Source organism: Staurois parvus, unplaced genomic scaffold (genome assembly GCF_062004578.1).
Source record: "Staurois parvus isolate SC_StPar_1 unplaced genomic scaffold, SC_StPar_1.0 ptg000808l, whole genome shotgun sequence".
Taxonomy (NCBI): Eukaryota; Metazoa; Chordata; class Amphibia; order Anura; family Ranidae; genus Staurois; species Staurois parvus.
Genome location: NW_028318604.1, coordinates 1 through 60441, shown reverse-complemented (window position 1 = coordinate 60441; position 60441 = coordinate 1). Strand labels below are relative to the sequence as shown.

The 60441-nt window shown below is 50.1% G+C and overlaps 1 long non-coding RNA gene across 1 annotated transcript; it reads left to right on the top strand.

Moving 5' to 3' along the window:
* Nucleotides 1–17619: 17619 nt before the first annotated feature.
* On the top strand, nt 17620–46827 carry LOC149444178 (uncharacterized). The gene is made up of 4 exons (XR_016306549.1): nt 17620–17753; nt 21903–22000; nt 23309–23383; nt 46693–46827. It is a non-coding gene; the product is annotated as an uncharacterized LOC149444178 (long non-coding RNA).
* Nucleotides 46828–60441: the final 13614 nt, after the last annotated feature.

Below are 60441 nucleotides of genomic sequence, written 5' to 3'. Positions count from 1 at the left end.
ATGCTTTACAAGCTGCTAATAAAACAATTATAAATACACATTTTTTTTACCTGCAAAACACGGCATTTATTTATTTATTTCATTGTTTTTTAAGGTGAACTTCTATTGTTGGAGAATATTTCTCTGGCTGTCAGTTTGCATTTGTATCTTCTATGCTGGTAAAAGGTTTCTTTGAGTTGTGATGATTTGGTTTGTGATTATGATGGGTCACCATTGTGAACTAACCATCCGTTTTACTCTTCTAGAAGATCAGGAAATATTCCCGGACACATTCCTTGCTGACTCCCCAACATTAATAAAAGGGGGCGTTCAGAAGAGGGCGACAGACCCCAGTGTAGGCGAAGGGATGATGGCGTGCCCCCTGTCTTCTCTGACAGCCAATGGTGAGTTCACATGGGGAATGCCCTTCATCACTGAGCTGACAACACTGTCTCTGCTGCACTGAAATCCCAAGCAGTGTTGTCAGCCCCGGCCAGTTCTTCTCTGTATTACTAATAGCGTGTTAGGAGGCCTGGATCCCAAATGGGAAAACAGATTTGATGAAGAGAGGCAGCTCTGTAATGTGGGGTATCCCTGAGGGTCCCCAGAAAAGTGTCCAAGGATGAGAGTGCCCCCGGATAGTGTACGTCCAGTAAATGTTTATCAAATGTTACTTCAACTTTAAAGGATAAATGTAAAGGTGTACAACCCCCCCTCCCATCCCCCGTTACCTGCTGTACTTACCTTTGGGGTGGGAGCTGTCAGGGCTCCCACAGGTGACCCAGTAGTCCAGGGATTCTCTGGGCAGCACTTCCTGGAAGGAGCAGATGGATTCTGATTGCTCGGCGCTGTCACAGGGAGTCTATCTGGTCCGTCTTGTGAGCGCTGCACAGAAAAGAGCGGATATTTCCAATTCCCTGACCACTGGACCTGCTGAAGAAACCCTGACAACTCAGGATGGCCAGAAGTAAGTACAGAGGGACCTGGGGGGGGGGGTACGGTGTTCATACACCCTCTGCACTGCATTTGTATTGTGGAGCTCACGGTGAGCTGACTATCTTCTACCCCCTCTGCTATGATATGTCCCCCCCCCCCATGTATGTAGGATGGCATCGGTCTTGGGCAAGCGCCTGGTGCTAAAATCAGCGGCATCCATCAACTCTCACCATTCTTCTTCAAAACATCACGGTCAGACAGCGGTGGGGGGGGGATAGAGGGGCGTGCTGTCAGCCACGCTAGCCCCCAGTCTACAGCACATGTAATACATACATGCACTCTGTCACCTAGAGCTCAGGATGAAATACACATTATAGATTCTCCTTTGAAGCTGGACTCCAGGTATGAAAAGAACATCAATGAATCCTCATAATCTCCTGTACAGCAGAGCTCAGGCTGGGAGATGGAGGAGCATCAGAGGGAACCAATAGGAATAGATAGAATTTGTGGTGGTTTTTGCCCATGTGATTGGTTCTGGCCTCTTTCACATAACCGTTCCAATCAGGTCCACCTGTCAGTTTTTGGATTTGGCTAAACAGGCCAGACTTCCCTCCCCACCTCCATCAATGAGACTTCCCTCCCCACCTCCATCAATGAGACTTCCCTCCCCACCTCCATCAATGAGACTTTCCTCCTCACATCCACCAATGAGACTTCCCTCCCCACCTCCATCAATGAGTCTTTCCTCCTCACATCCACCAATGAGCCCCCACTGGGTTGTTTTCTTTTTGTGCTAAAAAGATTGAGGAAAAAAAACCAAACCGTTTTCTTTGTTCTGTTATACAATTTTGCACATTCTCCTCCAGGTTGCTGATGCCTCTCCAGTCGCCGTCATCTCGTCCAGCGTGCCCGCCAGTACTGGGGTGCACTTACCTGCGGGCGCCGTAGTTACTTTGGCTCCGCCCCCAGACATCATCGGGATGAAGGACAGCGGAGGAGATGTAAGTCCCTGATTTCAGTCTTCTGCTTCATTCTGCCTCAAGTATTCAGGGAAAGGGAAAAGCTGTCACTTTGTAACAGGTTCTCTTTATAGCCCCCCGCCTCCTCTGCGGCTCTTTTTGTATAAACGGTTTGGTTAGGAAGGGAAGGATTACCATACACTTACAGATCTAAAGCCAGCGAGTTATAGAGGAAATAATGCAGCATGCAGACCTTTTACTAAAGCGCAACTCCACCAAAAAGGGGAAATTCCGCTTTAAAGTGACATCAACCACTTGCCTACCGGGCACTTTTACCCCCTTCCTGCCCAGGCCAGATGTCACGCTTTGAATAACAATCGCACGGTCATGCAACATTGCATCCAAACTAAATTTATAGCTTTTTTTTTTACAAATAGAGCTTTTTTTTGCTATTTAATCATCACTGGGGGGGGGGGGGGGAAAGGGGGGTTATTTTGTGCTAAAGAAAAGAAAGACCAAACATTATGAAAAAAATATATATTTTCTCTAAAGTTTTGTAAATAGGTGATGTTTCTCCTTCAATGATGTGTGCAGATGAGGCTGCACTGATTGGCACTGAGAGCCAGCACTGATGAGCATTGATTGGTGGGACTGATGGGCACTGACAGCCAGCACTGAGAAGGCACTGATAGTCAGCACTGATGGGTATTGATCAGGAGGCACTGTTGAGGCTGCACCAATATGCAGAACTGATAGACGGCACTGCTGGGCACTGATAGGTAGCACTGATGGGCACAGACAAGCGGCCCTGATGGGCATTTATTGGAGGGACTGATGGGTACTGACATCCAGCACTGAGGAGACACTGATAGTCAGCACTGATGGGTATTGATGAGGAGGCCGTGTTGAGGCTACACCAATGTGATGCACTGATGGGACCTTAAATTCAACACTTATAAGCACTGATAGCGTGCACTGATGGCACCGATACAAAGCACTGATGGGGCTACACTGATAAGTGCCCTGATGATCAGTGTATTTGTCCCCTCTGAGAAATGCCACTTCCCAGCTCTCCTCTCCTCATGTGCTGTGAGCGGGAGGAGAGGACTGCCGATATCCAGCATTTCTGATTTACACTGATCGGCTGTGATTGGGCACAGCTGACCACATGGTAAAAGGCTGCTCTGATTGGCCCTTTTCTTGGACATATGATCAGCTGTGGCTGAAGGAGACAGGGATCAAAGAATTCTATGTTTTATTGTATTTGCTTCTCACCTACAAATAAAAAAAAATATTTTTTCCATTTCTAATCCTATTATTGCCATTATTATTCGGATAATTATCATTATAAATATTTTTTCTATTATTAATATTATCACGTCAATACTAAGGAGGCGAAGCAGCCATCTTGGATATTGCGTTGGCTGGGAATCGAACCCAGGTCAGCTGCTTGGAAAGCGGCTATGCTAACCACTACACCACCAACACGAGGTTGCATGTTTTTAGAATGTGGGAGAAAACCAGAGTACCCGGAGGAAACCCACGCAGGCACAGGGAGAACATGCAAACTCCATGCAGATAGGGTCCTGGTCAGGATTTCAACCAAGGACCCCAGTGCTGCAAGGCTAACCAATAAGCCTCTGTGCTGCCCATATTTTGGCCTCTGATGTATAAGGCCCGCCCCCGCTGAGCGGGGTAAATCAGTGATGTCCAGTAGAGATTAGAGATGATGTCTTCAGCTGTACATTATTGGCTGGACGGGTTCGGGGATGTCGTCCATCTTATTTCCCACATGAGTGTCCTGTCTGTGAACATGAGGAGAACTCTTTGTGTGAGATGTTGGTCTGTGGAGCGGCGATGTGAAGAACGCTTCGGTCTCCTCTGTGCCCCCAACCTGACCCTTAGACAACCTCATATAGGACGTCGCTGGTAGTCAGAGTTCTCATTGGCCCCAGCAGAAAAGGCCTCAAGCTGGGATGACGACTCCTCCCACTTCTGAAGCCAAGAAGCGTTCCTGACATTTCTCTGAGACTTTAACCTCCAAGGCCAGACTTAAGCCAGGGGCCCAGTTCAGTCTCAATCCTGGGGCCCCTAATCCCCAAACCTACAGACAAGTTCTAATAAACATCCTAAGGGGAAGCCACCATTTCCCAATGTGGGGGGATGTCTGTTGGCCTTTGGGGTCACCTGTTAAGGGTCAGCAGACATCTCAGATGCTCCGGTAAGAGACGTGGTGCCCAGAGGCTACAGGCTGGAGTTCCAGTCTGCCTTTGTCCCCGCATAGACTACTGGTCCTCCATGCTGCTCCTGCAGATCTTTTTGTTCTTCTTTTTTATTAGTCAGAGTTCTCATTGGCCCAGCAGAAAAGGCCTCAAGCTGGGGTGACTCCTCCCACTTCTGAAGCCAAGAAGCGTTCCTGTCATTTCTCTGAGACTTCAACCTCCAAGGCCAGACCTAAGCCAGGGGCCCAGTTCAGTCACAAGTCTGGGGCCCCTAATCCCCAAACCTACAGACAAGTTCAATGAAACGTCCTAAGGGGAAGCCGCTATTTCCCAACGTGGGGGGACATCCCAATATAGAGAGAACATTGTATATACAGATATGATGGGGGAGGGGTGACACCCCAATATAGAGAGAACATTGTATATACAGATATGATGGGGGAGGGGTGACACCCCAATATAGAGAGAACATTGTATATACAGATATGATGGGGGAGGGGTGACACCCCAATATAGAGAGAACATTGTATATACAGATATGATGGGGGAGGGGTGACACCCCAATATAGAGAGAACATTGTATACAGTGAGGAACAGAAGTATTTGAACCCCTGAGAAGATCCGTGTTCATATTTGGTACAGAAGCCTTTGTCTGCAATTACAGAGGTCAGACGGTTCCTGTAGTCCTTGGCCAGGTTTGCACTGCAACAGGGATTTTGGCCGACTCCTCCACACCGATCTCCTCTAGATCTGTCAGGTTTCGGGGCTGTCGCTGAGCAACACGGAGTTTCAGCTTCCTCCAAAGATGTTCTATTGGATTTAGGTGTGGAGACTGGCTAGGCCACTCCAGAACCTTGATATGCTTCTTACGGAGCCACTCCTTGGTTCTCCTGGCTGTGTGCTTCGGGTCGTTGTCATGTTGGAAGACCCAGCCACGACCCGTCTTCAATGCTCTGACTGAGGGAAGGAGGTTGTTGCTGAAAATCTCACAATAATTGGCCCCATTCATCCTCTCCTTAATACAGTGCAGACATCCTGTCCCCTTCACAGAAAAGCCCCCCCAAAGCATGATGTTACCACCCCCATGCTTCACAGTAGGGATGGTGTTCTTGGGATGCAACTCATCCTTCTTTTTCCTCCAAACACGACAAGTGAAGTTTACACCAAAAGTTCTCCTTTGGTCTCCTCTGACCACATGACTTTCTCCCATGCCTCCTCTGACCACATGACTTTCTCCCATGCCTCCTCTGACCACATCTTTTTCTCCCATGCCTCCTCTGCATCATCCAGATGGTGATTGGCAACCTTCAGACGGGCCTGGACATGTGATGACTGGAGCAGGGGAACCTTCAGACAGGCCTGGACATGTGATGACTGGAGCAGGGGAACCTTCAGACAGGCCTGGACATGTGATGACTTGAGCAGGGGAACCTTCAGACGGGCCTGGACATGTGATGACTTGAGAAGGGGAACCTTCAGACGGGCCTGGACATGTGATGACTGGAGCAGGGGAACCTTCAGACGGGCCTGGACATGTGATGACTGGAGCAGGGGAACCTTCAGACGGGCCTGGACATGTGATGACTGGAGCAAGGGAACCTTCAGACGGGCCTGGATATGTGATGACTGGAGCAAGGGAACCTTCAGACGGGCCTGGACATGTGATGACTGGAGCAGGGGAACCTTCAGACGGGCCTGGACATGTGATGACTGGAGCAGGGGAACCTTCCATGCAATGCATGATTGGAAACCATGACGTCGTAGTGTTCTACCGACAGTGACCTGTGAAACTGTGGTCCCAGCTCTCTCCATGTCATTGAGCAGCTCCTCCCTTGTAGTTCTGGGCTGATTCCTCACCTTTCTTCTCATCAGTGATACCCCACGAGGGGACATCTTGCATGGAGCCCCAGTCCGAGGGAGACTGACAGTCGTCTTCAGCCTCTTCCATTTTCTAACAATTGCTCCAACAGTTGATCAATTTTCACCAAGCTGCTTGGCAATTGCCCCGTAGCCCTTTCCAGCCTAGTGGAGGTCCACAATTTTGTCTCTGGTGTCTTTTGACAGCTCTTTGGTCTTGCCCATGGTAGTAGTTGGCGTCTGACTGACTGTGGGGTGGACAGGTGTTTATAAAGAGCTCAGACAGGTGATTTCTAAGTGGGAGAACTTGCAAAATCGCAGGGGGTTCAAATACTTCTGTTCCTCACTGTATACAGATATGATTGGGGGGGTGACACCCCAATATAGAGAGAACATTGTATATACAGATATGATGGGGGAGGGGTGACACCCCAATATAGAGAGAACATTGTATATACAGATATGATGGGGGAGGGGTGACACCCCAATATAGAGAGAACATTGTATATACAGATATGATGGGGGAGGGGTGACACCCCAATATAGAGAGAACATTGTATACACAGATATGATGGGGGAGGGGTGACACCCTAATATAGAGAGAACATTGTATATTCAGATATGATTGGGGGGGGTGACACCCCAATATAGAGAGAACATTGTATATACAGATATGATGGGGGAGGGGTGACACCCCAATATAGAGAGAACATTGTATATACAGATATGATGGGGAAGGGGTGACACCCCAATATAGAGAGAACATTGTATATACAGATATGATGGGGGAGGGGTGACACCCCAATATAGAGAGAACATTGTATATACAGATATGATGGGAGGGGTGACACCCCAATATAGAGAGAACATTGTATATACAGATATGATTGGGGGGGTGACACCCCAATATAGAGAGAACATTGTATATACAGATTTTATGGGGAGGGTGACACCCCAATATAGAGAGAACATTGTATATACAGATATGATGGGGGGGGGGGTGACACCCCAATATAGAGAGAACATTGTATATACAGATATGATGGGAGGGGTGACACCCCAATATAGAGAGAACATTGTATATACAGATATGATGGGGGGGGGGTGACACCCCAATATAGAGAGAACATTGTATATACAGATATGATGGGGGAGGGGTGACACCCCAATATAGAGAGAACTTTGTATATACAGATATGATGGGGGAGGGGTGACACCCCAATATAGAGAGAACATTGTATATACAGATATGATGGGGGAGGGGGGACACCCCAATATAGAGAGAACATTGTATATACAGATATGATGGGGGAGGGGTGACACCCCAATATAGAGAGAACATTGTATATACAGATATGATGGGGGAGGGGTGACACCCCAATATAGAGAGAACATTGTATATACAGATATGATGGGGGGGGGTGACACCCCAATATAGAGAGAACATTGTATATACAGATATGATGGGGGAGGGGTGACACCCCAATATATAGAGAACATTGTATATACAGATATGATGGGGGAGGGGTGACACCCCAATATAGAGAGAACATTGTATATACAGATATGATGGGGGGGGGTGACACCCCAATATAGAGAGAACATTGTATATACAGATATGATGGGGGAGGGGTGACACCCCAATATAGAGAGAACATTGTATATATGTCTTCTGATGGTGGACGTCTCTTTGGTGCCTTCAGCCAGGTGCGATGTAACACACGTCATCCCGCAATTCTCATGCGTCTTGCCATGCGACAATTGCAGCAACATCACACTGCATTCGGGGCGCCATGTTGATGGTGAACGTCTCTTTGGTGCCTCTTCAGACATCTCCATAGAGGGCGTCACTGGCAGGAAGGGTTCTCATTGGCCCCAGCAGAAAAGGCCTCAAGCTGGAAAGACTCCTCCCACTTCGGAAGCCAATCAGAGTTCCTTTCTTTTCTCCCAAGCTTCATCCTCCAAGACCAGACCTAAGCCAGGGGCCCAGTTCAGTCACAATCCTGGGGCCCCTAATCCCCAAACCTTCAGACAAGCCCTATAAAACCTCCTGAAGGGAAGCCCCCATTTCCTAAAGTGGGGGGACGTCTGTTGGCCTTAGGGGTCACCTGGTCAGCAGACATCTCAGAAGCTCAGGTAAGAGGCGTGGTGTCCAGGGGCTAGAGGCTAGAGGTCATCTCCCTGCCCCCACCCCGCTTCGTGTTGTCCAACCTGCCGGTGTCCCCGCAGGGACTAGCGATCCTCCATGCTGCTCCTGCAGATCTGCTGACCCAAGGAGATCTCCCCATTGGACCAACAGCAGAAAGGTTTCCGGGTTTTTACTCCAACCGTTTCCTTGTTCTAAAGCCTGAAGGAGGACATAGGCTGCATTCACTGGGGGGATTAGGGGGCATACAGGGGATTCCTGGGGCTGGGATCACTGTGAACAGTGGGGGATGGGAAGTCTGTACAAAGCAATGACAGGCTGAGCCGGGACCATTCCCATGTATCCGCACATCCATCGGTCATCTGTGGTCAGGGAAGGATGAGCGATCCTGGCCCTAACCGTAGATGACCGATGGATGTGCGGATACATGGGAATGGTCGCGGCTCCTGTCAGCCTGTCATTGCTTTGTACAGACTTCCCATCCCCCACTGTTCACAGTGATCCCATCCGCAGGAATCCCCTGTATGCCCCTAATCCCCCCAGTGAATGCAGCCTATGTCCTCCTTGAGCTCGGGTTCACACCAATGAGGTGCGGGAAACGCTGCGAATCCTGTACGTTTCCCGCACCGCATTGCAATCGCATCACGTTCATGCGATCTGGTGCGGGAGTCAGTAATAAATTATTGACACCCGAAACAGATGGCAAGACGCGATGTGATTGCCAGAAATCACATGACATGGGTGAGAAGACCCATACCATGTGATTCAGGTGCGGATCTAAAGACAGTCCTGCACCTTTGTGGTGCGGATGCGATGTGATTTGAGCCATAGGAAGTGTATGGCCCAAATCGCAGCGCACAGACATGTGCATGGAATGCGCAGAGGAATGCGGTGTGATTCCTGTGCAGACTCCATGCAGTGTCCCGCACCACATAGTGTGAACTGGCTGGGAGGCTTTAGAACAGGGAAAAGGTTGGAGTAAGGCCCCGGTCACAGGGGGCGTACTAATCCGTACAGCCGTGGGGGGCCGTGTTTACTTGGGGGATGTACCGGTGTTCATGCATCCCTGTGCAGGCAGGTTCATTGATGTCAGTTGGGATGCAGCGGCTGCATGGATACAGACACTGCTCCCAATGTAACATCTGTGCGGGTGAACAGCTGTGAACACAGATAGTGTGCGTTCAGGGCCATGCATCCATACGGATGTCAGATTGGGATCAGCATCTGTGTCCATGTTACCACTACGTCCCAACTGACATCAATGGAACTGCCTGCACAGGGATGCATGAACACCGGTACATCCCCTGCAAATAAACACGGCCCCCCACGGCGGTACACATTGGTATGTCCCCTGTGAATGTGGCCTAAAAACCGGGAACTATTCTGCTGTTGGTCCAATGGGGAGATCTCCTTGGGTCAGCAGATCTGCAGGAGCAGCATGGAGGATCGCTAGTCCCTGCGGGGACACCGGCAGGTTGGACAACACGAAGCGGGGTGGGGGCAGGGAGATGAACTCTAGTCTGTAGCCCCTGGACACCACGTCTCTTACCTGAGCTTCTGAGATGTCTGCTGACCAGGTGACCCCAAAGGCCAACAGACGTCCCCCCACTTTAGAAAGTAGGGAAATCCCTTCAGGAGGTTTAATAGGACTAGTCTGCAGGTTTGGGGATTAGGGGCCCCAGGATTGTGACTGACCTGGGCCCCTGGCTTAGGTCTGCTCTTGGAGGATGAAGCTTGGGAGAAAAGAAAGGAACTCTGATTGGCTTCAGAAGTGGGAGGAGTCTTTCCAGCTTCAGGCCTTTTCTGCTGGGACCAATGAGAACCCTTCCTGCCAGTGACGTCCTCTATGGAGATGTCTGAAGAGGCACCAAAGAGACGTTCACCATCAACATGGCGCCCCGAATGCAGTGTGATGTTGCTGCAATTGTCGCATGGCAAGACGCATGAGAATTGCGGGATGACGTGTGTGTTACATCGCACCTGGCTGAAGGCACCAAAGAGATGTCCACCATCAGAAGACATATATACAATGTTCTCTCTATATTGGGGTCCCCCCCCATCATATCTGTATATACAATGTTCTCTCTATATTGGGGTGTCACCCCCCCCATCATATCTGTATATACAATGTTCTCTCTATATTGGGGTGTCTCCCCTCCCCCATCATATCTGTGTATACAATGTTCTCTCTATATTGGGGTGTCACCCCTCCCCCATCATATCTGTATATACAATGTTCTCTCTATATTGGGGTGTCACCCCTCCCCCATCATATCTGTATATACAATGTTCTCTCTATATTGGGGTGTCCCCCCCCCATCATATCTGTATATACAATGTTCTCTCTATATTGGGGTGTCTCCCCTCCCCCATCATATCTGTGTATACAGTGTTCTCTCTATATTGGGGTGTCTCCCCTCCCCCATCATATCTGTGTATACAATGTTCTCTCTATATTGGGGTGTCACCCCTCCCCCATCATATCTGTATATACAATGTTCTCTCTATATTGGGGTGTCTCCCCTCCCCCATCATATCTGTATATACAATGTTCTCTCTATATTGGGGTGTCCCCCCCATCATATCTGTATATACAATGTTCTCTCTATATTGGGGTGTCTCCCCTCCCCCATTATATCTGTATATACAATGTTCTCTCTATATTGGGGTGTCCCCCCCCATCATATCTGTATATACAATGTTCTCTCTATATTGGGGTGTCTCCCCTCCCCCATCATATCTGTGTATACAATGTTCTCTCTATATTGGGGTGTCACCCCTCCCCCATATCTGTATATACAATGTTCTCTCTATATTGGGGTGTCACCCCTCCCCCATCATATCTGTGTATCTAATGTTCTCTCTGAGTCTGCTGGCCGGCCTCTTCGGTTGGCCCGCGCTTCTTCTTTAGCCGCAATACATTCTATAGGTGTCAGACACCACCTGACGGTATCTCTAGCAGCCCACAGTGCGGGGTTCCTCAGCACGCGGGGTCTAAGTCCCAATCTGCTTATGCACCAGGGCCCCTGATGGTGGGGATGGACTTGGAGCAGACCGAGACCAGGGCGCGACCCCTGAGTATGTCCAGCAGTGGTAGAGAGTACCGTCAGAGGTGTTGCGGGAAATAGAGCCTGACGAGAAGAGGCTGGTAGGCCTTGCAGCAGGGACTGATCCTTGCGGGATGGATGGATGGACAGTCAGCGTGACGTAAGTCGTAGTCAGGCAGGCCGGGTCAGCAACGTGCGGGCAGCGAGGTACCGGAGGAGCAGGCAGAGAATGGTCAGGGTCACGAGCCGGGTTCAGCAACGTGCGGGCAGCGAGGTACCGGAGGAGCAGGCAGAGAATGGTCAGGGTCACGAGCCGGGTTCAGCAACGTGCGGGCAGCGAGGTACCGGAGGAGCAGGCAGAGAATGGTCAGGGTCACGAGCCGGGTTCAGCAACGTGCGGGCAGCGAGGTACCGGAGGAGCAGGCAGAGAATGGTCAGGGTCACGAGCCGGGTTCAGCAACGTGCGGGCAGCGAGGTACCGGATGAGCAGGCAGAGAATGGTCAGGGTCACGAGCCGGGTTCAGCAACGTGCGGGCAGCGAGGTACCGGAGGAGCAGGCAGAGAATGGTCAGGGTCACGAGCCGGGTTCAGCAACGTGCGGGCAGCGAGGTACCGGAGGAGCAGGCAGAGAATGGTCAGGGTCACGAGCCGGGTTCAGCAACGTGCGGGCAGCGAGGTACCAGAGGAGCAGGCAGGAGAGTGGTCAGGTCAAGCCAGGGGTCAAGCAGGAGACAACCAGCAGGGTCAGGATCAAGCAGAGGTCGGCAACAGGAAACTTCACAAACCAGATGACAGGAACAGGATAATAAGACATACCTCCTGTCCTGTTTAAATAGCGCGCCCTGCGCTGTCATTGGTGCCAGGCGCCTGTCCGCGATCGGGAGTGCGCATGCGCGGCCGTCGCCGCCGCCACGATCGCCCAGGGCCCACTGGCTAGAGCGTGTCGGTGTTCTGTGCATGCGCCACCCGGCGTATCGCGGCAGAACACCCGACCCCTGACAATAGGTGAATACGGCTGCGATATTTAGGAGGTGACACAGTCGAAGATGAAACAGTCTGCTGGACATATAATTGGATGTCTCCCGCACAAGATGACGGCGACCTGGTATGAGGTGGGATTGTTGAGATTTTTCACCTTACGTCGCTTGTGCTTCTTCTTTCGCTGGAATAAATTGCGTGGATTAAAGCGGGTGCCATCACTAGGAGATGCACCGCTGGGATGGCCAGTCGGTTGGTCAGTCCCAGAACTAATGTCATCGCTTGGTGGTTGGATGATGTCACTGATTGATGACATGGTAGAATATCTCTTAGGAATGATGTCATGCGTTGATGGGACGGCATCATCACCCTGTGGAATGACATCACTCGATGGGACGGTATCATCAACCTGTAGAATGACATTACTCAGTAATGGGACGGTATCATCGTCCTGTGGAATGACGTCACTCATTGATGAGAACATTTTGCCATAACTGAACTCTGTGGTTGTCCAGCGCCTCTTCATTGCCCGGCATAAATCCCGTAGGATAAAACGGGCGGTATCGCTAGGAATTTCACCTCTGGATTGGACACTGGGATGGACAGTCATGGTTGTCCATTCTCGCCTATTGCCAGAACTCGATCGTAGGATCATGTCTTTTGTTGGAAAGACGCCAGAAGTCGTTGATGGTAAAGTGTTATCTAATGCTGGAAAGAGTAAACCTCTTGTTGATGTGCTGGAAGGATGAACACGGATGGGATCCCTGGGAGGTGCGACGCTGGGAATGGGAAAGTCAGAATCTCCCGTAGCACTGTCCGCATATTCATCTTTTGGTGGTATGTGGTCACTCTCTGGTAGATTGAGCTTGCGGTGCCTGAACTCCTTGGTTGGCCTGCGCCTCCCCATTGGCCGGCATAGATCCCGTAGGTGAGCACGGATGTCATCCCTGGGAGGTGCGACGCTGGGAATGGGAAGGTCAGTCTCTTCCATAGCACTGTCCACACTTTCACTTGTTGATGGGAAGATGTTAATGTTCCTGAGCCGCTTGTTTCGCTCGCTCCTCCTCATTTCCCGGAGTAAATCCGTTATGTGAGCACGGACGTCATTGCTAGGAGGTGTGAGGATGGGAGTACGAAAGTCAGCCTGGTCCATAGTGATGTCTGTTGTTAGATTGATGTCAATCGTCGGTGGGTTGATGTTGCTTTTCGTTGGTTGGATCCATTGGTGAAATGGCTTGAAATATTTTAGGAACATTACCAGCAGCAAGATGATAAGTCCCAACAAGCATTCTGATTGGTGCTCAGCAACAGTATTTATAAGCATGGGTAGCACTGTGTTCCCTAAGGCCGCCCACCCATTGGACCAGACTGACTGGAGCCCAGCAACCATCCATTGGTAGCAGTCAGTGGCATTTATAAGCATGGGTGGGATTGTGTTCCCTAAGGCCGCCCACCCATTGGACCAGACTGACTGGAGCCCAGCAAACATCCATTGGTAGCAGTCAGTGGCATTTATAAGCATGGGTGGGGCTGTGTTCTCTGAGGTTGGCCCCTCGCTGTACCAGACATCGAGTAGTTGAGAAAAGAATTCAATCAGCTCCAGGAACATCAAATATTGTGCTAATATTGTGGCCAGATGATTCCTGCGCAGGATGTACCTCAGAATGAGAACACTTATCAGGACTGTCCCCTTATACCAGAATGGAATGGTGGCCAGTAGTGAAAACCAACTGATGGGTCCTGGGGACTCATTTTCCAATTCTCTGACCTTTTCCTGCTCCAGTTCTTCCATCATCTTCATGGTCCTCCCCTCCTCCATGCGTATATCTGGGGAGTCTTTGATGAAATATCGGTGTTCCTCCATCATCTTCATGCTCCCCCCCTCCATGCGGATATCTGGGGAGTCTTTGATGAAATTTCTTTGTTCCTCCATAATCTTCATATCATTGTCCTTGTCCATGCCGGTCTTTGTGGAGTCTTTGATGTCCTTCCTATGTACTCCCCAAGGGAGCAACAGGATAACAATCGCGGCAAAGATTCTGCACATTTTTGTTTGTTTTTTTTAGAAAAAAAACAGGAGCTCTGTAAGGAAGCAGCTGTCTCTGGTGAGAGAAAACAGCAACTGAGGACTCACAGTGAGGGAGGTCATGTGACCACAGTGAGGGGGGCGGGGTTTATGTGTGACCAATCAGCAGCCTCTGTTCAGCCTGCTTTACTCTGATTGGCTCATCTGGGATCCAGTCTGTTTACAGTGCAAAGTCACAGTGAGGGGGGCGGGGTTTATGTGTGACCAATCAGCAGCCTCTGTTCAGCCTGCTTTACTCTGATTGGCTCATTTGGGATCCAGCTCAGGTGGCTTTGGATTGGATGTTGGGATGTAGAGCAGATCTGGATTGGATCCTATTATATAACATTGATACCATTTCCCTGTATTTATAATATAGACGCCTCTGTTTATATTCATACAATGTTATTATAATGTCATTTTATTTATTTTACTGTATTAATAGGATTGTAATGATTGATATGAATTGTAATATAAACAATAATGGGTGTAATATTAATAATCCCAATAATTATAATACAATAAAGCTGTTCTGTGTATTTGGATGACAGAAATCTCCTGGCCATTCTCTGTGCTGACATTTCCCTGATGTAATGCACACAGGAGCCGCTAGAGGGCAGCAACACTCAGCTCCTCCTGTAGTGTCCCATCACCATAGATTTCCTCCTGGAAGACCCATCACCATGGAGACCAGGCAGGAAGTGATCGGTGTTTTCATGGTGTCTGGAGGGGAAGTTGGGGAAGCTGCGCCCCGGGGTGGCCGGGAAGGGGAAGTGCTGGGGGAAGGGAGACACTGGGGGAAGGGAGACACTGGGGGGGGGGGGGGGTCAGCCCCCATTATTATTATGGGTAATAAGATGTGTAATCATATATAATGTTATAGTGATACATCGTCATAACTCCTCTGATAGTCACACTTATTGTTATCATTAACCATCACCGCTATACCCCCCCCCATCATCACTATACCCCCCCCATCATCACTATACCCCCCCCATCATCATCGCTGTACCCCCCCCCCATCACTGCTATATTCCCCCCATCATCGCTATACCCCCCCCATCATCGCTATACCCCCCCATCATCGCTATACCCCCCCCCATCATCGCTGTACCCCCCCCCCATCACTGCTATATTCCCCCCATCATCGCTATACCCCCCATCATCGCTATACCCCCCCCCCATCACCGCTATACCCCCCCATCATTTCTATACCCCCCCCCCATCATCACTATACCCCCCCATCATCGCTATACCCCCCCCCCCATCATCGCTATACCCCCCCATCATCGCTATACCCCCCCATCATCACTATACCCCCCCATCATGGCTATACCCCCCCCCCATCATCGCTGTACCCCCCCCATCACTGCTATACCCCCCCATCATCTCTATACCCCCCATCATCGCTATACCCCACCATCATCGCTGTACACCCCCCATCATCGCTGTACACCCCCCCCACCATCATCGCTGTACACCCCCCCCCCACCATCATCGCTGTACACCCCACCATCATCGCTGTACACCCCCACATCATCACTGTACACCCCCCCCCCACCATGGCTGTACACCTTCCCCCCCATGTTTGGGACCCCCTGTATGACCTTTACCGGGGTAATCAGGACGGATGGCGGATGCAATGCTTTACAAGCTGCTAATAAAACAATTATAAATACACATTTTTTTTACCTGCAAAACACGGCATTTATTTATTTATTTCATTGTTTTTTAAGGTGAACTTCTATTGTTGGAGAATATTTCTCTGGCTGTCAGTTTGCATTTGTATCTTCTATGCTGGTAAAAGGTTTCTTTGAGTTGTGATGATTTGGTTTGTGATTATGATGGGTCACCATTGTGAACTAACCATCCGTTTTACTCTTCTAGAAGATCAGGAAATATTCCCGGACACATTCCTTGCTGACTCCCCAACATTAATAAAAGGGGGCGTTCAGAAGAGGGCGACAGACCCCAGTGTAGGCGAAGGGATGATGGCGTGCCCCCTGTCTTCTCTGACAGCCAATGGTGAGTTCACATGGGGAATGCCCTTCATCACTGAGCTGACAACACTGTCTCTGCTGCACTGAAATCCCAAGCAGTGTTGTCAGCCCCGGCCAGTTCTTCTCTGTATTACTAATAGCGTGTTAGGAGGCCTGGATCCCAAATGGGAAAACAGATTTGATGAAGAGAGGCAGCTCTGTAATGTGGGGTATCCCTGAGGGTCCCCAGAAAAGTGTCCAAGGATGAGAGTGCCCCCGGATAGTGTACGTCCAGTAAATGTTTATCAAATGTTACTTCAACTTTAAAGGATAAATGTAAAGGTGTACAACCCCCCCTCCCATCCCCCGATACCTGCTGTACTTACCTTTGGGGTGGGAGCTGTCAGGGCTCCCACAGGTGACCCAGTAGTCCAGGGATTCTCTGGGCAGCACTTCCTGGAAGGAGCAGATGGATTCTGATTGCTCGGCGCTGTCACAGGGAGTCTATCTGGTCCGTCTTGTGAGCGCTGCACAGAAAAGAGCGGATATTTCCAATTCCCTGACCACTGGACCTGCTGAAGAAACCCTGACAACTCAGGATGGCCAGAAGTAAGTACAGAGGGACCTGGGGGGGGGGGGGTACGGTGTTCATACACCCTCTGCACTGCATTTGTATTGTGGAGCTCACGGTGAGCTGACTATCTTCTACCCCCTCTGCTATGATATGTCCCCCCCCCCCCCCCATGTATGTAGGATGGCATCGGTCTTGGGCAAGCGCCTGGTGCTAAAATCAGCGGCATCCATCAACTCTCACCATTCTTCTTCAAAACATCACGGTCAGACAGCGGTGGGGGGGGGATAGAGGGGCGTGCTGTCAGCCACGCTAGCCCCCAGTCTACAGCACATGTAATACATACATGCACTCTGTCACCTAGAGCTCAGGATGAAATACACATTATAGATTCTCCTTTGAAGCTGGACTCCAGGTATGAAAAGAACATCAATGAATCCTCATAATCTCCTGTACAGCAGAGCTCAGGCTGGGAGATGGAGGAGCATCAGAGGGAACCAATAGGAATAGATAGAATTTGTGGTGGTTTTTGCCCATGTGATTGGTTCTGGCCTCTTTCACATAACCGTTCCAATCAGGTCCACCTGTCAGTTTTTGGATTTGGCTAAACAGGCCAGACTTCCCTCCCCACCTCCATCAATGAGACTTCCCTCCCCACCTCCATCAATGAGACTTCCCTCCCCACCTCCATCAATGAGACTTTCCTCCTCACATCCACCATTGAGACTTCCCTCCCCACCTCCATCAATGAGACTTTCCTCCTCACATCCACCAATGAGCCCCCACTGGGTTGTTTTCTTTTTGTGCTAAAAAGATTGGGGAAAAAAAACCAAACCGTTTTCTTTGTTCTGTTATACAATTTTGCACATTCTCCTCCAGGTTGCTGATGCCTCTCCAGTCGCCGTCATCTCGTCCAGCGTGCCCGCCAGTACTGGGGTGCACTTACCTGCGGGCGCCGTAGTTACTTTGGCTCCGCCCCCAGACATCATCGGGATGAAGGACAGCGGAGGAGATGTAAGTCCCTGATTTCAGTCTTCTGCTTCATTCTGCCTCAAGTATTCAGGGAAAGGGAAAAGCTGTCACTTTGTAACAGGTTCTCTTTCTAGCCCCGCCTCCTGTGCGGCTCTTTTTGTATAAACGGTTTGGTTAGGAAGGGAAGGATTACCATACACTTACAGATCTAAAGCCAGCGAGTTATAGAGGAAATAATGCAGCATGCAGACCTTTTACTAAAGCGCAACTCCACCAAAAAGGGGAAATTGCGCTTTAAAGTGACATCAACCACTTGCCTACCGGGCACTTTTACCCCCTTCCTGCCCAGGCCAGATGTCACACTTTGAATAACAATCGCACGGTCATGCAACATTGCATCCAAACTAAATTTATAGCTTTTTTTTTACAAATAGAGCTTTTTTTTGCTATTTAATCATCACTGGGGGGGGGGGGGGAGGGGGGGTTATTTTGTGCTAAACAAAAGAAAGACCAAACATTATGAAAAAAATATATATTTTCTCTAAAGTTTTGTAAATAGGTGATGTTTCTCCTTCAATGATGTGTGCAGATGAGGCTGCACTGATTGGCACTGAGAGCCAGCACTGATGGGCATTGATTGGTGGGACTGATGGGCACTGACAGCCAGCACTGAGAAGGCACTGATAGTCAGCACTGATGGGTATTGATCAGGAGGCACTGTTGAGGCTGCACCAATATGCAGAACTGATAGACGGCACTGCTGGGCACTGATAGGTAGCACTGATGGGCACAGACAAGCGGCCCTGATGGGCATTTATTGGAGGGACTGATGGGTACTGACATCCAGCACTGAGGAGACACTGATAGTGTCTTGGAAATTCGCTTTAACGAATTTCTCCTTACCGTGAGTACTCGCAGTTGGATGCGCAGAAATCCCCCATAAAGCTGTGCGAATCTCGCTTACCACGACTGCAACTAAACTACACGATTCCTGCCCATCCAGCTACTTTTAGCTTCTGTTGAGATGTGGATGATGGAGCTCCGTTACCCTAGAATAATCACACGACACTCTAAGGCTGGTGTTGCAATTCACATAAGGGCCGGCTTCAGACTCAGCCTTTGGTTTTATTACAAATACACACATGCCCCCCACATGAATAAAGTTAATCCCCTCCCACCGAACAATGCAATGGGGAGTGCCTATACACAGGATGTACATTCCTATTGGAGCATAGCCTTTCCTATTATCTATCACTGGTCCTCCCCCATGAGCCTTCTGAGGTCAGCAGATTTCCTCCCCTTCCTCCCATGAGCCTTCTGAGGTCAGCAGACTTCCTCCCCTTTCCCCCCATGAGCCATCTGAGGTCATATTTCCCAGCTCCTAGCAGTATGTCCATTCCCTGTACAAGCATCCCCTAGAAATATCAGTCTGTACCCGGATGGGCCCGATACGATCTTTATTAAAACACATCCATCCAAGATACAGTTCAGATTGGTAATGGGTTGTAAGATATGCATAAGCCTACACGCGGAGTTCGTACCGCTTGGCGCCTTGCGTTATGAAGTCCATGTGGTACTATGCTGCTGATATGTGGATACAGGCCCGCGGTCTACTGCCAGCGGCATTCGCATCGAATGCCGTGGTGGTATACACGCCAGTCTATAAGCGCAGATCCGCCATCTCATCCATTACCGAGCTGAGTACTGTAATACATACATTGTACATGCGCATGGCCCAATTGCAGCCTTCAGAGCTTTAATTAAGCCACACGAGAGACATATGAATAACACGAATATATGACACATTTAAAGTTCGACCAACAATACAAAATTTCCATGACACAGTGCAGCAACTTAAAAGGTGAAACTAATATATGAGACTCATTCCATGCAAAGCAAGATAGTTCAAGCCGTGATTTGTCATCATTGTGATGATTATGGCTTACAGCTCATGAAAACCCCAAATCCACAATCACAGAAAATGAGAATATTGTGAAAAGGTGGAATAATCTCGGCTCAAAGTGTCCCACTCTAATCAGCTCATTCAGCCATAACACCTGCAAAGGGTTCCTGAGCCTTTAAATGGTCTCTCAGTTGGGTTCAGTAGGAATCACAATCATGGGAAAGACTGCTGACCTGACACCATCACTGACACCCTCCATAAGGAGGGAAAGCCTCAAAAGGTCATTGCAGAAGAAGTTGGATGTTCCCAAAGTGCTGTATCAAAGCACATTAATAGAAAGTTATGTGGAAGGGAAAAGTGTGGAAGAAAAAGGTGCACAAGCAGCAGGGATGACCGCAGCCTGGAGAGGATTGTCAGGAAAAGGCCAATCAAAAGCGTTGGGGACTTTCACAAGGAGTGGACTGAGGCTGGAGTCAGTGCATCAAGAGCCACCACACACAGACGGATCCTGGACATGGGCTTCAAATGTCGTATTCCTCTTGTCAAGCCGCTCCTGAACAACAAACAACGTCAGAAGCGTCTTACCTGGGCTAAAGAAAAACAGACCTGGTCTGGTGCTCAGTGGTCCAAAGTCCTCTTTTCTGATGAGAGCAACTTTTGCATCTCATTTGGAAACCAAGGACCCCGAGTATGAAGGAAGAATGGAGAGGCCCAAGGACCCCAAATATGGAGGAAGAATGGAGAGGCCCAAGGACCCCGAGTATGGAGGAAGAATGGAGAGGCCCGAGGACCCCGAGTATGGAGGAAGAATGGAGAGGCCCGAGGACCCCGAGTATGGAGGAAGAATGGAGAGGCACGAGGACCCCGAGTATGGAGGAAGAATGGAGAGGCCCGAGGACCCCGAGTATGGAGGAAGAATGGAGAGGCCCGAGGACCCCGAGTATGGAGGAAGAATGGAGAGGCCCAAGGACCCCGAGTATGGAGGAAGAATGGAGAGGCCCGAGGACCCCGAGTATGGAGGAAGAATGGAGAGGCCCAAGGGCCCCGAGTATGGAGGAAGAATGGAGAGGCCCAAGGACCCAGAGTATGGAGGAAGAATGGAGAGGCCCAAGGGCCCCGAGTATGGAGGAAGAATGGAGAGGCCCAAGGGCCCCGAGTATGGAGGAAGAATGGAGAGGCCCAAGGACCCCGAGTATGGAGGAAGAATGGAGAGGCCCAAGGACCCCGAGTATGGAGGAAGAATGGAGAGGCCCAAGGACCCCGAGTATGGAGGAAGAATGGAGAGACCCAAGGACCCCGAGTATGGAGGAAGAATGGAGAGGCACAAGGACCCCGAGTATGGAGGAAGAATGGAGAGGCACACACTGCAAGATGCTTGAAGTCCAGTGTGAAGTTTCCACAGTCTGTGTGGATTTAGGGAGCGATGTCATCTGCTGGTGTTGGCCCACTGTGCTTCATTAAGTCCAGGGTCAGCGCAGCCGTCTACCAGTAGATTTTGGAGCACTTCATGCTTCCTTACACAGACGAGCTTTATGGGGATGCTGACTTCATTTTCCAGCAGGACTTGGCTCCGCCCACACTGTCAAAAGCACCAAAACCTGGTTCAATGACCCTAGGATTACTGTGCTTGATTGGCCAGCAAACTCACCTGACCTGAACCCCATAGAGAAACTATGGGGCATTGCCAAGAGAAAGATGAGAGACATGAGACCGAACAATGCAGAAGAGCTGAAGGCCGCTATTGAAGCATCCTGGTCTTCCATAACACCTCAGCAGTGCCACAAGCTGATAGCTTCCATGCCACGCCGCATTGAGGCAGTAATTGCTGCAAAAGGGGCCCAAACCAAGTACTGAGTACATATGCAGCTTCTACTTCTCAGAGGTGCGATATTGTTCTATGTACAATCCGTGTTTTATTGATTGCATGGAATATTCTCATTTTCTGAGATTGTGGATTTGGGGTTTTCATGAGCTGTAAGCCATAATCATCACAATGATGACAAATCACGGCTTGAACTATCTTGCTTTGCATGGAATGAGTCTCATATATTAGTTTCACCTTTTAAGTTGCTGCACTGAAATCAATGAACTTTTGCACCATATTCTCATTTTTCGAGTTTCACCTGTATATATATATATCTCTCTCTCTACAGTGTATATATATATATATCTTTCTCTCCATCTATCTGTCAACAAATAATATATATATATATATGAGAGAGAGATAGATAATGTATATGTCATTTTTTTTTTTCAATTTAATTGTATTTTCTCTGGTTGACTTCCAGGGTCACCACCTGCCCTGCGTTCTGTTAGGCAGCAGCATGCGTTCCAGCTGTGCGCACACTTCTGGGTGCGGATATTCTGCCTCCACTGCAGCAGACATGTGAGTGCGTGTGAGATGTGAGACACTGTCTATGCTCTGAAGAGGAGGGTTCAGCCTCGGGGTCTGTGTAGTGCCGGGATCTGTGTGGTGCCGGGGTGTGTGTGGTGCCGGGATCTGTGTGGTGCCGGGGTCTGTGTGGTGCCGGGGTCTGTGTGGTGCCGGGGTCTGTGTGGTGCCGGGGTGTGTGTGGTGCCGGGGTCTGTGTGGTGCCGGGGTGTGTGTGGTGCCGGGGTGTGCGTGGTGCCGGGGTGTGCGTGGTGCGGGGGTCTGTGTGGTGCGGGGGTCTGTGCGGTGCCGGGGTCTGTGCGGTGCGGGGGTCTGTGCGGTGCGGGGGTCTGTGCGGTGCCGGGGTCTGTGCGGTGCCGGGGTCTGTGCGGTGCCGGGGTGTGTGCGTTGCCGGGGTGTGTGCGGTGCCGGGGTGTGTGCGGTGCCGGGGTGTGTGCGGTGCCGGGGTGTGTGCGGTGCGGGGGTCTGTGCGGTGCCGGGGTCTGTGCGGTGCCGGGGTCTGTGCGGTGCCGGGGTGTGTGCGGTGCCGGGGTGTGTGCGGTGCCGGGGTGTGTGCGGTGCCGGGCTCTGTGCGGTGCGGGGGTCTGTGCGGTGCCGGGGTCTGTGCGGTGCCGGGGTCTGTGCGGTGCGGGGGTCTGTGCGGTGCCGGGGTCTGTGCGATGCCGGGGTCTGTGCGGTGCCGGGGTCTGTGCGGTGCCGGGGTCTGTGCGGTGCCGGGGTCTGTGCGGTGCCGGGGTGTGTGCGGTGCCGGGGTGTGTGCGGTGCCGGGCTCTGTGCGGTGCCGGGCTCTGTGCGGTGCCGGGCTCTGTGCGGTGCCGGGCTCTGTGCGGTGCCGGGCTCTGTGTGGTGCCGGGGTCTGTGTGGTGGTGTGTACCTTCAAGGATAAGTTTGCCTCTTGTAACATGTTACACCCATATTCAGGGTGTAACATATCACAAAATGATCGAAAGAACTGAAATCAAATGGATGAAGGGGGCGGGGCCAGGGACAGGATGGGGAGGAAAGGGTGAGATGACACCGAGCCCCCAGGATTGAAAGAACTGAAATGCAATTAATGAAAGGGGCGGGGCCAGGGACGTTCAGGATGGGGAGGAAAGTGTGAGATGATGCTGGGCCTCCGTGATTTAAAAGAACTGAAATCCAGTTAATGAAAGGGGCGGGGCTAGGGACGTTCAGGATGGGGAAAAAAGGGTGAGATGATGCTGGGCCTCCATGATCGAAAGAACTGAAATCAAATGGATGAAGGGGGCGGGGCAAGGTACAGAATGTTTATTAAACACATTTTTTTTTTTAAATATTCAGGCATTGCATGGACACCTGAAGAAGGACCCCAAGAAATAAACAGAAGAGAGGACGGTCATGTGACTGCAGCTCCAGGTAAGTGCAATGGGCATTTGAGGGGGTGATGGGGGTGTGAAGAGGGGGTGCTAATATCCTGGAGTTGGGTGTTGTGTACTGACCCAATCATCAGTGAAGTCACATGTAGCGCCGTCCACTGGGATCTCATGCCAGCCAATAGCTCCGGGCTCAGCTGCACCGCGGAGACGGTCAGCAGTCCGCACCTCACTTCTGAAAGAACGAATGCCGCCTCACCCGCTCCTGGCACCAGGGGTGAAGGCCTTCCTCACTGACCGTGTTTGGGGGGGTTACAAAGTCCTGTTGGCGTGTGCCAGAGAGGCTGGAAATACCACCGCAGGCTGGCGTACACTCCACGCCCATGAGCCTAAAGGGGTGTGCCCCGTGATCTCAGCGCGTTTCGTCCCTGTGATGCGGGACTTCCTCAGGAGACCCGGAGGCGGTATATTTTATTTGCTGAATTGGTTTTATCTTTAGCAGTGGATTTTTAATACATACAGTAATTATTGGGATTATTAATATTACACCCATTATTGTTTATATTACAATTCATATCAATCATTACAATCCTATTAATACAGTAAAATAAATAAAGTGACATTATAATAACATTGTATGAATATAAACAGAGGCGTCTATATTATAAATACAGGGAAATGGTATCAATGTTATATAATAGGATCCAATCCAGATCTGCTCTACATCCCAACATCCAATCCAAAGCCACCTGAGCTGGATCCCAAATGAGCCAATCAGAGTAAAGCAGGCTGAACAGAGGCTGCTGATTGGTCACACATAAACCCCGCCCCCCTCACTGTGACTTTGCACTGTAAACAGACTGGATCCCAGATGAGCCAATCAGAGTAAAGCAGGCTGAACAGAGGCTGCTGATTGGTCACACATAAACCCCGCCCCCCTCACTGTGGTCACATGACCTCCCTCACTGTGAGTCCTCAGTTGCTGTTTTCTCTCACCAGAGACAGCTGCTTCCTTACAGAGCTCCTGTTTTTTTTCTAAAAAAAACAAACAAAAATGTGCAGAATCTTTGCCGCGATTGTTATCCTGTTGCTCCCTTGGGGAGTACATAGGAAGGACATCAAAGACTCCACAAAGACCGGCATGGACAAGGACAATGATATGAAGATTATGGAGGAACAAAGAAATTTCATCAAAGACTCCCCAGATATCCGCATGGAGGGGGGGAGCATGAAGATGATGGAGGAACACCGATATTTCATCAAAGACTCCCCAGATATACGCATGGAGGAGGGGAGGACCATGAAGATGATGGAAGAACTGGAGCAGGAAAAGGTCAGAGAATTGGAAAATGAGTCCCCAGGACCCATCAGTTGGTTTTCACTACTGGCCACCATTCCATTCTGGTATAAGGGGACAGTCCTGATAAGTGTTCTCATTCTGAGGTACATCCTGCGCAGGAATCATCTGGCCACAATATTAGCACAATATTTGATGTTCCTGGAGCTGATTGAATTCTTTTCTCAACTACTCGATGTCTGGTACAGCGAGGGGCCAACCTCAGAGAACACAGCCCCACCCATGCTTATAAATGCCACTGACTGCTACCAATGGATGTTTGCTGGGCTCCAGTCAGTCTGGTCCAATGGGTGGGCGGCCTTAGGGAACACAATCCCACCCATGCTTATAAATGCCACTGACTGCTACCAATGGATGGTTGCTGGGCTCCAGTCAGTCTGGTCCAATGGGTGGGCGGCCTTAGGGAACACAGTGCTACCCATGCTTATAAATACTGTTGCTGAGCACCAATCAGAATGCTTGTTGGGACTTATCATCTTGCTGCTGGTAATGTTCCTAAAATATTTCAAGCCATTTCACCAATGGATCCAACCAACGAAAAGCAACATCAACCCACCGACGATTGACATCAATCTAACAACAGACATCACTATGGACCAGGCTGACTTTCGTACTCCCATCCTCACACCTCCTAGCAATGACGTCCGTGCTCACATAACGGATTTACTCCGGGAAATGAGGAGGAGCGAGCGAAACAAGCGGCTCAGGAACATTAACATCTTCCCATCAACAAGTGAAAGTGTGGACAGTGCTATGGAAGAGACTGACCTTCCCATTCCCAGCGTCGCACCTCCCAGGGATGACATCCGTGCTCACCTACGGGATCTATGCCGGCCAATGGGGAGGCGCAGGCCAACCAAGGAGTTCAGGCACCGCAAGCTCAATCTACCAGAGAGTGACCACATACCACCAAAAGATGAATATGCGGACAGTGCTACGGGAGATTCTGACTTTCCCATTCCCAGCGTCGCACCTCCCAGGGATCCCATCCGTGTTCATCCTTCCAGCACATCAACAAGAGGTTTACTCTTTCCAGCATTAGATAACACTTTACCATCAACGACTTCTGGCGTCTTTCCAACAAAAGACATGATCCTACGATCGAGTTCTGGCAATAGGCGAGAATGGACAACCATGACTGTCCATCCCAGTGTCCAATCCAGAGGTGAAATTCCTAGCGATACCGCCCGTTTTATCCTACGGGATTTATGCCGGGCAATGAAGAGGCGCTGGACAACCACAGAGTTCAGTTATGGCAAAATGTTCTCATCAATGAGTGACGTCATTCCACAGGACGATGATACCGTCCCATTACTGAGTGATGTCATTCTACAGGTTGATGATACCGTCCCATCGAGTGATGTCATTCCACAGGGTGATGATGCCGTCCCATCAACGCATGACATCATTCCTAAGAGATATTCTACCATGTCATCAATCAGTGACATCATCCAACCACCAAGCGATGACATTAGTTCTGGGACTGACCAACCGACTGGCCATCCCAGCGGTGCATCTCCTAGTGATGGCACCCGCTTTAATCCACGCAATTTATTCCAGCGAAAGAAGAAGCACAAGCGACGTAAGGTGAAAAATCTCAACAATCCCACCTCATACCAGGTCGCCGTCATCTTGTGCGGGAGACATCCAATTATATGTCCAGCAGACTGTTTCATCTTCGACTGTGTCACCTCCTAAATATCGCAGCCGTATTCACCTATTGTCAGGGGTCGGGTGTTCTGCCGCGATACGCCGGGTGGCGCATGCACAGAACACCGACACGCTCTAGCCAGTGGGCCCTGGGCGATCGTGGCGGCGGCGACGGCCGCGCATGCGCACTCCCGATCGCGGACAGGCGCCTGGCACCAATGACAGCGCAGGGCGCGCTATTTAAACAGGACAGGAGGTATGTCTTATTATCCTGTTCCTGTCATCTGGTTTGTGAAGTTTCCTGTTGCCGACCTCTGCTTGATCCTGACCCTGCTGGTTGTCTCCTGCTTGACCCCTGGCTTGACCTGACCATTCTCTGCCTGCTCCTCTGGTACCTCGCTGCCCGCACGTTGCTGAACCCGGCTCGTGACCCTGACCATTCTCTGCCTGCTCCTCCGGTACCTCGCTGCCCGCACGTTGCTGAACCCGGCTCGTGACCCTGACCATTCTCTGCCTGCTCCTCCGGTACCTCGCTGCCCGCACGTTGCTGAACCCGGCTCGTGACCCTGACCATTCTCTGCCTGCTCCTCCGGTACCTCGCTGCCCGCACGTTGCTGAACCCGGCTCGTGACCCTGACCATTCTCTGCCTGCTCCTCCGGTACCTCGCTGCCCGCACGTTGCTGAACCCGGCTCGTGACCCTGACCATTCTCTGCCTGCTCCTCCGGTACCTCGCTGCCCGCACGTTGCTGACCCGGCCTGCCTGACTACAACTTACGTCACGCTGACTGTCCATCCATCCATCCCGCAAGGATCAGTCCCTGCTGCAAGGCCTACCAGCCTCTTCTCGTCAGGCTCTATTTCCCGCAACACCTCTGACGGTACTCTCTACCACTGCTGGACATACTCAGGGGTCGCGCCCTGGTCTCGGTCTGCTCCAAGTCCATCCCCACCATCAGGGGCCCTGGTGCATAAGCAGATTGGGACTTAGACCCCGCGTGCTGAGGAACCCCGCACTGTGGGCCGCTAGAGATACCGTCAGGTGGTGTCTGACACCTATAGAATGTATTGCGGCTAAAGAAGAAGCGCGGGCCAACCGAAGAGGCCGGCCAGCAGACTCAGAGAGAACATTAGATACACAGATATGATGGGGGAGGGGTGACACCCCAATATAGAGAGAACATTGTATATACAGATATGGGGGAGGGGTGACACCCCAATATAGAGAGAACATTGTATACACAGATATGATGGGGGAGGGGAGACACCCCAATATAGAGAGAACATTGTATATACAGATATGATGGGGGGGGACACCCCAATATAGAGAGAACATTGTATATACAGATATAATGGGGGAGGGGAGACACCCCAATATAGAGAGAACATTGTATATACAGATATGATGGGGGGGACACCCCAATATAGAGAGAACATTGTATATACAGATATGATGGGGGAGGGGAGACACCCCAATATAGAGAGAACATTGTATATACAGATATGATGGGGGAGGGGTGACACCCCAATATAGAGAGAACATTGTATATACAGATATGATGGGGGAGGGGTGACACCCCAATATAGAGAGAACATTGTATACACAGATATGATGGGGGAGGGGAGACACCCCAATATAGAGAGAACATTGTATATACAGATATGATGGGGGGGGACCCCAATATAGAGAGAACATTGTATATACAGATATGATGGGGGGGGGGACACCCCAATATAGAGAGAACATTGTATATATGTCTTCTGATGGTGGACATCTCTTTGGTGCCTTCAGCCAGGTGCGATGTAACACACACGTCATCCCGCAATTCTCATGCGTCTTGCCATGCGACAATTGCAGCAACATCACACTGCATTCGGGGCGCCATGTTGATGGTGAACGTCTCTTTGGTGCCTCTTCAGACATCTCCATAGAGGACGTCACTGGCAGGAAGGGTTCTCATTGGTCCCAGCAGAAAAGGCCTGAAGCTGGAAAGACTCCTCCCACTTCTGAAGCCAATCAGAGTTCCTTTCTTTTCTCCCAAGCTTCATCCTCCAAGAGCAGACCTAAGCCAGGGGCCCAGGTCAGTCACAATCCTGGGGCCCCTAATCCCCAAACCTGCAGACTAGTCCTATTAAACCTCCTGAAGGGATTTCCCTACTTTCTAAAGTGGGGGGACGTCTGTTGGCCTTTGGGGTCACCTGGTCAGCAGACATCTCAGAAGCTCAGGTAAGAGACGTGGTGTCCAGGGGCTACAGACTAGAGTTCATCTCCCTGCCCCCACCCCGCTTCGTGTTGTCCAACCTGCCGGTGTCCCCGCAGGGACTAGCGATCCTCCATGCTGCTCCTGCAGATCTGCTGACCCAAGGAGATCTCCCCATTGGACCAACAGCAGAATAGTTCCCGGTTTTTAGGCCACATTCACAGGGGACATACCAATGTGTACCGCCGTGGGGGGCCGTGTTTATTTGCAGGGGATGTCCCGGTGTTCATGCATCCCTGTGCAGGCAGTTCCATTGATGTCAGTTGGGACGTAGTGGTAACATGGACACAGATGCTGATCCCAATCTGACATCCGTATGGATGCATGGCCCTGAACGCACACTATCTGTGTTCACAGCTGTTCACCCGCACAGATGTTACATTGGGAGCAGTGTCTGTATCCATGCAGCCGCTGCATCCCAACTGACATCAATGAACCTGCCTGCACAGGGATGCATGAACACCGGTACATCCCCCAAGTAAACACGGCCCCCCACGGCTGTACGGATTAGTACGCCCCCTGTGACCGGGGCCTTACTCCAACCTTTTCCCTGTTCTAAAGCCTCCCAGCCGGTTCACACTATGAGGTGCGGGACACTGCATGGAGTCTGCACAGGAATCACACCGCATTCCTCTGCGCATTCCATGCACATGTCTGTGCGCTGCGATTTGGGCCATACACTTCCTATGGCTCAAATCACATCGCATCCGCACCACAAAGGTGCAGGACTGTCTTTAGATCCGCACCTGAATCACATGGTATGGGTCTTCTCACCCATGTCATGTGATTTCTGGCAATCACATCGCGTCTTGCCATCTGTTTCGGGTGTCAATAATTTATTACTGACTCCCGCACCAGATCGCATGAACGTGATGCGATTGCAATGCGGTGCGGGAAACGTACAGGATTCGCAGCGTTTCCCGCACCTCATTGGTGTGAACCCGAGCACATGGAGGACATAGGCTGCATTCACTCGGGGGATTAGGGGCATACAGGGGATTCCTGCGGATGGGATCACTGTGAACAGTGGGGGATGGGAAGTCTGTACAAAGCAATGACAGGCTGACAGGAGCCGCGACCACTCCCATGTATCCGCACATCCATCGGTCATCTACGGTTAGGGCCAGGATCGCTCATCCTTCCCTGACCACAGATGACCGATGGATGTGCGGATACATGGGAATGGTCGCGGCTCCTGTCAGCCTGTCATTGCTTTGTACAGACTTCCCATCCCCCACTGTTCACAGTGATCCCAGCCCCAGGAATCCCCTGTATGCCCCCTAATCCCCCCAGTGAATGCAGCCTATGTCCTCCTTGAGGCTTTAGAACAAGGAAACGGTTGGAGTAAAAACCCGGAAACCTTTCTGCTGTTGGTCCAATGGGGAGATCTCCTTGGGTCAGCAGATCTGCAGGAGCAGCATGGAGGACCGCTAGTCCCTGCGGGGACACCGGCAGGTTGGACAACACGAAGCGGGGTGGGGGCAGGGAGATGAACTCTAGTCTGTAGCCTCTGGACACCACGTCTCTTACCTGAGCTTCTGAGATGTCTGCTGACCAGGTGACCCCAAAGGCCAACAGACGTCCCCCCACTTTAGGAAATGGGGACTTCCCTTCAGGAGGTTTTATAGGGCTTGTCTGAAGGTTTAGGGATTAGGGGCCCCAGGATTGTGACTGAACTGGGCCCCTGGCTTAGGTCTGGTCTTGGAGGATGGAGCTTGGGAGAAAAGAAAGGAACTCTGATTGGCTTCCGAAGTGGGAGGAGTCTTTCCAGCTGGAGGCCTTTTCTGCTGGGGCCAATGAGAACCCTTCCTGCCAGTGACGTCCTTTATGGAGATGTCTGAAGAGGCACCAAAGAGACGTTCACCATCAACATGGCGCCCCGAATGCAGTGTGATGTTGCTGCAATTGTCGCATGGCAAGACGCATGAGAATTGCGGGATGACGTGTGTGTTACATCGCACCTGGCTGAAGGCACCAAAGAGACGTCCACCATCAGAAGACATATATACAATGTTCTCTCTATATTGGGGTGTCCCCCCTCCCCCATCATATCTGTATATACAATGTTCTCTCTATATTGGGGTGTCACCCCTCCCCCATCATATCTGTATATACAATGTTCTCTCTATATTGGGGTGTCACCCCTCCCATCATATCTGTTTATACAATGTTCTCTCTATATTGGGGTGTCACCCCTCCCCCATCATATCTGTATATACAATGTTCTCTCTATATTGGGGTGTCACCCCTCCCCCATCATATCTGTATATACAATGTTCTCTCTATATTGGGGTGTCACCCCTCCCCCATCATATCTGTATATACAATGTTCTCTCTATATTGGGGTGTCACCCCTCCCATCATATCTGTATATACAATGTTCTCTCTATATTGGGGTGTCACCCCTCCCCCATCATCTCTGTATATACAATGTTCTCTCTATATTGGGGTGTCACCCCTCCCCCATCATCTCTGTGTATACAATGTTCTCTCTATATTGGGGTGTCACCCCCCCATCATATCTGTGTATACAATGTTCTCTCTATATTGGGGTGTCACCCCTCCCCCATCATATCTGTATATACAATGTTCTCTCTATATTGGGGTGTCACCCCTCCCCCATCATATCTGTATATACAATGTTCTCTCTATATTGGGGTGTCACCCCTCCCCCATCATATCTGTATATACAATGTTCTCTCTATATTGGGGTGTCCCCCCTCCCCCATCATATCTGTATATACAATGTTCTCTCTATATTGGGGTGTCACCCCCCCCCCATCATATCTGTATATACAATGTTCTCTCTATATTGGGGTGTCACCCCTCCCCCATCATATCTGTATATACAATGTTCTCTCTATATTGGGGTGTCCCCCCTCCCCCATCATATCTGTATATACAATGTTCTCTCTATATTGGGGTGTCCCCCCTCCCCCATCATATCTGTATATACAATGTTCTCTCTATATTGGGGTGTCACCCCTCCCCCATCATATCTGTATATACAATGTTCTCTCTATATTGGGGTGTCCCCCCTCCCCCATCATATCTGTATATACAATGTTCTCTCTATATTGGGGTGTCACCCCCCCCCCATCATATCTGTATATACAATGGAGAGAAGGGTTGGGATTGGTGGGTTGGAGGCACGGAGGAGACCTTCGCCATCAGAAGACATGGAACCTCGCGTTGGTGGTGTAGTGGTTAGCATGGCTGCTTTCCCAGCAGCTGACTCGGGTTCAATTCCCGGCCAACGCAATATCCAACATGGCTGCCTCCCCTCCTAGGTGATCGGAGTCCCCCGGGGGAAAAGGCCGATACAAATCCAGTGTGGAGGATATATTACTGGTGGGATCAAATACAAACCAAAACCAATGAAGGGGATGTGTCGTCTGATTGGACAGATTTCATTACACACCCTCCAATAGCAGACTTCCTGCAGATGGATCGCATTGTTCTGTGTTCTCCATTCCAGCCAGTAGGTGGAGAACTCCGCCCCTTTTCTAGTATCTTCTAGGCCAGGGGGGGGCCAAACTTTCCAGTACGGGGGCCGAAAAAATAACCCCCCCCAGCAACATAACACTTCTTCCCCCAAGCAAAAATAGACCCCTCCCTCAACAATAGATTCCTCCCACTGCATTAATAAATCCTCCAGCAACCAGTACCAATAGACCCCTCCCACAACCATAGATCCCCCCAGCAATAACCAACCCCCTGAGCAACATAAGACCTCCCACACCATGCAACAATAGACCCCTCCCACAACCATAGATCCCCCCAGCAATAACCGACCCCCTGAGCAACATAAGACTTCCCACACCAGTACCAATAGACCCCTCCCACAACCATAGATCCCCCCAGTAATAACCGACCCCCTGAGACACATAAGACTTCCCATACCATGCAATAATAGGCTCCTCCCACAACCATAGATCCCCCCAGCAATAACCGACCCCCTGAGCAACATAAGACTTCCCACACCATGCAACAATAGACCCCTCCCTCAACAATAGACCCCTCCCTCAAGATTAAATCCCCATCAGCAACGATAGATCCCCCAGCAGTCGGGATCATTGGACCCTTCAGCACCACTTGCCATTACATACATTTTGAACAGGGAAAAAAAAATCTCTGGTCACATGACCACTGATCCTTCCCAGCCCCGGGTGTTCTGAACTGTTTAAAGGGATGGCGGGGGCGGGAAGGGGTTCAAACAGGGGCGGACTGACCATTTGGAAACTCGGGCACTGCTCGAGGACCCGGGGGAAGGAGGGGGCCCCATGAGATGCCCCTGGTACCTTTTTCATAGGCTTTTTTGAGTTTGGGCAAGGACACAGGGGCCCCATGATCTCCTATTGGCCAGGGGCCCCATGAGTCGTTAGTCCGCCCCTGGGTTCAAATCACAAGGATACGAGAGATGGAGATCATCAATAGTGTGCTTCTTCTGCTGTGTGACGGCTGCCTGCCCACCCACATGCAGGAGAAGAACGCACCCCAGGCTGAGGCATTCATGCTTCCGGTTACACAAAAACATTTGAGGGATTATGCTGAGTATTAGAAGCTGCTTCTGCGGAGCGCCCCCACAGGTGAATGGCGGTATGGTGCTCAGTGCTCCGCCCCCTAATTAATCAGAATACATTGTGAGTCGTTATTAAAAAAATTTTTTAAAAAAAGTCCCGACTCTGAGCTCCACAATCTGGGCGTCCATTCTCCTCACCCCCTCCCACCCCCAAACCCCCCCCCCCCTAATTGGCAGCATTTTCCTGTGAAATCTGTAGTTAAACGCTTCATTGTTCAATATTGTATTAGTGCGTTCCGCGCATAATGAGCCCCCCATCCCCTCCCCCGCTCCCCCATCCCGTCCTGACTTTAAATCGCCTTGTGGAAGAAATTCTAAGTGAATTCCTCTGGGATTTAATGGACCTATTACCTGTCAGCGCATATTTAATGTCACCGCCGCCGCCGAATCCTAATAACATCCTCACTAATTGGCGGGTCATTCCTACGGAAGAGCCGCCGCGCTCCTCGCGGGAAACCAACTGAAAGAAAACACGATTATATAATAACGCTGTAATTTCACCATTAACCTTTTTATCTTTTACAAAGTTTCAGGCGGCTTGTGGGGGGAGGGGGAGGGGGAGGGGGAGAGGGGGAGGGGGTGGTCGTAGCCTCCCTAGCGGTCTGATGATGTCAGGATTTCTGTGCTCAAAGCGGTACATTTTTTGGCACGGAAATATGGTGTTTTTTTATTGCCGGCCTGTAATTTTTAGGAATAACTCCCTGAAATCTGTCCGGACAAGAGTCTAGTAACCATCCCGGGGAGGAGAAAACTTGAAACACGAAATCATAAAAAATAATAATATAATAATAAATGTAATTCAATAATATAATCAAACCGAAAACACTGATGGGGCACTACTCCTCCCACTGACACCAATCATGGGACACTACTCCTCCCACTGACACCAATCATGGGACACTACTCCTCCCACTGACACCAATCATGGGACACTACTCCTCCCACTGACACCAATGATGGGGCACTACTCCTCCCACTGACACCAATCATGGGACACTACTCCTCCCACTGACACCAATCATGGGACACTACTCCTCCCACTGACACCAATCATGGGACACTACTCCTCCCACTGACACCAATCATGGGACACTACTCCTCCCACTGACACCAATCATGGGACACTACTCCTCCCACTGACACCAATGATGGGGCACTACTCCTCCCACTGACACCAATCATGGAGCACAACTCCTCCCAGTGACACCAATGATGGGGCACTACTCCTCCTACTGACACCAATGATGGGGCACTACTCCTCCCACTGACACCAATGATGGGGCACTACTCCTCCCACTGACACCAATGATGGGGCACTACTCCTCCCACTGACACCAATCATGGGACACTACTCCTCCCACTGACACCAATGATGGGGCACTACTCCTCCCACTGACACCAATCATGGAGCACAACTCCTCCCACTGACACCAATGATGGGGCACTACTCCTCCCACTGCCACCAATGATGGGGCACTACTCCTCCCACTGACACCAATCATGGTGCACTACTCCTCCCACTGACACCAATGATGGGGCACTACTCCTCCCACTGACACCAAGGATGGGGCACTATTCCTCCCACTGACACCAATGATGGGGCACTATTCCTCCCACTGACACCAATGATGGGGCACTACTCCTCCCACTGACACCAATGATGGGGCACTACTCCTCCCACTGACACCAATGATGGGACACTACTCCTCCCACTGACACCAATGATGGGGCACAATTCCTCTCACTGACACCAATGATGGGGCACTATTCCTCCCACTGACACCAATGATGGGGCACTATTCCTCCCACTGACACCAATGTTGGGGCACTATTCCTCCCACTGACACCAATGATGGGGCACTATTCCTCCCACTGATACCAATGATGGGGCACTATTCCCCCCACTGACACCAATGATGGGGCACTATTCCTCCCACTGACACCAATGATGGGGCACTATTCCTCCCTCTGACACCAATGATGGGGCACTATTCCTCCCTCTGACACCAATGATGGGGCACTATTCCTCCTATACTACCCCATACCAGCGTCCTGATCACCCCCATACCCCATACCAGCGTCCTGATCACCGCCATACCCCATACCAGCGTCCTGATCACCGCCATACCCCATACCAGCGTCCTGATCACCCCCATACCAGCGTCCTGATCACCTCCATACCCCATACCAGCATCCTGATCACCCCCATACCAGCATCCTGATCACCTCCATACCCCATACCAGCATCCTGATCACCGCCATACCCCATACCAGCGTCCTGATCACCACCATACCCCATACCAGCATTCTGATCACCCCCATACCAGCGTCCTGATCACCCCCATACCCCATACCATCACCCTGATCACCACCATACAACATACCAGCATTCTGATCACCCCCATACCAGCGTCCTGATCACCTCCATACCCCATACCAGCGTCCTGATCACCCCCATACCCCATACCATCACCCTGATCACCCCCATACCCCATACCAGCATCCTGATCACCACCATACCCCATACCAGCATCCTGATCACCACCATACCCCATACCAGCATCCTGATCACCCCCATACCCCATACCAGCATCCTGATCACCACCATACCCCATACCAGCATGCTGATCACCTCCATACCCCATACCAGCATGCTGATCACCGCCATACCCCATACCAGCATCCTGATCACCACCATACCCCATACCAGCATCCTGATCACCACCATACCCCATACCACCGTCCTGATCACCCACATACCCCATACCAGCATTCTGATCACCCCCATACCCCATACCAGCATGCTGATCACCGCCATACCCCATACCAGCGTCCTGATCACCACCATACCCCATACCAGCATCCTGAACACCGCAATACAGCATACCAGCGTCCTGATCACCACCATACCCCATACCAGCGTCCTGATCACCGCCATACCCCATACCAGCATCCTGATCACCGCCATACCCCATACCAGCGTCCTGATCACCTCCGTACCCCATACCAGCGTCCTGATCACCCCCATACCCCATACCAGCATCCTGATCACCCCCATACCCCATACCAGCGTCCTGATCACCCCCATACCCCATACCAGCGTCCTGATCACCTCCGTACCCCATACCAGCGTCCTGATCACCTCCATACCCCATACCAGCATCCTGATCACCGCCATACCCCATACCAGCATCCTGATCACCGCCATACCCCATACCAGCGTCCTGATCACCATCATACCCCATACCAGCGTCCTGATCACCGCCATACCCCATACCAGCATCCTGATCACCATCATACCCCATACCAGCATCCTGATCACCATCATACCCCATACCAGCATCCTGATCACCATCATACCCCATACCAGCGTCCTGATCACCATCATACCCCATACCAGCGTCCTGATCACCGCCATACCCCATATCATCGTCCTGATCACAGCAGAAAAAATGCAGCATGTTCTACTTTTTTCTTCTGCATCCGGAACGCACTGGAACTGCAAGTGCTAACGTGAACTATGACACTTGACAACCATATCATCTACTTTCTGTGCATTTTGGATGCAGAAAAAAAACGCACTGAAATGCATGTAGTGTGAACTGGCCCTGAAAAGGAACACCAGGGCGGGCGGGCAAGGGCTGATATAAATACAAATACAAATACAGTCCCTTCACGTGATGAATGTAGAACAAATGTGAAAGGGTAATTGTTAATGTGATGCAATAAATAATCTGCATGGCGGCAATAATATCGCATTGGGCGTTCGTCGAGTGACTTCACATACACAGGACATTCCAATGTAGCGCTGCGACAGGAAGACATCAATTGCAGGAACATTTCAACTGTAAGGCTAAAGGTGCATTCTATAAATGAAGATGAAAAACCTTCTGCATTCCGCTGCCCCCCAGCCCCCCAAAACCACCTGAGCCCACCCCCCAGCCCCCCAATACCACCTGAGCCCACCCCCTAGACCCCCAGATCCAGCAATGTGCAAGAGAGTCTCAGCTTGTCAAGGACTCTCTCTCTTCATTGGTAGAGGCAGCAGAGGGACCCATTGGCCGTCAATCATAGCCAGTGAGCCAATGAGCAGAGGAAAAGGGTGGGGCTGAGCCGCGGCTTTGTGTGCGAATGGACATGGCTGTGGGCTCGCTGTGGGGGCACTTGACAGTGGGGGGGGGGCCAGAACAACTGGTCGGGAACCCCAAAGACGAAGATCGGGACTGTTCTGTGCAAAACACACTCAGCCATTAATAGAGAAGAAATAAACGCCGCAGTGGTGCAGGACCATAAAACTTCTCATATATATATATATATATATATACACACATATATATATATATATATATACACACACACACATATATATATATATATATACACACACACACATATATATATATATATATATACACACACACACATATATATATATATATATACACACACACACATATATATATATATATATATATACACACACACACATATATATATACACACACACACACATATATATACACACACACACACACACATATATATATTGTGGGAACTCGCTTCAAAGTGGTAGAGCTTTTCATTTAAAGCACACAGCGACTCGCTTCTTTAAGGGCCTTTTTGCCCAATTTTATTTAAACAAATGTCCCATAACAAAGCTTCCCACGCAGGGGTATCCACCATCAAACAAAACAACGATTCAGCCTCTTGGCTTACACTCAGCTTGATGTCTGTCTCCTGCAGACTTCTTCAGGAATTATGGCTCTTGCACACAGCTAGTCTCTAGCAGCTCCTTGCTGCTTTTGGCTTCCACCTCTCCTAGGTGAAGCCCACCTGACTCCTGTCTTCCAGGTGAAGCCCTCCTGACTCCTGTCTGCCGGGGTGGAGCCCTCCTGACTCCTGTCTGCCGGGGTGGAGCCCTCCTGACTCCTGTCTTCCAGGTGGAGCACTCCTGACTCCTGTCTGCCGGGGTGAAGCCCTCCTGACTTCCAGGTGGAGCCCTCCTGACTCCTGTCTTCCAGGTGAAGCCCTCCTGACTCCTATCTGCCGAGGTGAAGCCCTCCTGACTCCTATCTGCCGGGGTGGAGCCCTCCTGACTCCTATCTGCCGGGGTGGAGCCCTCCTGACTCCTGTCTTCCAGGTGGAGCCCTCCTGACTCCTGTCTTCCAGGTGGAGCCCTCCTGACTCCTGTCTTCCAGGTGGAGCCCTCCTGACTCCTATCTGCCGGGGTGGAGCCCTCCTGACTCCTGTCTTCCAGGTGGAGCCCTCCTGACTCCTGTCTTCCAGGTGGAGCCCTCCTGACTCCTGTCTTCCAGGTGAAGCCCACCTGACTCCTGTCTTCCAGGTGGAGCCCTCCTGACTCCTGTCTTCCAGGTGGAGCCCACCTGACTCCTGTCTTCCAGGTGAAGCCCTCCTGACTCCTGTCTTCCAGGTGAAGCCCTCCTGACTGCTGTCTTCCAGGTGAAGCCCACCTGACTCCTGTCTTCCAGGTGGAGCCCTCCTGACTCCCGTCTGCCGGGGTGGAGCCCAGAACCCTGATCCTGACTCTCTGAAAAGACCTGCACACACCTGTGCAATCAGTCTCCTGGCCATTCCCAAAACCTGGTCCCAAGATTGGAGATTTCATCCCTCCCAGATCTCTTTGAAATCTCCAGGCTCCAGATCCCAGAACAGACATTACAAAAGGAGGAAAGTGAAAAGCCACTTTCCTCCGTATCAAAAACTTACCCTGGAGCCCCTCAACCTGCCTTGTTGAGAATCCTGGGTGACAGATCGTCACACTGTCACAATATATACACACACACACACATACACTCATACATACATATATATATATACAGTGGGGCAAAAAAGTATTTAGTCCCCACCAATGGTGCAAGTTCTCCCACTTACAAAGATGAGAGAGGCCTGTAATTGGCATCATAGGGAGACCTCAACTATGAGAGACAAAATGAGAAAACAAATCCAGACAATCACATTGGCTGATATGGAAAGAATTTATTTGCAAATTATGGTGGAAAATAAGTATTTGGTCACCTACAAACAAGCAAGATTTCTGCTCTCACAGACCTGGACCTTCTTCTATAAGAGGCTCCTCTGTCCTGCACTCATTACCTGTATCAATGGCACCTGTTTGAACTTGTTATCAGTATAAAAGACACCTGTCCACAACCTCAAACAGTCACACTCCAAACTCCACTATGGTGAAGACCAAAGAGCTGTCGAAGGACACCAGAAACAAAATTGTAGACCTGCACCAGGCTGGGAAGACTGAATCTGCAATAGGCAAGCAGCTTGGTGTGAACAAATCAACTGTGGGAGCAATAATTAGAAAATGGAAGACATACAAGACCACTGATAATCTCCCTCCATCTGGGGCTCCACGCAAGATCTCACCCCCTGGGGTCAAAATGATCACAAGAACGGCGAGCAAAAATCCCAGGACCACACGGGGGGGACCTAGTGAATGACCTGCAGAGAGCTGGGACCAACGTAACAAAGGCTACCATCAGTAACACACTACGCCGCCAGGGACTCAGATCCTGCAGTGCCAGACGTGTCCCCCTGCTTAAGCCAGTACATGTCGGGGCCGTCTGAAGTTTGCTAGAGAGCATTTGGATGATCCAGAAGAGGATTGGGAGAATGTCATATGGTCAGATGAAACCAAAATAGAACTGTTTGGTAGAAACACAACTCGTCGTGTTTGGAGGAGAGAGAATGCTGAGTTGCATCCAAAGAACACCATACCTACTGTGAAGCATGGGGGTGGCAACATCATGCTTTGGGGCTGTTTCTCCGCAAAGGGACCAGGACGACTGATCCATGTACAGGACAGAATGAATGGGGCCACGTATCGTGAGATTTTGGGTGCAAACCTCCTTCCATCAGCAAGGGCATTGAAGATGAAACGTGGTTGGGTCTTCCAACATGACAATGTTCCCAAACATACCGCCCGGGCAACGAAGGAGTGGCTTCATAAGAAGCATTTCAAGGTCCTGGAGTGGCCTAGCCAGTCTCCAGATCTCAACCCCATAGCAAACCTTTGGAGGGAGTTGAAAGTCTGTGTTGCCCAGCAACAGCCCCAAAACATCACTGCTCTAGAGGAGATCTGCATGGAGGATGGGCCAACATACCAGCAACAGTGTGTGCCAACCTTGTGAGGACTTCCAGGAAACGTCTGACCTCTGTCATTGCCAACAAAGGATATATAACAAAGTATTGAGAGGAACTTTTCATATTCACCAAATACTTATTTTCCACCATAATTTGCAAATAAATTCTTTCCATATCAGCCAATGTGATTGTCTGGATTTGTTTTCTCATTTTGTCTCTCATAGTTGAGGTCTCCCTATGATGCCAATTACAGGCCTCTCTCATCTCTGTAAGTGGGAGAACTTGTACAATTGGTGGGGACTAAATACTTTTTTTGCCCCACTGTATATATATATATATATATACACACACACATATATATATATTTAGATGTTATAAATATATAACCCCTCGCCCTCCAGAGGATTCCCCCCCCCCCCCCCTTCCTGACCAGGCAATTTTTCCCGTTACAGCGCTGCGTTAATTTAACTGACAATTGCGCGGTCATGCAATACTGCACCCAAATGAAATTTACGTCCTTTTTTTCCCACAAATAGAAATTTCTTTCGGTGGTATCTGAATGACTGTGCGTGTTTTATTTTTTGTGCTATAAACAAAAAAAGACCGGCAATTTTGAAAAAAAGAAAATATTTTTTGCTATAAAAAACGTCCAGAAAAAAACGTAACCACTTTGTACCGGCGCTTCCCGACCCTTTAATCACTTCCAGTCCGGACACTTCCCCCCCTTCCAGTCCGGACACTTCCCCCCATTCCAGTCCGGACACTTTCCCCCCTTCCAGTCCGGACACTTCCCCCCCTTCCAGTCCGGACACTTTCCCCCCCTTCCAGTCCGGACACTTTCCCCCCCTTCCAGCCCGGACACTGTCCCCCCCCTTCCAGTCCGGACACTTTCACCCCCTTCCAGCCCGGACACTGTCCCCCCCCTTCCAGTCCGGACACTTCCCCCCCTTCCAGTCCGGACACTTCCCCGCCCTTCCAGTCCGGACACTTTCCCCCCTTACAGTCCGGACACTTTCCCCCCCTTCCAGTCCAGACACTTTCCCCCCTTCCAGTCAGGACACTTTCACCCCCTTCCAGTCCGGACACTTTCCCCCCTTCCAGTCCAGACACTTTCACCCCCTTCCAGCCCGGACACTGTCCCCCCCCTTCCAGTCCGGACACTTCCCCCCCTTCCAGTCCGGACACTTCCCCCCCCTTCCAGTCCGGACACTTCCCCCCCCCCTTCCAGTCCGGACACTTTCACCCCCTTCCAGTCTGGACACTTTCCCCCCTTCCAGTCCGGACACTTCCCCCCCCTTCCAGTCCGGACACTTCCCCCCCCCCTTCCAGTCCGGACACTTTCACCCCCTTCCAGTCTGGACACTTTCCCCCCTTCCAGTCCGGACACTTTCCCCCCCTTCCAGTCCGGACACTCCCCCCCCCTCCTTGCCCCCCAGGCCAATTTTCAGCTTTAGCGCTATCACACTGTGAATGACAATTGCGCGGTCATGCAACACTGTACCCATATGAATTTTTTAGCATTTTTTTGAGACAGATAAAGCTTTATTTTGGTGGTATTTATTCCCCGCTGGGATTTTTATTTTTTTTGCTATGTAAATGAAAATGTCCAAAAATTTTGAAAAAAAGTGTTTTTCTTACAAAATTTTGCAAATAAATAATATTTCATCATAAATCTTGGCCAAAATGTATTCAGTTATCTTTTTAGTAAAAAAAAAAAAAAACCCAAATTAGTTTATAACCAAACATTATAATTTTTAAACATTTTTTTTACATTTTTATTTTATTTTTTATTATTATTATTTTTTTCTATCTACTGTCACCCTAGGAGTGCGGTGTTACCATGGTGACACTGTCCTACTTGTCGGGGGTGAGGAAGATTTTTTTTTTTTTTACACGGATTGCTTTTACACCCATAAAGGCTGTAAGAGGAATCATTTCTCCTTCTCTCTGGCTGCATTCCTGCAGCCATTGAGAACTACTGTGTGAGCATTGATTGGTCACAGCTTGTCACATGGTACAAGGCTGTTGTGAATAGCCCTGTACCATGTGACCTCTGTGATCATTCACAGATTTCACACGTAGCAAGCAATGTTGTCAGAAGTGACATCTTGATTACTACTGTTCATGTGATCACTGATTGGCCAATTAGTGATCACATGATCGGGACTTCGCAGAGAGGTCCCGTCCGACGATCGGTGTTCCACTGTGTCCTGTGTCCCAGGGAGCGCGCACAAGCAGGGGGCGGGGAGGTCGATTATAAACGTCCACCCGCCCCTGCACTGCCACCTTCTGGCTGTTAATATACAACGTCCGGAGGGGAGGTGGTTATGAGTTTCAGAAGCCAGGAGGCGTTTTAGGGTCATGTGACCGCCGTGATTCGCCGTCATGGCGGTCACATGTTCGGAAAAGGTCCCGATCGAAAGGGGAAATCGGGACCTTTCCGTGAGTCGCGGACATGTGTTGGGAGTGTGCAGGGCGCGCGCTCTCAGCACATATGTATTTTCTAATTGAACGCAGATATGCGGCTACTCGGCATCAAGGGGTTAAAAATAAAATTTCATCATAAATTTCGTCCAAAATGTATTCCGCTCCGTGTCTTCGCTGAAAAAAAATCCCGATACGTGTAAATTAATTGGTTTACGTAAAGTTATAGCGTCTACAAATGGCGGGATAGATACTGGAAATTTTTTTTTTTGTATACTAGTAATGGTCGGCGAATCAGCGACTTATAGCGGGACTGCAGTTGGCATTCTGAAACGAGGGGGGGGGGGGAACTAACTTGGTGTCACTGACATCCCCAGTGACACCAATACAGTGATCAGTGCTAATAAAAAACACTGACACTGTACTAATGGCACTGGGCAGGAAGGGGTTAACATGAGGAGTGATCAAAGGGTTAACTGTGTGCTGGGTAACCAGTTAGACATGCTGTGCAGAGAGATACAAAGCAGCATGTCCTTGCTGACAGGGGAGAGACCTGTGTTGTTTGCATACAGACCTTTCTCCTGTCAGCTTTCCCCAACAATCACCTAGTGCCAGATGGGAATCGCCAGCCGGGATCCGGTGATTGACATTTGTAGCAGCCAATAGTGATGCAGGTAGGGCAGCACAAGAGCGCCCCCTACCCGGAAATAAAAGTCACGTATGTATATGTGATTTTGTGCAGCCCTGCCACCCTGTAGCAGTACTTCTACTATAGGGCGGCGGGGAAGCAGATAATATACATTTATATATATACAGTCATGGCCGAAATTGTTGGCACCCTTGATATTTCTCCAGGAAATCATGTATTTCTCACGAAACGTATTGCATTAACACATGTTTTGCTATACACATGTTTATTCCCTTTGTGTGTATTGGGACAAAACAAAAAAAGGGAGGAAAGAAAGCAAATTCGACATAATGTCACACAAACCTCCAAAAATGGGCTGGACAAAAGTATTGGCACCCTTTCACAACTGCGGATAAATAAGAATGTTACAAGCATGTGATGCTCCTGTAAACTCACCTGGGGCAAGTAACAGGTGTGGGCAATATAGAAATCACACCTGAAAGCAGATAAAAAGGAGAGACGTTCACTTAACCTTTGCATTGTGTGTCTGTCTGTGCCACACTAAGCATGGACAACAGAAAGAGGAGACGAGAACTGTCTGAGGACCTGAGAACCAAAATTGTGGCAAAATATCAACAATCTCAAGGTTACAAGTCCATCTCCAGAGAACTAGATTTGCCTTTGTCCACAGTGCGCAACATTATCAAGAAGTTTGCAACCCATGGCACTGTAGCTAATCTCCCTGGTCGTGGACGGATGAGGAAAATTGATGAAAGATTGCAACGCAGAATAGTCCGGATGGTGGATAAGCAGCCCCAAACATGTTCCAAAGACATTCAAGCTGTCCTGCAGGCTCAGGGAGCATCAGTGTCAGCGCGAACTATCCGTCGACATTTAAATGAAATGAAACGCTATGGCAGGAGACCCAGGAGGACCCCACTGCTGACACAGAGACATAAAAAAGCAAGACTACAGTTTGCCAAAATGTACTTGAGTAAGCCAAAAGCCTTCTGGGAAAACGTCTTGTGGACAGATGAGACCAAGATAGAGCTTTTCGGTAAAGCACATCATTCTACTGTTTACCGAAAACGGAATGAGGCCTACAAAGAACAAAACACAGTACCTACGGTAAAATATGGTGGAGGTTCAATGATGTTTTGGGGTTGTTTTGCTGCCTCTGGCACTGGGTGCCTTGACTGTGTGCAAGGCATCATGAAATCTGAGGATTACCAAAGGATTTTGGGTCGCACTGTAGGGCCCAGTGTCAGAAAGCTGGGTTTGCGTCCAAGATCCTGGGTCTTCCAGCAGGACAATGACCCCAAACATACGTCAAAAAGCACTCAGAAATGGATGGCAAAGAAGCGCTGGAGAGTTCTGAAGTGGCCAGCAATGAGCCCAGATCTAAATCCCATTGAACACCTGTGGAGAGATCTTAAAATTGCTGTTGGGAAAAGGTGTCCTTCCAATAAGAGAGACCTGGAGCTGTTTGCAAAGGAAGAGTGGTCCAAAATTCCGGGTGAGAGGTGTCAGAAGCTTATTGATGGTTATAGGAAGCGACTGATTTCAGTTATGTTTTCCAAAGGGTGTGCAACCAAATATTAAGTTAAGGGTGCCAATACTTTTGTCCAGCCCATTTTTGGGGTTTTGTGTGACATTATGTCATATTTGCTTTTCTGCCTCTGTTTTATATTTGTTCCAATACATACAAAGGGAATAAACATGTGTATAGCAAAACATGTGTTAATGCAATACCTTTTTTGTGTGAAATACTTGATTTTCAGGAAAAATATCAAGGGTGCCAACAATTTCGGCCATGACTGTATAATACAATAAAGCTGTTCTGTGTATTTGGATGACAGAAATCTCCTGGCCATTCTCTGTGCTGACATTTCCCTGATGTAATGCACACAGGAGCCGCTAGAGGGCAGCAACACTCAGCTCCTCCTGTAGTGTCCCATCACCATAGATTTCCTCCTGGAAGACCCATCACCATGGAGACCAGGCAGGAAGTGATCGGTGTTTTCATGGTGTCTGGAGGGGAAGTTGGGGAAGCTGCGCCCCGGGGTGGCCGGGAAGGGGAAGTGCTGGGGGAAGGGAGACACTGGGGGAAGGGAGACACTGGGGGGGGGGGGGGGGGTCAGCCCCCATTATTATTATGGGTAATAAGATGTGTAATCATATATAATGTTATAGTGATACATCGTCATAACTCCTCTGATAGTCACACTTATTGTTATCATTAACCATCACCGCTATACCCCCCCCATCATCACTATACCCCCCCCATCATCATCGCTGTACCCCCCCCCATCACTGCTATATTCCCCCCATCATCGCTATACCCCCCCATCATCGCTATACCCCCCCCCATCATCGCTATACCCCCCCATCATCGCTATACCCCCCCCATCATCATCGCTGTACCCCCCCCCCCATCACTGCTATATTCCCCCCATCATCGCTATACCCCCCATCATCGCTATACCCCCCCCCATCATCGCTATACCCCCCCGTCATCGCTATACCCCCCCCCATCATCGCTGTACCCTCCCCCCCATCACTGCTATATTCCCCCCATCATCGCTATACCCCCCATCATCGCTATACCCCCCCCCATCACCGCTATACCCCCCCATCATTTCTATACCCCCCCCATCATCACTATACCCCCCCATCATCGCTATACCCCCCCCCCCATCATCGCTATACCCCCCCATCATCGCTATACCCCCCCATCATCACTATACCCCCCCCCCATCATCACTATACCCCCCCATCATGGCTATACCCCCCCCCATCATCGCTGTACCCCCCCCCATCACTGCTATACCCCCCCCATCATCTCTATACCCCCCATCATCGCTATACCCCACCATCATCGCTGTACACCCCCCATCATCGCTGTACACCCCCCCCACCATCATCGCTGTACACCCCCCCCCACCATCATTGCTGTACACCCCACCATCATCGCTGTACACCCCCACATCATCACTGTACACCCCCCCCCACCATGGCTGTACACCCCCCCCCCCATGTTTGGGACCCCCTGTATGACCTTTACCGGGGTAATCAGGACGGATGGCGGATGCAATGCTTTACAAGCTGCTAATAAAACAATTATAAATACACATTTTTTTTACCTGCAAAACACGGCATTTATTTATTTATTTCATTGTTTTTTAAGGTGAACTTCTATTGTTGGAGAATATTTCTCTGGCTGTCAGTTTGCATTTGTATCTTCTATGCTGGTAAAAGGTTTCTTTGAGTTGTGATGATTTGGTTTGTGATTATGATGGGTCACCATTGTGAACTAACCATCCGTTTTACTCTTCTAGAAGATCAGGAAATATTCCCGGACACATTCCTTGCTGACTCCCCAACATTAATAAAAGGGGGCGTTCAGAAGAGGGCGACAGACCCCAGTGTAGGCGAAGGGATGATGGCGTGCCCCCTGTCTTCTCTGACAGCCAATGGTGAGTTCACATGGGGAATGCCCTTCATCACTGAGCTGACAACACTGTCTCTGCTGCACTGAAATCCCAAGCAGTGTTGTCAGCCCCGGCCAGTTCTTCTCTGTATTACTAATAGCGTGTTAGGAGGCCTGGATCCCAAATGGGAAAACAGATTTGATGAAGAGAGGCAGCTCTGTAATGTGGGGTATCCCTGAGGGTCCCCAGAAAAGTGTCCAAGGATGAGAGTGCCCCCGGATAGTGTACGTCCAGTAAATGTTTATCAAATGTTACTTCAACTTTAAAGGATAAATGTAAAGGTGTACAACCCCCCCTCCCATCCCCCGATACCTGCTGTACTTACCTTTGGGGTGGGAGCTGTCAGGGCTCCCACAGGTGACCCAGTAGTCCAGGGATTCTCTGGGCAGCACTTCCTGGAAGGAGCAGATGGATTCTGATTGCTCGGCGCTGTCACAGGGAGTCTATCTGGTCCGTCTTGTGAGCGCTGCACAGAAAAGAGCGGATATTTCCAATTCCCTGACCACTGGACCTGCTGAAGAAACCCTGACAACTCAGGATGGCCAGAAGTAAGTACAGAGGGACCTGGGGGGGGGGGGGGGTACGGTGTTCATACACCCTCTGCACTGCATTTGTATTGTGGAGCTCACGGTGAGCTGACTATCTTCTACCCCCTCTGCTATGATATGTCCCCCCCCCCCCATGTATGTAGGATGGCATCGGTCTTGGGCAAGCTTCTGGTGCTAAAATCAGCGCCATCCATCAACTCTCACCATTCTTCTTCAAAACATCACGGTCAGACAGCGGTGGGGGGGGGATAGAGGGGCGCGCTGTCAGCCACGCTAGCCCCCAGTCTACAGCACATGTAATACATACATGCACTCTGTCACCTAGAGCTCAGGATGAAATACACATTATAGATTCTCCTTTGAAGCTGGACTCCAGGTATGAAAAGAACATCAATGAATCCTCATAATCTCCTGTACAGCAGAGCTCAGGCTGGGAGATGGAGGAGCATCAGAGGGAACCAATAGGAATAGATAGAATTTGTGGTGGTTTTTGCCCATGTGATTGGTTCTGGCCTCTTTCACATAACCGTTCCAATCAGGTCCACCTGTCAGTTTTTGGATTTGGCTAAACAGGCCAGACTTCCCTCCCCACCTCCATCAATGAGACTTCCCTCCCCACCTCCATCAATGAGACTTCCCTCCCCACCTCCATCAATGAGACTTTCCTCCTCACATCCACCAATGAGACTTCCCTCCCCACCTCCATCAATGAGTCTTTCCTCCTCACATCCACCAATGAGCCCCCACTGGGTTGTTTTCTTTTTGTGCTAAAAAGATTGGGGAAAAAAAACCAAACCGTTTTCTTTGTTCTGTTATACAATTTTGCACATTCTCCTCCAGGTTGCTGATGCCTCTCCAGTCGCCGTCATCTCGTCCAGCGTGCCCGCCAGTACTGGGGTGCACTTACCTGCGGGCGCCGTAGTTACTTTGGCTCCGCCCCCAGACATCATCGGGATGAAGGACAGCGGAGGAGATGTAAGTCCCTGATTTCAGTCTTCTGCTTCATTCTGCCTCAAGTATTCAGGGAAAGGGAAAAGCTGTCACTTTGTAACAGGTTCTCTTTATAGCCCCGCCTCCTCTGCGGCTCTTTTTGTATAAACGGTTTGGTTAGGAAGGGAAGGATTACCATACACTTACAGATCTAAAGCCAGCGAGTTATAGAGGAAATAATGCAGCATGCAGACCTTTTACTAAAGCGCAACTCCACCAAAAAGGGGAAATTCCGCTTTAAAGTGACATCAACCACTTGCCTACCGGGCACTTTTACCCCCTTCCTGCCCAGGCCAGATGTCACGCTTTGAATAACAATCGCACGGTCATGCAACATTGCATCCAAACTAAATTTATAGCTTTTTTTTTTACAAATAGAGCTTTTTTTTGCTATTTAATCATCACTGGGGGGGGGGGGGGGGGGGAAGGGGGGTTATTTTGTGCTAAAGAAAAGAAAGACCAAACATTATGAAAAAAATATATATTTTCTCTAAAGTTTTGTAAATAGGTGATGTTTCTCCTTCAATGATGTGTGCAGATGAGGCTGCACTGATTGGCACTGAGAGCCAGCACTGATGAGCATTGATTGGTGGGACTGATGGGCACTGACAGCCAGCACTGAGAAGGCACTGATAGTCAGCACTGATGGGTATTGATCAGGAGGCACTGTTGAGGCTGCACCAATATGCAGAACTGATAGACGGCACTGCTGGGCACTGATAGGTAGCACTGATGGGCACAGACAAGCGGCCCTGATGGGCATTTATTGGAGGGACTGATGGGTACTGACATCCAGCACTGAGGAGACACTGATAGTCAGCACTGATGGGTATTGATGAGGAGGCCGTGTTGAGGCTACACCAATATGATGCACTGATGGGACCTTAAATTCAACACTTATAAGCACTGATAGCGTGCACTGATGGCACCGATACAAAGCACTGATGGGGCTACACTGATAAGTGCCCTGATGATCAGTGTATTTGTCCCCTCTGAGAAATGCCACTTCCCAGCTCTCCTCTCCTCATGTGCTGTGAGCGGGAGGAGAGGACTGCCGATATCCAGCATTTCTGATTTACACTGATCGGCTGTGATTGGGCACAGCTGACCACATGGTAAAAGGCTGCTCTGATTGGCCCTTTTCTTGGACATATGATCAGCTGTGGCTGAAGGAGACAGGGATCAAAGAATTCTATGTTTTATTGTATTTGCTTCTCACCTACAAATAAAAAAAAATATTTTTTCCATTTCTAATCCTATTATTGCCATTATTATTCGGATAATTATCATTATAAATATTTTTTCTATTATTAATATTATCACGTCAATACTAAGGAGGCGAAGCAGCCATCTTGGATATTGCGTTGGCTGGGAATCGAACCCAGGTCAGCTGCTTGGAAAGCGGCTATGCTAACCACTACACCACCAACACGAGGTTGCATGTTTTTAGAATGTGGGAGAAAACCGGAGTACCCGGAGGAAACCCACGCAGGCACAGGGAGAACATGCAAACTCCATGCAGATAGGGTCCTGGTCAGGATTTCAACCAAGGACCCCAGTGCTGCAAGGCTAACCAATAAGCCTCTGTGCTGCCCATATTTTGGCCTCTGATGTATAAGGCCCGCCCCCGCTGAGCGGGGTAAATCAGTGATGTCCAGTAGAGATTAGAGATGATGTCTTCAGCTGTACATTATTGGCTGGACGGGTTCGGGGATGTCGTCCATCTTATTTCCCACATGAGTGTCCTGTCTGTGAACATGAGGAGAACTCTTTGTGTGAGATGTTGGTCTGTGGAGCGGCGATGTGAAGAACGCTTCGGTCTCCTCTGTGCCCCCAACCTGACCCTTAGACAACCTCATATAGGACGTCGCTGGTAGTCAGAGTTCTCATTGGCCCCAGCAGAAAAGGCCTCAAGCTGGGATGACGACTCCTCCCACTTCTGAAGCCAAGAAGCGTTCCTGACATTTCTCTGAGACTTTAACCTCCAAGGCCAGACTTAAGCCAGGGGCCCAGTTCAGTCTCAATCCTGGGGCCCCTAATCCCCAAACCTACAGACAAGTTCTAATAAACATCCTAAGGGGAAGCCACCATTTCCCAATGTGGGGGGATGTCTGTTGGCCTTTGGGGTCACCTGTTAAGGGTCAGCAGACATCTCAGATGCTCCGGTAAGAGACGTGGTGCCCAGAGGCTACAGGCTGGAGTTCCAGTCTGCCTTTGTCCCCGCATAGACTACTGGTCCTCCATGCTGCTCCTGCAGATCTTTTTGTTCTTCTTTTTTATTAGTCAGAGTTCTCATTGGCCCAGCAGAAAAGGCCTCAAGCTGGGGTGACTCCTCCCACTTCTGAAGCCAAGAAGCGTTCCTGTCATTTCTCTGAGACTTCAACCTCCAAGGCCAGACCTAAGCCAGGGGCCCAGTTCAGTCACAAGTCTGGGGCCCCTAATCCCCAAACCTACAGACAAGTTCAATGAAACGTCCTAAGGGGAAGCCGCTATTTCCCAACGTGGGGGGACATCCCAATATAGAGAGAACATTGTATATACAGATATGATGGGGGAGGGGTGACACCCCAATATAGAGAGAACATTGTATATACAGATATGATGGGGGAGGGGTGACACCCCAATATAGAGAGAACATTGTATATACAGATATGATGGGGGAGGGGTGACACCCCAATATAGAGAGAACATTGTATACAGTGAGGAACAGAAGTATTTGAACCCCTGAGAAGATCGGTGTTCATATTTGGTACAGAAGCCTTTGTCTGCAATTACAGAGGTCAGACGGTTCCTGTAGTCCTTGGCCAGGTTTGCACTGCAACAGGGATTTTGGCCGACTCCTCCACACCGATCTCCTCTAGATCTGTCAGGTTTCGGGGCTGTCACTGAGCAACACGGAGTTTCAGCTCCCTCCAAAGATGTTCTATTGGATTTAGGTGTGGAGACTGGCTAGGCCACTCCAGAACCTTGATATGCTTCTTACGGAGCCACTCCTTGGTTCTCCTGGCTGTGTGCTTCGGGTCGTTGTCATGTTGGAAGACCCAGCCACGACCCGTCTTCAATGCTCTGACTGAGGGAAGGAGGTTGTTGCTGAAAATCTCACAATAATTGGCCCCATTCATCCTCTCCTTAATACAGTGCAGACATCCTGTCCCCTTCACAGAAAAGCCCCCCCAAAGCATGATGTTACCACCCCCATGCTTCACAGTAGGGATGGTGTTCTTGGGATGCAACTCATCCTTCTTTTTCCTCCAAACACGACAAGTGAAGTTTACACCAAAAGTTCTCCTTTGGTCTCCTCTGACCACATGACTTTCTCCCATGCCTCCTCTGACCACATGACTTTCTCCCATGCCTCCTCTGACCACATGACTTTCTCCCATGCCTCCTCTGCATCATCCAGATGGTGATTGGCAACCTTCAGACGGGCCTGGACATGTGATGACTGGAGCAGGGGAACCTTCAGACAGGCCTGGACATGTGATGACTGGAGCAGGGGAACCTTCAGACAGGCCTGGACATGTGATGACTTGAGCAGGGGAACCTTCAGACGGGCCTGGACATGTGATGACTTGAGAAGGGGAACCTTCAGACGGGCCTGGACATGTGATGACTGGAGCAGGGGAACCTGGGAGGGGTGACACCCCAATATAGAGAGAACATTGTATATACAGATATGATGGGGGGGGGGTGACACCCCAATATAGAGAGAACATTGTATATACAGATATGATGGGGGAGGGGTGACACCCCAATATAGAGAGAACATTGTATATACAGATATGATGGGGGAGGGGTGACACCCCAATATAGAGAGAACATTGTATATACAGATATGATGGGGGAGGGGGGACACCCCAATATAGAGAGAACATTGTATACACAGATATGATGGGGGAGGGGAGACACCCCAATATAGAGAGAACATTGTATATACAGATATGATGGGGGAGGGGTGACACCCCAATATATAGAGAACATTGTATATACAGATATGATGGGGGAGGGGTGACACCCCAATATAGAGAGAACATTGTATATACAGATATGATGGGGGGGGGGTGACACCCCAATATAGAGAGAACATTGTATATACAGATATGATGGGGGAGGGGTGACACCCCAATATAGAGAGGGTGAACAGTGGGGGATGGGAAGTCTGTACAAAGCAATGACAGGCTGAGCCGGGACCATTCCCATGTATCCGCACATCCATCGGTCATCTGTGGTCAGGGAAGGATGAGCGATCCTGGCCCTAACCGTAGATGACCGATGGATGTGCGGATACATGGGAATGGTCGCGGCTCCTGTCAGCCTGTCATTGCTTTGTACAGACTTCCCATCCCCCACTGTTCACAGTGATCCCATCCGCAGGAATCCCCTGTATGCCCCTAATCCCCCGAGTGAATGCAGCCTATGTCCTCCTTGTGCTCGGGTTCACACCAATGAGGTGCGGGAAACGCTGCGAATCCTGTACGTTTCCCGCACCGCATTGCAATCGCATCACGTTCATGCGATCTGGTGCGGGAGTCAGTAATAAATTATTGACACCCGAAACAGATGGCAAGACGCGATGTGATTGCCAGAAATCACATGACATGGGTGAGAAGACCCATACCATGTGATTCAGGTGCGGATCTAAAGACAGTCCTGCACCTTTGTGGTGCGGATGCGATGTGATTTGAGCCATAGGAAGTGTATGGCCCAAATCGCAGCGCACAGACATGTGCATGGAATGCGCAGAGGAATGCGGTGTGATTCCTGTGCAGACTCCATGCAGTGTCCCGCACCACATAGTGTGAACCGGCTGGGAGGCTTTAGAACAGGGAAAAGGTTGGAGTAAGGCCCCGGTCACAGGGGGCGTACTAATCCGTACAGCCGTGGGGGGCCGTGTTTACTTGGGGGATGTACCGGTGTTCATGCATCCCTGTGCAGGCAGGTTCATTGATGTCAGTTGGGATGCAGCGGCTGCATGGATACAGACACTGCTCCCAATGTAACATCTGTGCGGGTGAACAGCTGTGAACACAGATAGTGTGCGTTCAGGGCCATGCATCCATACGGATGTCAGATTGGGATCAGCATCTGTGTCCATGTTACCACTACGTCCCAACTGACATCAATGGAACTGCCTGCACAGGGATGCATGAACACCGGGACATCCCCTGCAAATAAACACGGCCCCCCACGGCGGTACACATTGGTATGTCCCCTGTGAATGTGGCCTAAAAACCGGGAACTATTCTGCTGTTGGTCCAATGGGGAGATCTCCTTGGGTCAGCAGATCTGCAGGAGCAGCATGGAGGACCGCTAGTCCCTGCGGGGACACCGGCAGGTTGGACAACACGAAGCGGGGTGGGGGCAGGGAGATGAACTCTAGTCTGTAGCCCCTGGACACCACGTCTCTTACCTGAGCTTCTGAGATGTCTGCTGACCAGGTGACCCCAAAGGCCAACAGACGTCCCCCCACTTTAGAAAGTAGGGAAATCCCTTCAGGAGGTTTAATAGGACTAGTCTGCAGGTTTGGGGATTAGGGGCCCCAGGATTGTGACTGACCTGGGCCCCTGGCTTAGGTCTGCTCTTGGAGGATGAAGCTTGGGAGAAAAGAAAGGAACTCTGATTGGCTTCAGAAGTGGGAGGAGTCTTTCCAGCTTCAGGCCTTTTCTGCTGGGACCAATGAGAACCCTTCCTGCCAGTGACGTCCTCTATGGAGATGTCTGAAGAGGCACCAAAGAGACGTTCACCATCAACATGGCGCCCCGAATGCAGTGTGATGTTGCTGCAATTGTCGCATGGCAAGACGCATGAGAATTGCGGGATGACGTGTGTGTTACATCGCACCTGGCTGAAGGCACCAAAGAGATGTCCACCATCAGAAGACATATATACAATGTTCTCTCTATATTGGGGTGTCCCCCCCCCCCATCATATCTGTATATACAATGTTCTCTCTATATTGGGGTGTCACCCCTCCCCCATCATATCTGTATATACAATGTTCTCTCTATATTGGGGTGTCACCCCCCCCATCATATCTGTATATACAATGTTCTCTCTATATTGGGGTGTCTCCTCTCCCCCATCATATCTGTGTATACAATGTTCTCTCTATATTGGGGTGTCACCCCTCCCCCATCATATCTGTATATACAATGTTCTCTCTATATTGGGGTGTCACCCCTCCCCCATCATATCTGTATATACAATGTTCTCTCTATTTTGGGGTGTCCCCCCCCATCATATCTGTATATACAATGTTCTCTCTATATTGGGGTGTCTCCCCTCCCCCATCATATCTGTGTATACAGTGTTCTCTCTATATTGGGGTGTCTCCCCTCCCCCATCATATCTGTGTATACAATGTTCTCTCTATATTGGGGTGTCACCCCTCCCCCATCATATCTGTATATACAATGTTCTCTCTATATTGGGGTGTCTCCCCTCCCCCATCATATCTGTATATACAATGTTCTCTCTATATTGGGGTGTCCCCCCCATCATATCTGTATATACAATGTTCTCTCTATATTGGGGTGTCTCCCCTCCCCCATTATATCTGTATATACAATGTTCTCTCTATATTGGGGTGTCCCCCCCCATCATATCTGTATATACAATGTTCTCTCTATATTGGGGTGTCTCCCCTCCCCCATCATATCTGTGTATACAATGTTCTCTCTATATTGGGGTGTCACCCCTCCCCCATATCTGTATATACAATGTTCTCTCTATATTGGGGTGTCACCCCTCCCCCATCATATCTGTGTATCTAATGTTCTCTCTGAGTCTTCTGGCCGGCCTCTTCGGTTGGCCCGCGCTTCTTCTTTAGCCGCAATACATTCTATAGGTGTCAGACACCACCTGACGGTATCTCTAGCGGCCCACAGTGCGGGGTTCCTCAGCACGCGGGGTCTAAGTCCCAATCTGCTTATGCACCAGGGCCCCTGATGGTGGGGATGGACTTGGAGCAGACCGAGACCAGGGCGCGACCCCTGAGTATGTCCAGCAGTGGTAGAGAGTACCGTCAGAGGTGTTGCGGGAAATAGAGCCTGACGAGAAGAGGCTGGTAGGCCTTGCAGCAGGGACTGATCCTTGCGGGATGGATGGATGGACAGTCAGCGTGACGTAAGTCGTAGTCAGGCAGGCCGGGTCAGCAACGTGCGGGCAGCGAGGTACCGGAGGAGCAGGCAGAGAATGGTCAGGGTCACGAGCCGGGTTCAGCAACGTGCGGGCAGCGAGGTACCGGAGGAGCAGGCAGAGAATGGTCAGGGTCACGAGCCGGGTTCAGCAACGTGCGGGCAGCGAGGTACCGGAGGAGCAGGCAGAGAATGGTCAGGGTCACGAGCCAGGTTCAGCAACGTGCGGGCAGCGAAGTACCGGAGGAGCAGGCAGAGAATGGTCAGGGTCACGAGCCGGGTTCAGCAACGTGCGGGCAGCGAGGTACCGGATGAGCAGGCAGAGAATGGTCAGGGTCACGAGCCGGGTTCAGCAACGTGCGGGCAGCGAGGTACCGGAGGAGCAGGCAGAGAATGGTCAGGGTCACGAGCCGGGTTCAGCAACGTGCGGGCAGCGAGGTACCAGAGGAGCAGGCAGAGAATGGTCAGGTCAAGCCAGGGGTCAAGCAGGAGACAACCAGCAGGGTCAGGATCAAGCAGAGGTCGGCAACAGGAAACTTCACAAACCAGATGACAGGAACAGGATAATAAGACATACCTCCTGTCCTGTTTAAATAGCGCGCCCTGCGCTGTCATTGGTGCCAGGCGCCTGTCCGCGATCGGGAGTGCGCATGCGCGGCCGTCGCCGCCGCCACGATCGCCCAGGGCCCACTGGCTAGAGCGTGTCGGTGTTCTGTGCATGCGCCACCCGGCGTATCGCGGCAGAACACCCGACCCCTGACAATAGGTGAATACGGCTGCGATATTTAGGAGGTGACACAGTCGAAGATGAAACAGTCTGCTGGACATATAATTGGATGTCTCCCGCACAAGATGACGGCGACCTGGTATGAGGTGGGATTGTTGAGATTTTTCACCTTACGTCGCTTGTGCTTCTTCTTTCGCTGGAATAAATTGCGTGGATTAAAGCGGGTGCCATCACTAGGAGATGCACCGCTGGGATGGCCAGTCGGTTGGTCAGTCCCAGAACTAATGTCATCGCTTGGTGGTTGGATGATGTCACTGATTGATGACATGGTAGAATATCTCTTAGGAATGATGTCATGCGTTGATGGGACGGCATCATCACCCTGTGGAATGACATCACTCGATGGGACGGTATCATCAACCTGTAGAATGACATCACTCAGTAATGGGACGGTATCATCGTCCTGTGGAATGACGTCACTCATTGATGAGAACATTTTGCCATAACTGAACTCTGTGGTTGTCCAGCGCCTCTTCATTGCCCGGCATAAATCCCGTAGGATAAAACGGGCGGTATCGCTAGGAATTTCACCTCTGGATTGGACACTGGGATGGACAGTCATGGTTGTCCATTCTCGCCTATTGCCAGAACTCGATCGTAGGATCATGTCTTTTGTTGGAAAGACGCCAGAAGTCGTTGATGGTAAAGTGTTATCTAATGCTGGAAAGAGTAAACCTCTTGTTGATGTGCTGGAAGGATGAACACGGATGGGATCCCTGGGAGGTGCGACGCTGGGAATGGGAAAGTCAGAATCTCCCGTAGCACTGTCCGCATATTCATCTTTTGGTGGTATGTGGTCACTCTCTGGTAGATTGAGCTTGCGGTGCCTGAACTCCTTGGTTGGCCTGCGCCTCCCCATTGGCCGGCATAGATCCCGTAGGTGAGCACGGATGTCATCCCTGGGAGGTGCGACGCTGGGAATGGGAAGGTCAGTCTCTTCCATAGCACTGTCCACACTTTCACTTGTTGATGGGAAGATGTTAATGTTCCTGAGCCGCTTGTTTCGCTCGCTCCTCCTCATTTCCCGGAGTAAATCCGTTATGTGAGCACGGACGTCATTGCTAGGAGGTGTGAGGATGGGAGTACGAAAGTCAGCCTGGTCCATAGTGATGTCTGTTGTTAGATTGATGTCAATCGTCGGTGGGTTGATGTTGCTTTTCGTTGGTTGGATCCATTGGTGAAATGGCTTGAAATATTTTAGGAACATTACCAGCAGCAAGATGATAAGTCCCAACAAGCATTCTGATTGGTGCTCAGCAACAGTATTTATAAGCATGGGTAGCACTGTGTTCCCTAAGGCCGCCCACCCATTGGACCAGACTGACTGGAGCCCAGCAACCATCCATTGGTAGCAGTCAGTGGCATTTATAAGCATGGGTGGGATTGTGTTCCCTAAGGCCGCCCACCCATTGGACCAGACTGACTGGAGCCCAGCAAACATCCATTGGTAGCAGTCAGTGGCATTTATAAGCATGGGTGGGGCTGTGTTCTCTGAGGTTGGCCCCTCGCTGTACCAGACATCGAGTAGTTGAGAAAAGAATTCAATCAGCTCCAGGAACATCAAATATTGTGCTAATATTGTGGCCAGATGATTCCTGCGCAGGATGTACCTCAGAATGAGAACACTTATCAGGACTGTCCCCTTATACCAGAATGGAATGGTGGCCAGTAGTGAAAACCAACTGATGGGTCCTGGGGACTCATTTTCCAATTCTCTGACCTTTTCCTGCTCCAGTTCTTCCATCATCTTCATGGTCCTCCCCTCCTCCATGCGTATATCTGGGGAGTCTTTGATGAAATATCGGTGTTCCTCCATCATCTTCATGCTCCCCCCCTCCATGCGGATATCTGGGGAGTCTTTGATGAAATTTCTTTGTTCCTCCATAATCTTCATATCATTGTCCTTGTCCATGCCGGTCTTTGTGGAGTCTTTGATGTCCTTCCTATGTACTCCCCAAGGGAGCAACAGGATAACAATCGCGGCAAAGATTCTGCACATTTTTGTTTGTTTTTTTTAGAAAAAAAACAGGAGCTCTGTAAGGAAGCAGCTGTCTCTGGTGAGAGAAAACAGCAACTGAGGACTCACAGTGAGGGAGGTCATGTGACCACAGTGAGGGGGGCGGGGTTTATGTGTGACCAATCAGCAGCCTCTGTTCAGCCTGCTTTACTCTGATTGGCTCATCTGGGATCCAGTCTGTTTACAGTGCAAAGTCACAGTGAGGGGGGCGGGGTTTATGTGTGACCAATCAGCAGCCTCTGTTCAGCCTGCTTTACTCTGATTGGCTCATTTGGGATCCAGCTCAGGTGGCTTTGGATTGGATGTTGGGATGTAGAGCAGATCTGGATTGGATCCTATTATATAACATTGATACCATTTCCCTGTATTTATAATATAGACGCCTCTGTTTATATTCATACAATGTTATTATAATGTCATTTTATTTATTTTACTGTATTAATAGGATTGTAATGATTGATATGAATTGTAATATAAACAATAATGGGTGTAATATTAATAATCCCAATAATTATAATACAATAAAGCTGTTCTGTGTATTTGGATGACAGAAATCTCCTGGCCATTCTCTGTGCTGACATTTCCCTGATGTAATGCACACAGGAGCCGCTAGAGGGCAGCAACACTCAGCTCCTCCTGTAGTGTCCCATCACCATAGATTTCCTCCTGGAAGACCCATCACCATGGAGACCAGGCAGGAAGTGATCGGTGTTTTCATGGTGTCTGGAGGGGAAGTTGGGGAAGCTGCGCCCCGGGGTGGCCGGGAAGGGGAAGTGCTGGGGGAAGGGAGACACTGGGGGAAGGGAGACACTGGGGGGGGGGGGGGGGGTCAGCCCCCATTATTATTATGGGTAATAAGATGTGTAATCATATATAATGTTATAGTGATACATCGTCATAACTCCTCTGATAGTCACACTTATTGTTATCATTAACCATCACCGCTATACCCCCCCCCATCATCACTATACCCCCCCATCATCATCGCTGTACCCCCCCCCCATCACTGCTATATTCCCCCCATCATCGCTATACCCCCCATCATCGCTATACCCCCCCATCATCGCTATACCCCCCCCCATCATCGCTGTACCCCCCCCCATCACTGCTATATTCCCCCCATCATCGCTATACCCCCCATCATCGCTATACCCCCCCCCATCACCGCTATACCCCCCCATCATTTCTATACCCCCCCATCATCACTATACCCCCCATCATCGCTATACCCCCCCCCATCATCGCTATACCCCCCCCATCATCACTATACCCCCCCATCATGGCTATACCCCCCCCCCCATCATCGCTGTACCCCCCCCATCACTGCTATACCCCCCCATCATCTCTATACCCCCCATCATCGCTATACCCCACCATCATCGCTGTACACCCCCCATCATCGCTGTTCACCCCCCCCCCCACCATCATCGCTGTACACCCCCCCCCCACCATCATCGCTGTACACCCCACCATCATCGCTGTACACCCCCACATCATCACTGTACACCCCCCCCCCACCATGGCTGTACACCCCCCCCCCCATGTTTGGGACCCCCTGTATGACCTTTACCGGGGTAATCAGGACGGATGGCGGATGCAATGCTTTACAAGCTGCTAATAAAACAATTATAAATACACATTTTTTTTACCTGCAAAACACGGCATTTATTTATTTATTTCATTGTTTTTTAAGGTGAACTTCTATTGTTGGAGAATATTTCTCTGGCTGTCAGTTTGCATTTGTATCTTCTATGCTGGTAAAAGGTTTCTTTGAGTTGTGATGATTTGGTTTGTGATTATGATGGGTCACCATTGTGAACTAACCATCCGTTTTACTCTTCTAGAAGATCAGGAAATATTCCCGGACACATTCCTTGCTGACTCCCCAACATTAATAAAAGGGGGCGTTCAGAAGAGGGCGACAGACCCCAGTGTAGGCGAAGGGATGATGGCGTGCCCCCTGTCTTCTCTGACAGCCAATGGTGAGTTCACATGGGGAATGCCCTTCATCACTGAGCTGACAACACTGTCTCTGCTGCACTGAAATCCCAAGCAGTGTTGTCAGCCCCGGCCAGTTCTTCTCTGTATTACTAATAGCGTGTTAGGAGGCCTGGATCC